This window comes from Megascapheus bottae, chromosome X (genome assembly GCF_031878675.1).
Source record: "Megascapheus bottae isolate mThoBot1 chromosome X, mThoBot2.hap1, whole genome shotgun sequence".
In the NCBI taxonomy this organism is placed as follows: Eukaryota; Metazoa; Chordata; class Mammalia; order Rodentia; family Geomyidae; genus Megascapheus; species Megascapheus bottae.
The window spans coordinates 29,824,070-29,883,322 of NC_143547.1; the positions used below are offsets into that span (position 1 = coordinate 29,824,070).

The 59,253-nt window shown below is 46.8% G+C and overlaps 2 protein-coding genes across 3 annotated transcripts; both read left to right on the forward strand.

Moving 5' to 3' along the window:
• Nucleotides 1-8,656: 8,656 nt before the first annotated feature.
• Nucleotides 8,657-18,241, forward strand: Was (WASP actin nucleation promoting factor). Its single transcript, XM_090325963.1, has 12 exons — nucleotides 8,657-8,821; nucleotides 9,274-9,414; nucleotides 11,153-11,239; nucleotides 11,338-11,440; nucleotides 11,550-11,597; nucleotides 11,694-11,747; nucleotides 13,531-13,705; nucleotides 14,235-14,277; nucleotides 14,437-14,590; nucleotides 16,672-17,081; nucleotides 17,393-17,507; nucleotides 17,993-18,241. The coding sequence occupies exons 1-12, from the start codon at nucleotides 8,690-8,692 to the stop codon at nucleotides 18,046-18,048; spliced, it is 1,518 nt and encodes a 505-aa protein (XP_090182089.1). The 5' UTR covers nucleotides 8,657-8,689; the 3' UTR covers nucleotides 18,049-18,241.
• Nucleotides 18,242-24,696: 6,455 nt separating this feature from the next.
• Nucleotides 24,697-47,161, forward strand: Suv39h1 (SUV39H1 histone lysine methyltransferase). Of its 2 annotated transcripts, none has more exons than XM_090325884.1 (6): nucleotides 24,697-24,770; nucleotides 27,215-27,360; nucleotides 32,076-32,738; nucleotides 44,835-44,981; nucleotides 45,066-45,195; nucleotides 46,376-47,161. In XM_090325884.1, exons 1-6 carry the CDS (start codon nucleotides 24,752-24,754, stop codon nucleotides 46,507-46,509), a joined length of 1,239 nt encoding a protein of 412 aa, XP_090182010.1. In that variant the 5' UTR covers nucleotides 24,697-24,751; the 3' UTR covers nucleotides 46,510-47,161. The 2 variants fall into 2 exon arrangements, with proteins under 2 accessions (XP_090182010.1, XP_090182009.1); XM_090325883.1 differs by lacking the exon at nucleotides 24,697-24,770 and adding an exon at nucleotides 25,031-25,382.
• Nucleotides 47,162-59,253: the final 12,092 nt, after the last annotated feature.

Genomic DNA, 59,253 nt, shown 5'->3' on the forward strand with positions numbered 1-59,253 from the left:
TTTTTGCCAGTCCTGGGCATGAGCTCAGGGCCTGAGCACCGTCCTTGGACTTTCTCAAGGCTAGAGCTCGACCACTTGAGCCTCAGCACCATTTCTGGCTTTTTTTCTATGTATGTGGTACCAAGGAATCGAACCCAGGGCTTCATGCATGCTAGGCAAGCACTCTACCAACTAGGCCAAACTTCCCGCCCCTGGTGGTTTTTTTTAGATGATTTGTTTTGCTTAACACTTGCCTTAGTCTGGATTCCCATCCTAGTCATGTGATTTGTGCCTTTGAAAGCTTTGTGCGAGCTACTTTCTGGGCTGCAGGTCTTTGGGACAGGAGTCCATCTGCACTTGCTGGCTTTCTAATAAAGACTCCTGGTGGGAGGGGCGGGGGTCTGGGAGCTTGCTCTAGTGGTAGAGTGCTTGCCTAGCATGCACAAAGACCCAGGTTCGAGTCCTCCGTACCACACACATAGAAAAGCCAGAAGTGGTGCTGTGACTCAAGTGGTAGAGTACTAGTCTTGAGAAAGCCTAAGGACAGTGCTCAGGGCCTGAGTTTAAGCCCCAGGACTGAACAAAAAGACTCCTTAGAAGTAGAGTGCTTGTCTCGAATGCATGAAGCCCTGTGTTCAATTAGTCAGTACCACATAAAGAGAATGAGCCAGATCGCACTATGGTTCATATGATAGAGTGCTAGCCTTGAGCAAAAGAAGCTCAGGGACATTGCTCAGGCCCTGAGTTCAAGCCCCAGGACTGTCCCCCCCCCAAAAAAAGTTTCACAGATTTTTCTTGCCCAGTCTGGCTTTGAACCTCTATCTTCAGATCTCAGCCTCCCAAGAGTTAGGATTATAGGTGTGTGACTGCTAGTGCCTGGCTGCTTTTGGGATTTTTTTTTGCCAGTCCTGGGCTTGAGCTCAGGGCCTGAGCACTGTCCTTGCACTTTCTCAAGGCTAGAGCTCTACCACTTGAGCCTCAGCACCACTTCCGGCTTTTTTCTATGTATGTGGTACCGAGGAATCGAACCCGGGTCTTCATGCATGCTAGGCAAGCACTTTAACCACTAGGCCAAACTCCCGGCCCTGCTTTTGGTATTTTTATTTAGAAAAAAAGATTTTAGGGCTGAAGACCTAGTGGAAGCGCTAGTTAATATGTCTAAGACCCTGAATTTAACATCAGCACTTCCCCCCAAAAGAAACATAATAAATATACTTAGAAATGAAAACAGGAAGCATGAAACCTTTAAGTGTTAATTTAGGAAACAACTGACAAACAGCAAAGTTTAGCATCCTGTGAAGCAGACTAAAGGATAAAGGTTTGGGTACTGAGGAAGGAGCAAAGGGGAATAAATGAAAGAGAAGGATTTTATCTTGGCCTGTAGGTGGTAACAACTTAGAAATATTTCTTATCTAATTAACTTCAGCCTCCCCCCCCCCAAAAAAGGCATATATAACTTTAGTTATTAAAATATATGCTCATTCTCCTAATCAGGAAAATGCGCCTAAATGATATTACCTGTGAATATTTTAAAAATGAGGTTATACTTGTAAGGTAATTAAAACAAGAAAATACTAAATTATACATAATTCTGGCCAGGGTACAGAGTATACAGAGTCACATAAGATATTTGACAATTATTTAGTTTAATCCTGTTTTTATAGCCTTGGATTATTTTGAGTTTTGTGTTTTGTAAATTTAATCCTGAATTTCAAGGATAAAGTATTTAGTGGGGAACCAGTGGCTCATACCTGTAATCCTAGCTACTCAGGAGGCTGAGATTTTAGGATCATGGTTCAAAGCAGCCTGGGTAGGAAAGGCTGAGATGATGAAGATGATGATGATGATTTGCCACTCCTGAGGCTTGAAATCAAGGTCTAGGCACTGACCTTGAGCATTCTCAAAGCTAGTGCTCTATCACTTGAGTACAGTGCCAAGAAATTGAACCCAGAGCTTCATGCTAGGCAAGCAAGCACTTTACCACTATGCCACAAGTCCAGGACCCCTATGATTCTTTTTTTTTTTTGGTCAGTCACAGAGCTTGGACTCAGGGCCTGGGCGCTGTCCCTGAGCTCTTCAGCTCCAGGCTACTGCCCTACCCCAGGAGCCTCAGACCTACTTCTGTTTTCTAGTGGTTAATTGCAGATAAGAGTCTCCTATTCTTTAGTGCTCTGGCTGCCTTCGAACTGGGATCCTCAGATCTCAGTTTCCTGAGGAGCTAGGATTACAGGTGTGAGCCACAGCACTTGGCTCCCATGAGAATTTGTTTTTGCCAGTCCTAGGCTTGAGCTCAGGGCCTGAGCACTGTCCTCGGGCTTTCTCAAACCTAGAGCTCTACCACTTGAGTCACAGCACCAATTCTGGCTTTTTTCTATGTATGTGGTACTGAGGAATCCAACCAGGTCTTCGTGCATGCTAGGCAAGCACTCTACCACTAGGCAAACTCCCAGTCCCTTCCCTGAGATTCTTATCTCCAATCAATTGCTAAAAACCCAGAAGTAGAGCTGTGGCTGAAGTGGTAGAGCGCTAGCCTTGAGCAAAGAAGCTTAGGGATCGTGCCTAGGCCCTGATTCAAGTCCCATGACCCACAAAAGAAAAAAAAATGCCATTGCAGGCTAGGGTGTGGCTGAGGGTAGAACATTTGCCTAATGTGTACCAGATCCCCAAATCCTGGGTACTGTCCCCAGCACTGCAATAAAGAAAATAAAAGAAAATTATACACACACACACACACACACACACACACACACACACTATATATATATATATATATATATATATATATATATATATATATGTCACCAGCGTCTCGCTGGCTTTATGCTCTTCACTGTTGTGCTCAAGTTTGGTGCACACCTTCACTTCCAGATTTTTGCTGGTTAATTGGAGATAAGAGTCCTTTAAAGCCAGGCATCCGTGGCTCATGCCTGTAATCCTAGCTACTCAGGAGGCTGAGATCTGAGGATCACAGTTCAAAGCCAGCCAGACAGAAAAGTCCCGGTGAGATTCTTTTCTCCAATTAACTATTTAAACACCAGAAGTGGCAAAATGGTTCAAATGGTAGATCACTAGCCTTGAGCACAAAAATTCTAAAGGGCAGTGCCCAGGCCCTGAGTTCAAAGCCACAACCAGCAACAACAGCAAAAAAGGAGTCTTATAAACCTGGGATGGTGAATCATACCTGTAATCCTAACCACTCTGAAGGCTGAGATCTGAGGATAGAGATTCAGAGCCAGCCCAGTCTGAAAAAAAAACTCTTACCTTTGCTCCAATTAACAACCCCCCTCCGCCAAAACCCCCCAAAAATTATAGATTCTTCTGCTTAAGCTAGCTTTGATCCATGATCCTCAGATCTCAGCCTCCTGAGTAGCTAGGATTACAGGCATGAGCCACTATATTGCCTGTCCTTTTTATTCCCTTAACAAACCCCCAAACTAGGGAAAGGGATCAATAGCTTTTCTTTTTCTTTCTTTTTTCTTTTTTTTTCCTTTGGCCAGTCCTGGGCCTTGAACGCAGGGACTAAGCATCGACCTTGGACTTTTCTCAAGGCTAGAGCTCTACTTGAACCACAGCACCATGTCCAGCTTTTTTCTATGTACGTGGTACCAAGGAGTCAAACCTGGGTCTTAGTGCATGCTATGCAAGCACTCTACCCCTAGGCCAAACTCCTGGCCCAGTCTTTAGGTCTTTAGTAACCAGCCTAGCTTTGAACCATGATCCTCAGATCCCAGCCTCCTGAGTAGCTAGGATTAGGGGAGTGAGCCACTGTGCCTGGCTGCACATCTGTTCTGGCCAAGCTAGATATCCTCAAGCCTAATCTCACATTAGCAGGGAGTTAAGGGTTGAACTGGTCTGCTGCTTTGCTTCATGAGCTGGACCCCAAAATATTTGTTGTTGACATTTGGCACCATCAAAGAATCCAGATGTCTGCCTGGTTTTCACTCCCCAAATGCTGAATTTTTTTTCCAGTCCTGGGGCTTGAAGGCAAGGCCTGGGCACTGTCCTTGGGCTTTCTCAAGGCTAGCGTTCTACCACTTGAGTTACAGCACCACTTCCAGCTTTTTCTGTGGGACTGAGGAATTGAACCCAGAGCTTTGTGCATGCTAGGCAAGCACTCAACAACTAGGACATACTTCCGGCACCCTGAATAAGTATTTCTGTGTGTGCAAGTCCTGGGGCTTGAACTCCAGGACCTAGGTGCTGCTCTTGAGCTTTTTTATTCTACCACTTGAGCCAAAATTCCACTTCTGGCTTTTTACTAGCTAATTGGAACTAAAAGTCTCCCAGAGATTCCAGCTCAGGCTGGCTTCAAAACATGATGTCAGGTCTCAGCCTTGTAAGCAGTTAGGAGTACAGGCATGAGCCACTGGTGCTCAGCTAGCCCTGTATGATGTGTGTGTGTGTGTGTGTGTGTGTGTGTGTGTGTGTGTGTGTGTGTCTGTCTGTCTGTTGTTAATTGGAGATAAGAGTCTCCCGTTCTTTAGTGCCCTGGATGGCTTTGACCCATGATCCTCAGATCTCAGCCTCCTGAGTATCTAGGATTACAGGTGTGAGCCACAGTACCTGGCTGGCTTTTTTTTTGTGGGTCATGGGGCTTGAACTAGGCCTGGGTGCTCTTCCTGAGCTCTTCAGCTCAAGGCTACTGCCCTATCCTTGAGCCAAGCCCCACTTCTCCTTTTCTAGAAGTTAGAGATAAAAGTCTTAGGTCCTTTTGTGCCTAGGCTGGCTTTGAACCTTGATCTTCAGATCTCAGCCTCCTGAGTATCTAGGATTACAGGCATGAGTCACCACTGCCCAGCTGGATTTGCCCCCCCCCCTTGTGTTCCTTTCCTTGGGCTTGTACTCAGGGCCTGTCCCTGAGCTTTTTTTTTTTTTTCTCAGTCGTGGGGCTTGGACTCTGGGCCTGGGTGCTGTCCCTGAGCTCTTCAGCTCCAGTCTATCGCTGTATCACTTAGAGCCACAGTGCCACTTCCACTCTCGGTTTTCTAGTGGTTGATTGGAGATAAGAGTTTGTCTTTTGTGTTCAGGCTGTCTTTGAACTGTAATCCTCATATCTCAGCCTTCTCAGTAGATAGAAGTACAGGTGTGAGCCACCACAACTGGCTTGAGCAAAATTTTTCTTTTCTTTTCTTTTCCTCTCTCTCTCTTCTTTTTTTTTCCCAGTCCTGGGCTTGAGCTCAGGGCCTGAGCGCTGTCCTTGGACTTTCTCAAGGCTAGAGCTCTACCACTTGAGCCTCAGCACCACTTCCGGATTTGTCTATGTATGTGGTACTGAGGAATCAAACCCAGGTCTTCATGCATGCTAGGCAAGCACTCTACCACTAGGTCAAACTCCAGGCCCTATTTTTCTCTTTAACTCAAGGCTAGAGCTTTACCGCTAGAGTCACAGGTCCACTTTGCCTTTTTGGTAGTTAATTGAAGAAAAAGATCTCATGAAGCTAGACGCCAGTGGCTCAACCTGTAATCCCAGCTATTCAGGAGGCTGAGATCTGAGGATCACAGTTTGAATCCAGCCCCAGAAGGGAAGTCCATGAGAATCATATCTCCAATTAGCCACATGAAAACTGTAAGTGGCTCTGTGGCTCAAAGTGGAAGAGCGCTTAGCCTTGAGCTGAAGAGCTCAAGGATAGTGCCCAGGCCGAGTTCAAGCTCCATGACCACCTCCACCACCACCACCAACAACAACAAAGCAAGCAAGCAAGCATGGAACAGAAGAACTAGAGTATGTGCTCCACACCCTGCCTGGCAGGTTGGCAATCAGAGCACACCACTTGCTCGCTGGGTGCTACTGGGAACATCATTTAATTGCCCTGAGCCTTGGTTTGCTCATCTGTAAAATGGATGTGGTAATAGTGTCTATTCCACTAGCTGTGATTGTTTAAAGAGTTTTCAGGGGCTGGCAGTCTGGCCTAGTGGTAGAGTGCTTGCCTAGCATGCACGAAGCATGGTTTGATTCCTCGGTACCACATAGAATAGAAAAAAAAGCCGGAGATGTTGCTGAGGCTTAAGTGGTAGAGCTCTAGCCTTGAGAAAGTCCAAGGACAGTGCTCAGGCCCTGAGCTCAAGTCCAGGACTGGAAAAAAAATTCAGTGCTGGGAATGTGGCTTAGTAGTAGAGTACTTGCCTAGCATGCATGAAGCCCTGGGTTTAATTCTTCAGTACCACATAAGCAGAAAAAGGTAGAAGTGGCACTGTGCTCAAGTGATAGAGCACTAACCTTGAGCCAAAGAAGCTCTGGGTTAGCGCCCAGACCCTGAGTTCAAGCCCCAGGACTGGCAAAAATAAATACATAGTGTTGTGAGCAGGTGAAGTAATTCACCAATAAGCAGATAACATGATGCAATATAGTTTATTGATTTAACATAGCTTAGCAGAGTTGCCAGTATATTCTAGTTTCTATCTTCTAGTCCTAACTTGCCTAATCCTAATCTGCCTATCCAGCACACCTACTGTACTCACCTTTTTGACATCTCTTAGTCCCGAAATCGAACTGGGCCTGCCTGTCACATGTTAGATGCAGCTCCCAGTCCTGCCGCGGTGTGAGCTCTGGGGCCACAAGAGGAGTCTCAGTCCTCATTGACCTCAGGCAAGGAGCAGCTTCTGCATGGCCAAAGATCCTGGAACCGCAGTCCTGGTTAAGGCCAGCAGAAGTGCTGCTTCCCATTCTGATTCCTTGATTTATATTGGTCCTTGGCCTGCTCCTCTCCAGCCCAAACTCCTTCGTGTTTGATTCGGATTGGTTACGTCTTGGTCCTTGCTTGGTCTGGATTGGTTATGCCTTTGGTCAGTGGTGCCCAGAAATGTGGTGGTTACTTGCTCTACCTATCTTGCCCAGGTGTCTGGGCTCCTTCATCTTGTAAGTCAGGCTCCCAGCTGTTTCTATGGTTACAGTCATATGTGTCCTTATATAATTTTTTTTGCCAGTCTTGGGCTTGGGCTCAGGGCCTGAGCACTGTCCTTTTACTTTCTCAAGGCTAGAGCTCTACCACTTGAGCCTCAGCACCACTTCCAGCTTTTTTCTATGTATGAGGTACTGAGGAATCGAACCCAGGTATTCGTGCATGCTAGGCAAGCACTCTATCATTAGGCCAAACTCCCGGCCCCCCTTACATTATTTTTTTTCGCCACTCCTGGGCTTGGGCTCAGGGCCTGAGCACTGTCCTTGGACTTTCTCAAGGCTAGCACTCTTCCACTTGAGCCTCGGCACCACTTCCAGCTTTTTTCTATGTATGTGGTACCGAGGAATTGAACCCCGGTCTTTGTGCATGCTAGGCAAGCACTCAACCACTAGGCCAAACTCCTGGCCCCCTTACATCATTTTTATCTCTCTTGTCCACAAGCCTTAGGTACAAGTTTGTATTGGTAATATATTTCTTAGTTTCATTTCATTACTATACTCTTCTCATATTATTATCTCACTATGTTACATGATATTCATTTAGCATTCCACAATATGTTCATCATATATCATTTTCATATTATAGTTATTATATCCATCATGCTAATATTTTCACCCTATTAAATGCTCACAACACATACATACATACAAACATACATGCCAACAAAGAATTTTCAGTGTTAAGGGGACAGAACTGAACCTGGTACATGTGTTAAGTTTTATAGGACTGTTCAGCTCAAATTAGTGTTACAACATATACTTAGCATGTCATGGCCCTGGATTCTATCCCCAGCACTAAAACAAAAATAAACAATGAAAAGATCAAAGTAGAGAGCCTGGTATTGGTGGCTCATACCTATAATCCAACTACCCAGGTGGCTGAGGTCTGAGGATCTCAGCTTCACGCAGACAAATCCATGAGACTTATCTTCAATTAACCGGCAAAAGGCTAGAAGGGGATGTGTGGCACAAGTGGTAGAGTGCCAAGCAATGCTGTGCTTTCAAAAAAGCAAGTAAGAGTATGAAGCCCCAAGTTCAAGTTCTAGTACACACACACACACACACACACACGAAATCAGAATAGAATGTTAATTGGGAAAATGCTTTCCAAAAGCCCCAAACTAATTAAAAGTAACCACTGTATTGTTCTGATACTCAACTGTATTATAAAGTCGCTTTCATTTAGAAAGGGGCTGAGAAGCCGAAAGTCATTTTGTAGCTACGGGAAGCAAGGGTAAGGGACAGGGAAATGAGTTGCTTTTTGTACAGTGCTAGCAACATCCGGGAACCCAGTATAAGGATGGGATCACTGTGGCTGACTGGCTATGTCGTTAAAAGGAAACATTGTATTTGGTGACCCTTCAAGGCTAGGGGCCTTGGGCCTCAACCCCGGGGCTAAATAGATACTTTAGGAAAGACTGAGGTCAGCCAACCTTAGGATACCAGATGGCTCAGCTTGTATTGCCTGCCAGAGGGAGGCAGATTTGAGCCAGTCAAAGGGAGGTGAGACCCGCGTTCATGTGTGCGTGCGTGCGCGCTTGCGCTTGTGTGTGTGTGTGTGTGTGTGTGTGTGTGTGTGTGTGTGTGTGTAACAACAAAGACCTGAATCTTGGTCACATAGATGGATTTAGCCAGTCAAACGGAGGAGGGCCCAAGCCTGTCCTACAGAGGAGGTTAGGGCCCCCGGGGGCCCTGGAGGACTTGTTTCTCTTGTGGTTTTTTGCACTTCCTGTTCCCTTGCTCACTACGGAAGTTCCTCTTCTTACCCTGCCACCCATAGCTAAGCTGGAGAGGACAAGGACAGAAGGCACCATGAGTGGGGGCCTGGTGGGAGGAAGGCCTGGGAGTCGAGGGGCAGCCATGGTCCAGCAGAACATTCCTTCCACTCTCCTCCAAGATCATGAGAACCAACGAATCTTTGAGATGCTAGGCCGGAAATGCTGGGTGAGCTGGGGATCTTGTGGCCCTCGCTCCCCTTCCTCCCTTCCTCCTCTTCCACTCTACCTCCTCTCTCCTCTTCTCTCTCTCTCTCTGTCTCTCTCTGTCTCTCTCTGTCTCTGTCTCTCTCTGTCTCTCTCTGTCTCTGTCTCTGTCTCTCTGTCTCTCTGTCTCTCTGTCTCTCTGTCTCTCTGTCTCTCTGTCTCTCTCTCTCTCTCTCTCTCTCTCTCTCTCTCTCTGTTCCTTCCTTCCTTCCTTCCTCAGGTTCCATGTACCTACCGGGGTTCATCCATCCAAGAAAGATCTCTGCGTCTACTCCCCTCCCCTCTAGTGACAGCTCTTCCTCTAGCCTCATGAGAGCCTCCAGCAAGGAAAAGAGCAGGGCTGGCTCCAGGACCCCCCGACTCCCTATAGCTACCCCTGAAGAGACTCTGCTGATCCTTCTTCTCTCTTCACAGACACTGGCCACCGCAGTTGTTCAGCTGTACCTGGCATTGCCTCCTGGAGCCGAGCACTGGACCATGGAACATTGTGGGGCTGTGTGCTTTGTCAAGGATAATCCCCACAAGTCTTACTTCATCCGCCTTTATGGCCTTCAGGTGACCCCTCCCCCCACTCCACCCCTTAGGTTCCACTGGAAGACAGTTCTACCTGTAAAACCAGATCTTGTATCTACATTCTTGAGCTTTTGGAGGGATTGGTGCATCTTCAAGCCCCAAAGACAAAGACTCATCCAGGCCCCAGACTCTGATTTGCTTTCTAAGGCAGATGCCTGACCTCTGACTTTCCATATCAGAATCTGGATCTCTCCCTTTCCCTCTCCCTTTCCCTCTCCCTCTCCCTCTCCCTTTCCCTCTCCCTCTCCCTCCCCCTCCTCCTCCTCCTCCTCTTCCTCCTCCTCCTCCTCCTCCTCTTCCTCCTCCTCCTCCTCCTCTCTATTGAGGTTTGTTTGGCAGGTGCTCTGCTACTTGGGCCACACACTAGTCCTTTCAGTTATTTTTCAGATAGGGTCTCATGTTCTCTTCCTCCCCACCGTCTCCCACCAGCCTGGACTACAGTCCTCCTGTTAACTAACACTTTCCACATAGCTGAATTGATAGGTATATGCCACCATACAGGCTTATTTGTTGAGATGGAGTCTGGCTAACTTTTCTCCCTAGGCTTCCCTCTAACAGAGATCTGATCGCTACCTCCTAAGTAGTTAGGATTATAGGAATGAACCACTGCCCATCCCATATAACTTTAAAGTGTTAATATACCCCTAAGCCTAGTCTTATTCAGTAACTCAAAAGAAAAGAGCACCGTATTTGTACTTCAGCATCACATCTGTTCTACATTAAGTGTGTTGCATGTTCTTAGAACTGGAATTTGAAATTTTCAAACTGAAGCCCCCAAATCCCACACCTGTGGCCTTCAACTCCTAATCTAAACACCTTACATCAGTTCAGGATGTACCTCCTCCCTTCATTTCTGACACTTAAACCTCTAATTGTCTTTTTTTTTTTTGCCAGTCCTGGGCTTGAGCTCAGGGCCTGAGCACTGTCCTTGCACTTTCTCAAGGCTAGAGCTCTACCACTTGAGCCTCAGCACCACTTCCAGCTTTTTTCTATGTATGTGGTACCGAGGAATCGAACCCGGGTCTTCATGCATGCTAGGCAAGCACTTTAACCACTAGGCCAAACTCCCGGCCTCTAATTGTCTTTTTTATACCCGTACTGGAACTTGAACTCGAGGCCTTGAACTCTCATTTGGCTTTTTCCCTGAAGGCTAGTGTTCTGCCACTTGAGCCACAGCTCCATTTAAGGCTTTTCAGTGGTTAATTGGAGATAAAAGTCTCTTGGAACCAGGTGCAGTGGCTCACACCTGTAATCCAAGCTACTCAGGAGGCTGAGCTCTGAGGATCACGGTTCAAAGTCAGCCTGGGCACTAAAGAACAAGAGACTCTTATCTCTAGTTAATCGCTAGAAAACAGGAAGTGGGGCTGTGGATCAGGGGTAGGGCGATAGCCTTGACCTGAAGAGCTCAGGGATGGCATCCAGGCCCAGAGTTCAAGTCCCATAACTGAAAAAAAGAAGTCCCATGGACTTTCCTGCCCATGCTGGCTTCCAACTATGATCTTCAGATCTCAGCCTCCCGACTAAATACAATTTTTGTGAGCCACTAATGCCTGGCTAGAACTCCAGTTTTCTGAGGCTGGGTTGGAATTTTCTTTTTTTTTTCTTTTTTTTGGGGGTTGGAATTTTCTAAAACAGACTCTGGGGGCCTCAAATCTGACATCATGCTTGATGTCACAATGGCCTGGCCTCAGTACCAGCATATGTCTCCCTTCCCTTCTAGGCTGGACGGCTGCTCTGGGAACAGGAACTCTACTCTCAGCTGGTCTACTTCACCCCCACGCCCTTCTTCCACACCTTCGCTGGAGATGTAAGTACCCAACAAGTCCTTGGATTCAGGTGGGACATGGGGAGGAAACAGGACAAGGGACCGGGGCCGGAAGGCTGCTGACTCCAAGGCATATGTAGGACTGCCAGGTGGGACTGAACTTTGCAGACGAAGGTGAAGCCCAGGCTTTCCAGGCTCTGGTGCAGGAGAAGATACAAAAAAGAAATCAGAGGCAAAGTGGAGGTAAGGAGGGAGGCCTTGGTGGAGGACAGAGTTTGGGCAGAGGTAAGTGCACAGGTAGGGAGCTAGAAAAGTACTTCTCATGGTTTTGGCTTTCAATCCACTTGTCTAGCCACAGACAGACGCCAGCTACCACCACCTCCAGCACCAGCCAATGAAGGTGAGTCCTTTAGTTCAAAGGTGGGGGTGGGTGGGAAATAAAGCATTAATTCTCAATCTATGAGGAGGTTGTGACAGCTCTCAACCCATTAATCAGAGAGAAGAGGAGGCCTACCACCACTGCCCCCACATCCAGGTGGAGACCAAGGTGGTGAGTGATGTTTCTTTCCTGTGTCTCTGGATGAATTGGTGGGTGGATGGGGAATGGGTAGATGATGAGTAATTTAGTTGGTACATGAGTGGGTAAAGGGGTGGGTGGCCAGAGGGATGGGCACATGAGTGGATGAATGTGAGTGGATGGATGGATGGTAAATGGGTATGTGACGGGATGAGCAGTGCGTGGCTTATGTGGATAGATGGGTCAGTGAATGAATTGGTGGCCAAGTAGGGGGGAAATGAAATGAAGGGAACTTGAAGAAAATATGAACAGATATTTAGATGTATAGGTGGGTTGTAGACAGAGAGGTGAACTGCTCTGTGGATAAATGATGACTATATGAATGGATGATTGAGCAAATTAATGAATAAATGAATGGATAAATAGTAAATAAATAAATGATATTATAGCCAGTGAAAAAAGCAATGATTAGGGATTAAGGCTAGAGGAATAGTTCAATGGCAGAGCATGTGCCTGAGACCCTGAATTAAAAAAAGAAAAAGGAGCCAGATGCTGATGGCTCACGGGTATAATTCTAGCTACTCAGGAGGCTGAGATCTAAGGATCAAGGTTCAAAGCCAGCTGGGCAGGAAAGTCTGTGAGACTCTTATTTCCAATTATTCACCAGAAAACTGGAAGTGGTGCTGTGGTTCAAGCGGTAGAGTGATAGCCTTGAGCTCAAGAGTTCAGGGACAGTGCCTAGACCCAGAGTTCAAGCCCCAGGACCAACACCAAAAACAAAAAAAAAGTGCATAAAAAGAAATCTATGATTAGTAATTATTAAGCTGGGCAACTATGTCTCATGTTTTTTTGTTTTTTTTTTTTTTTTGCCAGTCCTGGGCTTGGGCTCAGGGCCTGAACACTGTCCTTGGACTTTCTCAAGGCTAGAGCTCTACCACTTGAGCCTCAGCACCACTTCCAGCTTTTTGCTATGTATGTGGTACCAAGGAATTGAACCCGGATCTTCGTGCATGCTAGGCAAGCACTCTACCACTAGGCCACACTCCCGGCCCATGTCTCATGTTTATAATCTTAGCTACTTCAGGTGGCTAAGATCTGAGGTTCACAGTTCAAAGGCAGCACAGACAGAAAAAAAAACACGACTTTTATCTCTAGTGAACCAACAAAAAGCTGGACATAGAGGAGTGGTTGCCTGAAGCAAAAAAGGCAAGCAAGTGGTATTAAGTAGTTGTACAAAAGGATTCCAATTCCATAAGTCCCATTATGAGTACAATGTGAATACTTTAGCAAATTAGTTAGCCATTGAGCCAGAGAATGAATGACTCATTAGTTATAAGAGAATCATGAGTGAATATATAATTAACTGAATTATACATATATTTATGTATATAGTATATGCACATATATAATCCACCACATATAAAGTCCACTTGCTTCTACATAGATCTTAGACTTCTCATCTATTCCCACCATGTTAGTGAAAAACACTCACAGAGCCATGCAAGGTGGCTCACGCCTGTAATTCTAGCTACTCAGGAGGCTGAGATCTGAGGATCAAGGTTCAAAGCCAGCCTGGGACAAAAGGACCTGAGACTCTTAACCTCTAGACAATGGGAAGTGGGGCTTGGCTCAAGGGTAGGGTGGTAGCCTTGAGCTGAAGAGCTCAGGGACAGCACCCTGGCCAAGTTCAAGTCCCATGACCCACCAAAAAAAAACCCCACTCACAGACTCCCCCAATAATCTTCCCCCCTCTCTTCCCTATGCCTTGCTAGTAGATAAGAGGATCAATGGTTTGTTCATCCTATTTTCCTGACAGGACCACCAAGTGGCCCATTATCACTAGGGCTGGTAACAGTGGACATTCAGAACCCTGACATCACCAGTTCACGATACCGTGGGCTCCCAGCACCTGGCCCTGGTCCAAGTGATAAGAAACGCTCGGGAAAGAAGAAGATCAGTAAAGCTGATATTGGTGCACCCAGTGGATTCAAGTGAGAACATTTCCTCCATAGGAGATCTGTGCTTCCTTAGGGGTGGGGAGGGCAGAGGAACAGATGTTCAAAAGAATGAATAGGGGCTGGGAGTTTGGCCTAGTAGTAGAGTACTTGCCTAGCATGCATGAAGACCCAGGTTCCATTCCTTGGTACCACAAACATAGAAAAAGCTAGAAATGGTGCTGTGGCTCAAGTGGCAGAGTGCTAGCCTTGAGGAAAAAGCCTAAGGACAATGCTCAGGCCCTGAGTTCAAGCCCCAGGACTGGCAAAAAAAAAGAATGGGTGGAAGGCTGGGCAGATGGGTGGACGAGTAGGGGGATAGATGAGTGGGTGAGTGAATGAATGGTTACATTGGTCATGGGTGTAAGTTACAATGGAGCACCACCAGTATGGATCTGTCTAGTTTCATGACTCCTGCTAACACCCATTGTACCCCTAACAACTTCTCTGAGCAGGAGAGGCCTAGAAAGTTTCACTGGGAAGGGAGGGCAGTGGGACTTCAACAGAGTCTCCTCCTCTCCCCCAGACACGTGAGCCACGTAGGCTGGGATCCCCAGAATGGATTTGATGTGAGTAAATCGAGACTCCAGCCGACCTTCCATAGGCCATGGTGGGATTCCCATTCCTAAATCCTGCTCTTCCCATATCCCTTTCAGATCTCTCCCTGAGAGATGGGACCAATGGCAATATGTTTCCCCCTTACTTCTGGCCTCTTCCATCCCTCACAGGTGAACAACCTGGACCCTGATCTGCGTAGCCTGTTCTCCAGAGCTGGAATTAGTGAGGCCCAGCTCACCGACGCTGAGACTTCCAAACTTATCTATGACTTTATTGAGGACCAAGGTGGGCTGGAGGCTGTGAGACAGGAAATGCGGCGTCAGGGTAAGCCCCACTTCCATCAGCTCTAGCAGTTGATATGTCACAGATAAAATGAAAGTCACGGGCCAGGAATTTGGCCTAGTGGTAGAATGCTTGCCTAGTATGCATGAAGACCCGGGTTCGATTCCTTGGTACCATATACACAGAAAAAAGCTGGAAGTGCTCTAGCCTTGAGAAAGTCCAAGGACAGTGCTCAGGCCCTGAGCTTAAGTCCAGGACTGGCCAAAAAAAAATGAAAGTCACTCTGTTTTCGTGGAAGTTGATCAGGGACTGGGAGTATAGCTTAGTGGTGGAGTGCTTGTCTAGTATGCACAAAGCTCTGGATTCCATTCCTCAGTACTGCATATACAGAAAAAGCCAGAAGTGGTGGTGTGGCTCAAGTGCTACAGTCTTAGCTTTGAGCAAAAGAAGTGCAAAGACAGTGCCCGGGTCCTGAGTTCAAGTTCTGGCACTAGCATGTATGCATGTGTGGACACATGCACACACACACACACACACACACACACACACACACACACACACAGTCAAAAGTATAACTTAAGAGTGAAGGTGTGAGGCTGTGAGTTTGGCCTAGTGGTAGAGTGCTTGCCTAGCATGCACAAAGTCCCAGGTTTGATTCCTCAGTACCACATACATAGAAAAGCCAGAAATGGTGCTGTGGCTCAAGTGGTAGAGCACTAGCCTTGTGTAAAAAGTGTCCAAGGACTGGCAAAAAAGAGTGAGGTGTAGAGCTATGGAAAAAGAGGTTTTTCTTTGTGGTTGTTGTTTTTAATGTATTATGTGAAGTTTTTTTTTCTTGATTTTGGTACCTGGTGTATTATATATACATTTATTTGAATTAGGGATGGGAAGGGAACAACAAAATGGTGAAACAAAGGAAAAAGGGTGAGCCAATGCAATGGAACACCAATATTCATATGACATTGGAAATGAACTTTGCAACTTAGGGCGCCTAGGTGGAAAAGTGCAAGAAAAGCATGGGAGGGCATAACAATATTTGATAAGAAATATACTTACTACCTTGCATATGTAACTGTAATCCCTCTGTAAATCACTCTGACGATAAAATTATAGTGGTAGAGTGCTTGCCTAGCACCCGGGTTCAATTCCTCAGTACCACATACATAGAAAAAGCTGAAGTGGTGCTGTGGCTCAAGTGGTAGAACTCTAGCCTTGAGAAAGCCCAAGGACAGTGCTCAGATCCTGAGTTCAAGCTCCAGGACTGGATAAAAAGTACATACATATATAAAATAAAATAAAATTAACTTAAAAAAAAAGAATGAAGGTGTGGCTCAAGTGATAGAGCACCAGTCTTTTTTTTGTCATTCCTGGGGCTTGAACTCAGAGCCTGAGCACCATCCTTGGGCTTTCTCATGGCTAGTGCTCTACTATTTGAGCCACAGCACTACTTCCAGCTTTTTCTATGTATGTGGTACCAAGGAATGGAACCCAAGGGCTTCATGCATGCTAGGCAAGCATTCAACCATTACGCCACACTCCTCAGCATTAGTTTTTTCTTTCTTTCGTTCGTTTGTTCGTTCGTTCGTTCATTCATTCATTTATTTATCTATTTTTTGTGGGTCATAGGGCTTGAACTCAGTCTGGGTGCTGTCTCTGAGCTCTTCAGCCAAGCCCCACTTCCCATTTTCTAGAGATTAATTGGAGATGAGAGTCTCAGGCTCTTTTTTGCCTACTTTGAACCTTGATCCTCAGATCTCAGCCTCCTGAGTAGCTAGGATTACAGGAGTGAGCCACCTCGTCCAGCAAGAGCATTAGTCTTGAGTGGAAAAGTCTAGTGACTGCTTGAGTCCCTGAATTCAAGCTCCAATACTAGCAAAAAAAAAAAAAAGGCCGGCCAGGAGTTTAGCCTAGTGGTAGAGTGCTTGCCTAGCATGCATGAAGACCAGGGTTTAATTCCTTGGTACCACATACATAGAAAAAAGCCAGAAGTGGTGTTGTGGCTCAAGTGGTAGAGCTCTAGCCTTATGAAAGTCCAAGGACAGTGCTCAGGCCCTGAGTTCAAAGGCCAGCACTGGCAAAAAAAAATACACATGAAAATAATTGCACTTATTTTCTCTACACAGAACCACTTCCACCACCTCCCCCACCATGCCGAGGAGGAAACCAGCCTTCCAGGACCCCTATAGTGGGGAGTAACAAGGGTCGTTCTGGCCCACTGCCTCCTGTACCTGTGGGAAGTGCCCCACCTCCACCAACACCAAGGGGACCCCCAACCCCAAGCCGAGGGGGCCCTCCACCTCCACCACCCCCAGCCACTGGACGTTCTGGGCCACCACCTCCTCCACCCCTCAGTGTTGGGGGTACACCCGTTCCGCCTCCCCCTCCCCCACCTCCACCTCCACCCAACAACACTGGGTGTGGGCCAGTCCCTCCCTTACCTCCGCCTACTCTGGGGACTGGGAGCAGCCCGGCCTCTGGTGGGGGTCGAGGGGCACTTCTCGATCAAATCCGGCAGGGAATTCAGCTGAACAAGGTAAGAACAAGGTCACTGGAAATCAGGGTGTTTGGTACAAGTCAGGATACTGGAGATCAAGGCTAAGACGGATGGATGGTGTTTTTGGAGGTTGAGTGACAGGGTTGGAAATGGGTGGGGAATCTTTGAGTGTAGAAGAGTAGAAATAGCAAGAAAGGCTAGGAGAAAAGCTGAGTTGGAGGCATGGCTCATTTTGTAGGGTACTATCCAAGGGAGAAAGGGTCAGGTTCTGATCTCAGACCAAAAAAAAAAAAAAAAGTTAAGTTCTTTTCTCAGGCCTAAGCCCTCTGGGTCCAATGCTGCTTTTGTAGACCCCTGGAGCCATAGAGAACTCAGCCCACCAGGCACCACCTCAGAGATCAGAAGGGTTGGTGGGCGCCCTGATGCATGTGATGCAGAAGAGGAGCAGAGTCATCCACTCTTCAGGTAAGTCTACCCTGCCAGTGCAAGCGCTGACCGTATCCCTACTTTACATGTCACCATCAGTAGTGGCACTAAGGCTAAGGATGGAGCTCAGTGACAGAGCACCAATCTACCATGTTTGAGACGCTGGGTTCCATCCTCAGTACTAAAAAAGAAAATGAAAAAAGAGTGGTTAATTGGAGACAAGAGTCCCATAGATTTTCTTGCCCGGGCTGAGCTTTGAACTATGATCTTAGATCTCAGATTCCTGAGTAATTAGGATTTATAAGCCACCAGCATTTTTTTCTTTACAATGCTATGTTGACTTTCTATTCCAATTAAAATCTGGACCCCAATCAGCTTAATCTGTAGCATACTTCAGTTTCCCAGGGCTGAACCGTCACTTCCTAGGTCCAGGGAACTCTTCAGAGCCTTTGATAACTGCCCTACCCCACCCCCATCCATCCTGAGTCATGAATCTCCTCCCTCCTTTCTCTCTCTCCCTTCAGATGAAGGGGAGGACCAGGCAGGCGATGAAGATGAAGATGATGAGTGGGATGACTGACATGTGGTCCTTTAGCCTCCTTATAGGGCCAGCTCCCACTTCACCGACTCTGTGCCCACTCTGCTGCCAGATGCCCCACTGTCAGCTTCCAGAGCCCAACCTACAATGCTGTTGTCTTTGCCTGACATGCACAGTTACCCTAGCAATGCCTAGCGCCCTCAATAAAAAAAAGTCAATTTTCTTTGATCAAGCATTTGTTCCTATGTTGTTTATTTTGCCTTCCATATATGTGTGTGTATGCATGTATATTTTTTATTCATTCCATTATGCCCTCATTTAGAGTGTACTTCTCTTCTTTCCACACCCATCTCCCCCCCCCCATCTTTTATTGGTTGTGGGGCTTGAACTTTGGGCCTTGAATCTGTCCCTGAGCTCTTCAGCTCAAGGCTAGCACTTTACCATTTTGAGCTACAGCGCTACTTCCCATTTTCTGGTGTTTAATTCAAGATTAGAGTCTCATGGTCTTTCACACCAGGGCTGGCTTTGAACTGAGATTCTCAGATCTCTCTTTTTTGTGTGTCATGGGGCTTGAACTCTGGGCCTGAGCAATGTCCTTGAGCTCTTCAGCTCCAGGCTACTACCCTACACCTTGAGTCACAGCCCCACGTCCCTTTTTTTTTCCTAGTGATTAATTGGAGATAAGAGTCTCAGGTTCTTTAGTGCCTGGGCTGGCTTTGAACCACAATCCTCAGATCTCAGTCTCCTGAGTAGCTATGATTATAGTCTTGAGCCACCAGCGCCCAGCATATCCCCATTTTTTTGAGGGTGGGGAGGGCAGAATTGGGGTTTGAACTCATGGCCTTGCAATTAATAGGCAAATACTCTACCCTTGATTCCCAGCCCTTTCTGTCTTAGTTATTTTGGGATTAAGGTCTCTAATTTATGCCAGGTGGGGTAGCCTGAACTTTGAACCCTCCTAGTTGGGATGATACATACATACCACTAAGCCCAATTTTTCGCTCTCAACTTTCTCTCTCTCTCCCTCCCTCCCTCCCTCCCTCCCCCCTCTATCTCTACCAGATCTGGGGATGGAACTCAGGGCCTGAGCACTGTCCCTGGGCTTTTCTTAAGGCTACAGCCCTACCACTTGAGCCTCAGCACCACTTCTAGCTTTTTCTATGTGGTACCAAGGAATCGAACTTGGGTCTTCGTACATGCTAGGCAAGTACTCTACCACTAGGCCACACTCCCTGCCCATTTCTTTCCTTTTGCTTAGTTTCAGCTGTTCCATCTTTCTTTCTCATTCCCTCTCTCCCATTATAACCCTTGCATTGCTTAGTTCACTTTCATCAGTGTATAGTGCAGCTGCTAGACCCCGCTGCTGTACCTTTCCACCTGCTTTCCAATGATTCTGTGTCCTCCTCCACCTTCCCTCAGCTGTGCACGTGTATACTCCATCTATGAGGTAAACAATACAGAGTCATCTAAAAGCGTAAGACAAATTAAGAAGAGGCCCTTTGTTTCCTTATTTTTGGAGTTCTTTCATCCTGCCTATTATTTTACATACATATGTAGAAGTGCTTGGATATTACAATTTGGTGCTTTTCTCCTAAGACTGTCCTCTTCTGGTATCACTGTGTATGGGTATCTTCAGTCCTGTTTATGTCATGTGGTGTTGTGTTTTACATCTACATCCCACATGTCAGGGATACCACATGCCCTTTGTCTCTTTGATCTTGGATCTAGATCAGCATAATTTGTTCTAGTTCCATCCATTTCCCTGCAAATGCCATTGTTTTAGCTTTTTTGATGGTTGTGTAAAATTCCATTGTATATATGTACCATATTTTTTGGATTTACTCATCTGTAGTGGGGCATCTGGATTGTTTCCATCACTTGGCTATTGTGACCAGTGCAGCAATGAACATGACTGAGCAGATGTCCTTATCATATCCTGGGTTATGATGCTCAGGGTAGATGCCCAGGAGTGGTAAGGGGTAGTAGGGAAGGCCTAGGTTTAGGTTTTTTTTTTTTTTTTTGCCCGTCCCGGATTTGAGCTCAGGGCCTGAGCACTGTTTTTGGGCTTTCTCAAGGCTAACACTCTACCACTTGAGCCTCAGCATCATTTCCGGCTCTTTTCTATGTATGTGGTACCGAGGAATCGAACCCGGGTCTTCGTGCATGCTAGGCAAGCACTCAACTGCTAGGCCAAACTCCCAGCCCATAGGTTTAGTTTTTTGAGGAACTTCAAGACTGCTTTCCTGAGTGGTTGTACTAGTTTACATTTCCACCAAGCAGTGCAGTAGGGTTCCTCTTTCTCCACATCTCCACCAGCATTAATTTTTGTTTGAATTCAGAATATTGGACATTCCAACTTGGTATGCCCATGGGTGGTAAGCCCATGAAATTCTTTATCTCCAACTAAGTAAAAAGCTGGAAATGGAGCTATGGCTCAATTGACAGAGCACTACTTTTGAGCAGAAAAGCTCCAAGACAGTGAGTGCCCAGACCTGAAGTTCAAACCCCAGGCCCAGCACACACAAAAATAGTCTCATGGACTTTCTTGCCCAGGATGGCTTTGAACTGGGATTCTCAGATCCTATAGGATTATAGGCATGAGCCACCAGAGTCTAGCAACTTATGGACAGTAAAGGTTTCCTGGACTTCTGGGAATGAGAAGGCCTGGGTAGTCACAGAGACTGAGAGCACCTGAGGACAAGTGTCTAAGAGTTCTGGAATGAATTAAGAAGGGAAAAGCCTGGATAGTGGGACTTACTGTTCACTGTACCATCCATGGTAAGTTGGGGCTGATGGGACCTCAGACCAACCAGCCATTTCTTCAGCAGGCAGCTCACAGCTAGACTGACAACAGACAGAAATATGTTTGGTTAACTGTGTGACAAGGGTAGCTCAGTTTGAGGGAGCTGTTGGTGTGGTTTCCTGAAGCTGTGAGGCACCGAACATCCAATTGAGTGACAGCCAATTCAGTTGGGGAGGATAGGCAGGCTGTGGGCACAGGCGCCCCTTGAGGGCCTAATAGGATAGCTGGCTGATAACCCCAGGCAGTGCTGCTGCTGCCAATGACATAGTACTGTGACTTGCTGACTCTTTCTAGGAAGTATTTATATCAGGCAAAGCCCAGAGAAAACCTAAATAAACCCTCTAGCTTCATTGCCAAGTGTGTGTGCATGTATGTGAACTGGGAAAGTCAAGGCGTACATGGGGCTGAGATCTGAGATCGAAGTTCAAAGCCAGCCCAGGCACAGATGTCCCCGAGACTCTTATCTCCAATTAACCACTAGAAAAGTGAAAGTGGGGGCCGGGAGTTTGGCCTAGTTGTAGAGTGTTGCCTAGCATGCACAAAGGCCTGGGTTCGATTCCTCAGTACCACATTCATAGAAAAAGCTGGAAATGTTGCTGTGGCTCAATTGTTAGAGCTCTAGCCTTGAGGAAGCCCTAGGACAGCACTAAGGCCCTGAGTTTAAGCCCCAGGACTAGCAAAAAAAAGAAAAGAAAAAATGGCACTCTGGCTCCAGAGTTAGTGTGGAAGCCTTGAGCTGAAGAGCTCAGAGACAGTTCTCAGAGTTCAAGGCCCACGACCAACAAGAAAGAAAGAAAGAAAGAAAGAAAGAAAGAAAGAAAGAAAGAAAGAAAGAAAGAAAGAAAGAAAGAAAGAAAGAAAGAAAGAGAGGGGCAGAGGAAGAAAGAAAGAAAGAAGGAGAGAGAGAGAGAGAGAGAGAGAGAGAGAGAGAGAGAGAGAGAGAGAGAGAAGGAAGGAAAGAAAGAAAGAAAGAAAGAAAGGAAGGAAGAAAAACCCAGTGTAGGTGGCTCACCCCTGTAATACTAGCTACTCAGGAGGCTGAGATCTGAGTATCCAGATTCAAAACCAGCCCAGTACACTCTTATCTCCAATGAACCTTCAAAAACCTGAAAGTGGTGCTATGGCTCAAGTGGTAGAGTGCTATTTAGCCTTGATCTGAAGAGCTTCAGGGACAGCGTCCAGGCTCAGAGCTCAAGCACCACCCCTAACCGAGAGAGAGAGAGAGAGAGAGAGAGAGAGAGAGAGAGAGAGAGAGAGAGAGAGAGAGAGGAGAGAGAGGGGGAGAGAGAGGGGGGGGAGAGAGAGGGAGAGAGAGAGAGGAGAGAGAGAAAGAGGGAGAGAGAGAGAGAGGAGAGAGAGAGAGGAGAGAGAGAGAGAGGGAGAGAGAGAGAGGGAGAGAGAGAGGAGAGAGAGAGAGAGAGAGGAGAGAGAGAGAGAGAGAGAGAGAGGGAGGGAGGGAGGGAGAGAGAGAGAGAGAAACATATGTCAAGTGGGCATTTCATACTAGGCTCACAGCTCAAGCCCCACCCCTAACCGAGAGAGGGAGAGAGAGAGAGAGAGAGAGAGAGAGAGAGAGGAGAGAGAGAGAAAGGAGGGAGGGAGAGAGAGAGACACACATATGTCAAGTGGGCATTTCATACTATCTACTAGTGCCTAGATTTTTGGTTTGTTTTTGTGGTGCTAGAGGTTAAAACTCAGGGCTTGAGCATACCAGGTGAGCACTGTACTACTCTGTTTCTAGCCCCAATCCCCTCTCTCTATCCCGCATTGTTTCTCTTTTTTTTTCTTTCTTTTTGTGGGTCCTGAGGCTGTGTGCTGACCTGAGGGTGTTTTTGTATTTGTTAAACTAGTGCTCTAGGGGCCGGAGTTTGGCCTAGTGGTAGAGTGCTTGCCTAGCATGCATGAAGACCCAGGTTCAATTCCTCAGTACCACATACATAGAGAAAGTCAGAAGTGGTGTTGTGGCTCAAGTGGTAGAGCTCTAGCCTTGAGAAAGTCCAAGGACAGTGCTCAGGACCTGAGCTAAAAGTCCAGGACTGGCAAAAAAAAAACCAAAACAACCAAAAAAAAAAGATTTAAACTAATGCTCTATAATTTCCACTTCTAAATTTACTTTTGGCTTTTGGGTGCTTAATTGAAGATAAGAGTTTCATGGACATTTCCTGTTCTGGCTAGGTTCACTTTTTTTTCTGTCTCCTGTGTGGCCTGAACTCAGGGTCAGGCACTGTCCCTGAGCTTCTTTGCACTCAAGACTAGTGCTCTACCACTTCAGCCACAGCACCACTTCCGGTTTGGGGGTGGTTAATTGGAGGTAAGAGTCTCAGGGGAACTTTTGTGCTTGGGCTGACTTCAAAATGCTTTCCTCACAACTCCTGAGTAGCTAGAATTCCAGGCATGAGCCACTGGTGTCTGGCTTGGGCTCACATTTAATGTAATATTTTTTTGGCAGGTACTGGATCTTGAATTCAGGGCCTGGGTACTGTCCCTGAGGGTTTTTTTTCCCCTCAGAACAAGCACTCTACCATTTGAGCCACTGATCCATTTCTGGCTTTTAAGTCGTTAATTGGAGATAAAGAGTCCCAGAAACAGCTGGGTGTTGGTGGCTCACACCTCTATTCCTAGCTACTCAGGAGGCTGAGAAATCTGAGGATTGGAATTCAAAGCTAGCCTGGGCAGTAAAAATCCCCATGAGACTCTAAAGTCCAATTAACCACTCAAAAAGTGAAAGTGGTGCTGTAGCTGAAGTGGTGGAGCACTGGCATTGAGCACAAAGAGGCTCAGGGGCAGTGCCCAGGCCCTGAGTTCAAGGCCCAGGACTAGTAAAAAACAAACAATAAAAAAACAAGAGTCTCAGGGACTTTCTTGCTCTGACTGACTTTGAACCATGATTCTCATATCTTTGAGCAGGTAGTATAATAGGTGGGAGCAATCCGGACTATGCCTGGATTTGTGGTTTTGGCGTGTCAGGGCTGTCTAACATTCATTTCACACACACTGACTTTTTCTACACAATGTGGGAGCCACTGACTAGAGGCCCCAAGCCTTCATCATACCTTATTTTGTCCAGGCCTCTGGGTGTTGTGGCTCGATTGTGGTTTATATGGGAAGTGAGAGAGTTATAGTAATGGTAGTAAGCAACTGACAGTGCAAGTACCCAGACAAAGCTGGAAATGAGAGCTTGTCCTGACTTAATCCCAGACAGCTAGAGAGGTCTTACTGAATGCTGCGGTTTAGCAATAGTTTCCTCATGAGGAAAATCTCAGCTGATCCCATGTCAAGGGTAGATGGAGAGGAGAGCTGCCTGATAATAGCATGGGGGTAAGGCTTGAGGGAAATCAAGAATCTATTTTGGAAGAAAACCCGAGGGCACAAATGGGTGCTACTATCAAGAGACTAGATGAATGTGGAGACTGCAGTCAATGGACAGACGCCTGACACTAAGACTTAACCCACATCCCGATCTGCATCAGATAATCAGTTGAGCGAAAGTCTGTGGCCTTAGTGCTTCTGGGAAAGTCAAGGCGTACATGGGGTTAAAATGTAAGGACGGACGTCAGAAGGTCTGACAGGAGGAAGAATCCCACTGGGACTGACTAGGGCTGTGATTGGCTAACGCAGTGATGGACAGGCCAGTGCACGCGCAGAGCCCCGGGCAATCTCACCTATCTCGGTGGCCGCCCCGACCGCCTCCAAGGCGCCGCCTCCCAAACGCACATTGAGAAAGCCCAGCAGGCACCCGCCCCCGTCCCCCCTCCTCTCCCCCTCCACCCCGCCGGGAACTAGTCGGTGCTGGGAGGGACCTAGTTGTGCCTCACAGTTGGTCCGCCCGGACACTGCTCGCTGGGAGGCACTGCCAATAGGCTGAGTGTTCCGAGCCACGCCCGCGCTAACTCTCATCTCGCGAGGCCGGCTAGGCCTGACTGTCGTTAGCTGTGTAGAAAGATGGCGGAAAATTTAAAAGGTGAAGTAGTAGCGGTAGAGGCACGGCACGGGCCGTTTAGCCTGGCCAGGTGGACTTGGAAGGGTGATGTAGCCAGCTCGGGTTTCCGGCATCCAAGGCCATGGAGCCGGGAGGTGGAAGCAGGGTGCGGAAACGATGAGGCTCGGGGAGCGCGGGCCTGGCGTGCGGGGTTGGGCGGGGCTCGGAGGAGGGTCGCATGTTTCTAGCCTTGTGGGGCGCGGGACTAAATGAGGACGCGGGAGGGGGGCCCGTGCCTGAGTTCGTGTCAGATCGGTTTGTTTCCGCGCGGGGTCTTGTCAAGCAGTCTGCACCCGCGCGCGGGAAAATTGGGTCCTCGTGACCGTTACCCTTTCGCTTTCCACGCGAGACTCCGGAAAGGAAGGAGAAGGACGGACCCCTTCTTAGACACTTTGGGGGGGAAAGGCTAGCGTAGCCAGATGGTGGAAGAGTTCGGAATAGAGGATTCTTCCTGAAGAGGGGCATGGGGCCTCCTTAGTAGTGCTGGGAGCCTCCGTGTGGAAGAAAAGAGGAGTGACTGCTTTGAGGGGGGACTCTCCGGGAGTAAAGCAGCGAGGAAGATGGATTCCACAAGTGTGACCGGACCTGTAAAGGGTAGGCGCGAGCCTCGCTGTGATCACTGCGCTGCCAGTTGCTGGCGACCTTATTTGGGGTCTGATGATGTTTGAATTGAAAGTTGAAGGAGTTGGGAAGGGAGAAGGGAGATCGGAGACCGCGAAGCACGGGGCACTGGCCTCGTGTCCTCTGGGCCTTAGCTTAAGTGTGTCGGAGGTACACAGGAAATCGTTTCAGAGAAGCACTTGCATGTTTTCATGTTGACATGTGAAGTATTTCGGAGCGGTCTTTAAGATCGATCATTGTAATGGGAAGTCGAAAATATTAAGCGATTTTAAAAGGTGAAGTAGAATGTGGACCTGGAATATTGGCAATCGAATGTTTGGTGACATTTGATAAAATGGCTTCTGAAGCATATTAATGGTATGCTTTGAATCAGAACTTAGGCAATTTTTAAGGTGCTGTCCAGTTGGAAAATGTTGGTGACCCCAGAGATTTGTGTGTGTGTCTGTCTGTGTGTGTGTGTATAGTATATATGTTTGTGCAGTATATACATATATGATCATTTTTTTGTGTATCAGTCCTGAGGCTTGAACCCAGATCCTTGTGCTCTCACTTGGCATTTTCTGCTCAAGGCTGCTGCTTAATCACTTGAGCCACATCCCTCAGTTAAGGCATATTTAAAAGAACCAATGTGTGAGACAGCATGTCAAATACACTGGAAAAATATATTTGAGGGGATTAAGGACATCAGACTAATTCAAGGAATGTAGTGTATTATAATCCCCAAATCTAAAAAGCCCTAAAAATGAAATCTTTTCCTTGAATTTGGGTATCATTCATAGAAAAAGATTTTTTTTGCCACTGCTGGGGTTTGAACTCAGGGCCTAGACACTGTTCTTGGGTTTTCTCAAGGTTGAAGCCTTGAGAAAAAAAAAAGCTGGAAGTGGTGCTGTGGCTCAAGTGGTAGAGCACTAGCCTTGTGAAAAATCCAAGGACAGTGCTTAGGCCCTGAGTGCAAGCCCCATGACTGGCAAAAAAAAAAAATAAAAAAAATAAAACAACTTGAAACAATTCAATGTGTTTAACATCTTTATTTGATTCTATTGTGGAAATCTTATGCTTTTGCAGTAGATGTTGCTATTGCAGTAGATGTTACTTCCTTTGGTAATGTTACTTTTGCTGTTGACATTACTTCCTTTGGTTATGACTCAGTGCCCCTGGGACTGAGCTTAATGTTGGGAGGGGGACATACCTAAAACTACATTTGTATGAAATCCTAGTGGTTTTTTTTTTCTTCCCCCAATCCTGGAGTTTGAGCTCAGGCCCTGAGCACTGTCCTTGGGCTTTCTCAAAGCTAGAGCTCTACCAGTTGAGCCACAGCACCACTTTTTCTATGTGTGTGGCACCGAGGAATCAAACCCAGGTCTTTGTGCATGCTAGGCAAGCACTCTTACCATTAGGCCAAACTCCTGGCCCCTGAAATCCCCGTTTTTAAGTTCCAAAACATATCTGGAAGTTTCAGATTTGAGATTGAAGTCCAGTCTTTTCTGTTAACACCATAGTTGATGCCCTGTTGTAAACTATCCCTCCTCCCCCCCCCACACCTCCCATCAGGGCAGTGTAGGCTTCCTTTCCTTTGCAAAACAGCAATTTTAGGAATCATGGTGGCAGTTTGGGGAATAGTGTAGAGGGGACTGGGAAAATATTCCTTTGAGGTAATTAGTCCACCTAACTTCATCTTGAACCTATTGCCCCAGGAGCTGCCTTGGGCATTGCACGTTCCGGTTCTTGGAACTTGCATAAGTCTCTTAGCTCTGGGGAAGGTGTGTGGATTCAGTTTTCCTGATTCTTGGGTCCCCTCTTTCCAGGATGCAGCATATGTTGCAAATCCTCTTTGCATCAGCTACAGGATCTGTGCCGCCTGGCCAAGCTGTCCTGCCCTGCTCTTGGTGTATCTAAGAGGAACTTGAATGACTTTGAGGTGGAGTACCTGTGTGATTACAAGAAGGTCCGGGTGAGTTTGGGGTGACTTCTTTGGGGGAGGGGTTATCTCAAGCAGATTGGCCTCTTGTTTCTCCACCACTCACATCTGTTGTTAGCAAAGGAAATTATCTCCTCTGATCCTGCCTGAAAAAAAAGGGGTGAATAGATCCTCTTATTCCCACTTTACTGGTGGGAAAATTAAGTGGCTTCTGGAGGAGAGCAGAAGCCATATTAGCCCTAAGTAAATCTGTTAGAATTTGAAATAGAAACCAATTGAAATAGAAACCAATTTTAGTGGTTGCAGTGTAGCTCCCATCTCCCCTAAAGTTGTTTACTGAAACCTTTCAGGGTCAAGAAGTTTTTCCCCCCAAAAAGTTGCTATAGTCAGGCATGGTGGCTCAGGCCTGTAATCCTAGCAACTTGGGAGACTGAGATCTGAGGCTAGCGGTTCAAAGCCATCCTGGGCACTAAAACATCAGTGAGGCTCTTGTCTCCAATTAACCTCTAGAAAACACAAATGGGGTTTGGCTCAAGGGTAGGGCGGTAGCCTTGAGCTGAAGAGCTCAGGGACAACACTCAGGCCCAGAGTTCAAATCCCACCAGCTACAAAAAGAAGGGGGGTTGCTATAACATGACAACAGTTTCCAGAATGGTTACTTAAAAGGATGAAGTAGAGGAACCAAGCCAGCAAGATAGCTTGAGCAGACCAGTGGAAATGAGGCTTTTAACACACCATTCCCCCTCATCCTGGGGCTTAAACTCAGCCTGTGTGCTGTCCTTGACCTTTTATGCTCAAAACTAGTTCTCTACCACTTGGGAAAAGCTCCAATTCTGGCCTTTTGTGGTTAACTTTTTTTCCTTTTTGCCAGTCTTGGGGCTTGAACTCAGGGCCTGAGCACTGTCCTTGGGCTTTTTAAAGGCTAGAGCTCTACCCCTTGAACCATAGCACCACTTCCAGCTTTTTCTGTATATCTGGTATCGAGGAATCGAACCTGGGTCTTTATGAATGCTAGGCAAATACCCTACTACTAGGCTAAAGTTCTGGTCCCTGGTTAAATGTTTTTAAGCCTCTCATAGAGGACTGGGAATGTGGCTTACAGATGGAGTGCCTAGCATGCATGAAGCCCTGGGTTCAATTCCTCAGTGTACATAAACTGAAAAGGCCATAAATGATGCTGTGGCTCAAGTGGTAGAGCTACTAACCTTGAGCACAGAGAGGCTCAGGGACAGTGCCCAGGCTCTTAGTATAATTACAATTCCTAGGACCAGCAAAAAAATGGTCCTCATATACTTTCTTGGCTGGGTATGAACCATAGTCCTTAGACTTCAGCTTCTTGAGTAGCTGGGATTATAGGTGTCAGCCATCAGTGCCCAGTTCTATAGAAACCCTTTTGAGACTTTTTCTTTTTTCTGTCAGTTGTGTGGCTTGAAACTTGGTGTGGGTGCTACCCTTTTTGTTCAAGGGTAGTACCCTACTACTTGGAGCCACAAAACCAATTCTGGTCATTGATTGGGAGATAAGAGTCTCACTAACTTTACTGCCCCAGCTGGCATTGAACCATGATCCTCAGAGCTCAGCTTCCTGAGTAGCTAAAATTACATGCATGAACCACCAACACCTGGCAACTGGGCTTCTTTTTGTTTTTAAGTTCTGTTATAAAAGTGATATACAGGGGCCAGGAGTTTAGCCTAGTGGTAGAGTGCTTGCCTAGCATGCACAAAGGCTCGGGTTTAATTCCTTGATACCACATATATAGAAAAAGCCAGAAGTGGTGTTGTGGCTCAAGTGATAGAGCTCTAGCCTTGAGAAAGCCCAAGGACAGTGTCCAGACCCTGAGTTCAAACCCCAGGACTGGCAAAAAAAATGATGTACAGAGGGATTACAGTTATGTAAGTCAAGTGATGAGTACATTTCTTCCTGGACAGTGGTATTTCTTTGGAGGCTTTTTTTTTCTAATCTGCAAAATGAGGAAGACTTTGAAAGCGGTGTAGCACTAGCCTTGAGGAAAACAAAAATAACTCAAAGACAGCACTCAGAACCCACAAGAAAAAAGAAAAGAGGAAAACTAGTCTTAGCTACCTCAGAGTTATGAGGTTTACTTACTAGAACATGTCAGGTGCTCAAAAAAAATACCTACTACCTAATGCTAGAATATTGCCTAAAACTGGGAAGGTTGCTCAGTGGTAGAGAGTGCTTACCTATAGCATGCATGAAGCCCTGGGTTCCATTCCTCAGTACCACATAAGCAGAAAAGGCAGAAGTGGCTTTGTGGCTCAAGTGGTAGAGTGCTAGCCTTGAGCACAGAGAGGCTCAGGGACAGTGCTCAGGCCCTTAGTTCAAGTCCCAGGACTGGAGGAAAAAAAGCATTGCCTAGTATAGTGGCTAAAGCCTGTAATACTAACTGCTTTAGAGGCAGAGATGGAAGTTTCTATTGCAAGAAAAAAAATAATTCAATGTTTTTGTCCTAGTACTGAGGCTGACCAGGGTGGTATCTTAGCTTTTTTCATCTCCGGGCTGGTGGTGAGCTACCCCTTGTGCCATACTTTCTAATTTTTTTCTTGGTAAGAGATAAGAGGTTCCCTCGAAGACATTTGTTTCCTGGCTAGCTTCCAACCATGATCCTTAGATTTCTGCCTCTTGAGTAGGCAGGATTACAGGCATGAGCCACTGGCACCCAAGGTTTGAGACTCAAATCTTTACTAATAGTTGAGTGCAGTAGGTATACCTACTATTTCCAGCAACCCGAGTAGGTTTGAAGTCTAGGCTAGCCTCTGGCATAAACTCAGATCCTACTAAAAATGTGGCAACTGGAGACTGGGAGAGGGCGAGGGAAAGGGTGAAATTGTCCAAAAAGAAATGTGTTCTTGCTGGGTGCTGGTGGCTCATGCCTGTAATCCTAGTCAATCAGGAGGCTGAGATCTGAGGATTGTAGTTCAAAACCAGCCTAGCAGGAAAGTCTGTGAGACTCTTGTTTACAATTAGCGACCAGAAAACTATATGTGATGCTGTGGTTCAAGTGGTAGAGTGCTAGCCTTGAGCTGAAGAGCTCAGGGACAGCACCTAGGCCGAATTCAAGCCCCATGCCGGACAAAAAGAAAAAAGAAATGTGCTCTTTTCTTCCTTTTTTTTGTTATTGTAAAGATGACGTACAGAGGGGTTACAGTTAGGTAAGTTAGATAATAAGTGTGTGTGGGGGGCCAGGAGTTTGGCCTAGTGGTAGAGTGCTTGCCTAGCATGCATGAAGACCCAGGTTCGATTCCTTGGTACCACATACATAGCAAAAGCCGGAAGTGATGCTGAGACTCAAGTGGTAGAGCTCTAGCCTTGAGAAAATCCAAGGACAGTGCTCCAGCTCTGAGCCCAAGCCCAGGACAGGCAAAAAAAAAATAAGTGTGTGTGTGTGTGTATATATATATATGTATATGTATATGTATATGTATATATATATATATATATTGCCAGTTGTGGGGCCTGGGTTCTGTCCCTGAGCCTCTCTGTGCTCAAGGCTAGTGCTCTACCACTTGAGCCATCACACCACTTCCAGTTTTCTGGTGGTTAATTGGAGATAAAGAGTCTCATGGACTCCAATTAGCCACCAAAAAGTAGAGTTCTGCCTCAAGTAGTACTGCATCAGCCCTGAACAAAAAATCTAAGGGAACAGTGAGTGCCCAGGCCCTGAGTTCAAGCCTCAGTTCCAACACAACACACACACACACAAAAGGGAAAAAAAGGGTCAGAGGTATAACTCAAGTGGTAGAACATCTACTTTACAAGCATCAGTCCCTGAGTTCAGCCCCTTAAAAAATAGAAGAAAAACATTGATTATTTTTCTTCCTTTTGGGGATGAGGAGGGACAGTAAGACAGAGTGTCACTAGGTAGCTCAGGCTACCTGGAACTTGTTATGTAGCCCAGATTGGCTTTGAACTTGCCACCCTCCTGTTTCAATATCTTGAGTACTGGCTTATGCTACCACACATGGGTTTGTTTTTCTTTATTTGCTTGAGGGGAGGGTGCTGTACAATTCGTGAACTTGTGATCCTTCTAACTTTAGTCTTCCTAGTCCTGGGCTCTAGGGTAGGGCTGTAGCCTTGAGCTGAAGAGCTCTGGGACAACACACAGGCGAGGCCAAGTTCAGGCCCCAAGACACACCAAAAAAAAAAAAAAGAGGGCCGGGAGTTTGGCCTAGTGGTAGAGTGCTTGCCTAGCATGCATGAAGACCCGGGTTCAATTCCTCGGTACCCCACATACATAGCAAAAAGCCGGAAGTGGTGCTGAGGCTCAAATGGTAGAGTGCTAGCCTTGAGAAAGTCCAAGGACAGTGCTCAAGCCCTGAGCTCAAGCCCAGGACTGGCAAAAAAAAAAAAAGAGGCCCGCACCAGTGGCTCACACCTGTAATTCTAGCAACTCAGGAGGTTGAGATCTGACGATTGTAGTTCAAAGCCAGCTGAGGTAGGAAAGTCTATGAGACTCCCAATTCACCACCAGAAAACTAGAATTGATGCTGTGGCTCAAAGGATTAGAGCACCAGCCTCGGGCAAAAATGCTCAGGGACAGTGTCTAGGCCCTGACTTCAAGCCCCATCACCTCCTGCTCCCCCCCAAAAAATAAATAAAAAGAGGAGGAAGCTGTTGATGAAAACATGGGTGGAAGGGTATGGTTTGGGGAAATGAAATGCAAAGTAGGCACTGGACAAATAGCAAGGGGGCAGGGTAGGCATTGAACTTAGTAATCCTATCCACCACAGGAACAAGAGTATTACCTGGTAAAGTGGCGTGGGTACCCTGACTCTGAGAACACCTGGGAGCCACGGCAGAATCTCAAGTGTGTGCGCCTCCTCAAGCAGTTCCATAAAGACTTAGAAAGGGAGCTGCTCCGTCGGCACCACCGGTCCAAGACACCCCGGCACCTGGACCCAAACTTGTCCAACTATTTGGTACAGAAGGCTAAGCAGAGGCGGGCTCTTCAGCGCTGGGAGCAGGAACTCAATGCCAAGCGCAACCACATTGGACGTATCACTGTGGAGAATGAGGTGGACTTAGATGGGCCCCCTAAGGCCTTCGTGTACATAAACGAGTACCGTGTTGGTGAGGGCATTACCCTCAACCAGGTAGCTGTGGGCTGTGAGTGCCAGGACTGTCTGTGGGCACCCTCCGGAGGCTGCTGTCCCGGGGCATCCCTGCACAAGTTTGCTTACAATGACCAAGGCCAGGTACGTCTACGAGCTGGGCAGCCCATCTACGAGTGCAACTCCCGCTGCCGCTGTGGCTATGACTGCCCCAACCGTGTAGTCCAAAAGGGCATCCGCTATGACCTCTGCATCTTCCGCACAGACGATGGGCGTGGCTGGGGTGTCCGCACCCTGGAGAAGATCCGCAAGAACAGCTTCGTCATGGAATATGTTGGCGAGGTAAGGAGCTAGGCCTGGGAGGGCATGTGTGTAGCCTTTCTCACTGTGTGTTGGAAATATGTGTACTCAGTTTCCACTATCATGTTCCTGAAATGTCCTGCTTTCCTTGTGTGGAGGGTCTGGAAAGCCTTGTCTGCATGGCTTAGGGACAAGAATACATAGCAACCTAGGGGGGGGCATGGTGGCTGGCTTGCCTGTAATTCTAGTTTATAACTGTAATCCTAGCTACTGAGGAGGCTGAGATCTGAGAATCTTGGTTCAAAGCCAGCCCAGGCACTACAAAGCCTGGAGACTCATTTCCAATTAACCTCTAAAAATGGGAGGTGGGGCTATGGCTCAACGGTAGGGTGGTAGCCTTGAGCTGAAGAGCTCAGGGACAGTGTCCACTAGGCCCTGGGGTAGGGTGGTAGCCTTGAGCTGAAGAGCTCAGGGACAGCACCCAGGCCCAGAGTTCAAGCCCCATGACCCCCTCCCCTCCAAAAAAAAAGCAGTATAGAAACTGCTTCACTGGGCCTGGAGTGTGGCCTAGTGGTAGAGTGCTCACCTAGCACGCACAAAACCCTGGATTTGATTCCTCGGTACCACATTCCAAAAGCTGTGGATGGTGCTGTGGCTGAATTGGTGTAGAGTTCCAGCCTTGAGAAAGCCCAAGGACAGTGCTCAAGCCTTGAGTCAAACCCCAGGACCTGCAAAAAAAGAAAGAAGCAACAGCAGAAGATGACAAAGAAGAAAGAGCTCCAGGCAACAGTCCTTTAATTTAATTTTTTTTTTTACAGTCCTGGGGCTTGAACTTGGTCTGAGTGCTGTCCTTGGGCTTTCTCAAGGCTAACACTCTGCTACTTGAGCCACAGTGCCACTTCTGGCTTTTTCTGTGTATGTGGTACTGAGGAATCAAATCCAGGGCTTTGTGAATACTAGGCAAGCACTCTACCACTAGGCTATGTTCCTAGCCTCATCAGTTGTTTTAGAGGCAGTTTGCTGTGAGAGCAGAATTGTGTCACCTAAAAAGGCATGTCATCTCTGGTTACAGGGCCCTGTTACCACAAATGAGTCTGGAATAGGATGCAGGCATGCCTTAGATGGTGGTTGGCTATCTTCTCTAGATCACCTTGGGGAAAGGCTAGAAGATATGTGAGGCAGGTCAGCTGCTCAAATTCTAGTGGCTTTGCATGTGAGGATACTTCGTTTGCTCAGAAACTTCTGAGCAGGTGTTTCAGTGGGGGAGATTCTTAGGGTTTTTTATTTTCCTGCTTGTGCTTTTCTCAAAAGCACAGAACCTGTTGCCAGATCCTCAGCATTGCCTGGAAGGTTCCGGTGAACTGGTGGAGGAACTGAAGGTGAGGGTTCTAATAGGTCAGGCCTGGACACAGCGCTTGTCACTTCTGCTCACTGTATGCTGGCTGGAACTCGAGCACTTTACCTCAGTATTAGGTAGGGATTAGAGAGGAAATGATTTAGCCATGTATGTGGTCAAGTGCAAAATAAGAGTTAAAATGGGTGAATAACTGTAAGGGTGTCTGCCACAGTGTTAGGTCCTAAGGTAGGATATGGTGGGCCTTTTTATCAGGGAAATGTGTTTTGTTTTGTGTTTTTGTTATTATTATTATTATTTTTAATATAGACTTGTGTTGAGTCTGGTGTTGGTGGCTCATTCTTGTAATCCTAGCTACTCAGGCTGAGATCTGAGGATAGCAGCTCAAAGCCAGCTGGGGCAGTAAAATCTGAGACTCTTATCTCTAATTAACCACCAGAAAACTGCAAGTGGTACTGTGGCTCAAAGAGTAATAGCTCAGGGATAGCATCTAGGCCCGAGTTCAAGTCCAAGGACTGGAAAAAACCTGTCTTAAGTCTTGGGAGATATTTAGCATCCCTGGACCTTGACCATTGACCCTTCTTAATCCCTGAGTATGCCTTGCCATAGGGTCAGCCCCAAACACCTTTCTCCCTTTCTTTCTTTCTTTCTTTCTTCCTTCCTTCCTTCCTTCCTTCCTTCCTTCCTTCCTTCCTTCCTTCCTTCCTTCCTTTCTTCCTTCCTTTCTTTCTTTCTTTCCTTCTTTCTTTCTTTCCTTTCTTTCTTTCTTTCTTTCTTTCTTTCTTTCTTTCTTTCTTTCTTTCTTTCTTTCTTTCTTTCTTTCTTTCTTTCTTTCTTTCTTTCTTTCTTTCTTTCTTTCTTTCTTTCTTTCTTTCTTTCTTTCTTTCTTTCTCCAGTCCAGGGGCTTGGATTCAGGGCCTGAGCACTGTCCTTGGGCTTTCTCAAAGCCTAGTGTTCTACCACTTGAGCCACAGCACCACTTCCAGCTTTTTCTATGTATGTAAGACCAAAGAATAGAACCTGGGTCTTTATGCATGCTAGGTTAGCACTCTTACCACTAAATCAAACTCCTGGCCCAACCTGCATAGATTTCTATGGGTCCCTCAAGGGACACACATCTGAGGGTGTGTACACTACAGCAGTGACACAGCTGAGGAAGAAAGGCCCCCATTCTGAAGAATCAGAGTAGAGGGTCAGACTCTGGAGGGACAGATAATATAGTCTCAAGGCAAGGTAATCTACACCATAGAGGTCCCTAACAGTCCAAACAAGGGAATATCCATACCCCAGATAATCTGTTAGAGGAAATGTCTGTGTAGAGCAGAGAGTCAGGCTGTTGGGTGGAACTGGAGGAAAAACTCATGCTCTTCCCACTTCCTGGCTTGGGAAGTAGCCACACCTGTGCTGTTGTGAGGGTCCAGATGTGTTCTTACCCCTAGATAAATCTGGGGATCAGGTCTATACCCATGAGTACCCTGACAGGACAGAGGTATCCATGCCCTTAGAAGGAGGCACTGTCTAGAGAAGAACATATTCTTACTCTGAGGGCTTCTGGAGATCTGGAAGGGGAGGTGTTCAGATCTTAAAGATCCTAACTGTCCTAGAGGCTACCCAGAAGGAATCAAGTCAGCTTCACTGTACTGACTAGTAGGTAGAAGAAAAGCTATCTCTACATAGGATTTTACACACCCTGGGCATCTTCACAGCCCCCCTGGCCTTAGTGTTCTGACTTCCCCTCCGGCGTTTCCAGAGGGCTTTCTCACCTTTTCTTTTTCTTTTGCCATCCTTGGGGATTGAGCTAAGGGCCTGGTCACTGTCCGTGGGCTTCTTTTGCTCAAGGCTAGGACTCTACCACTGGAGCCGCATGGCCACTTCCAGCCTTTTCTGTTTATGTGGTACTGAGGAATCAAACCCAGAGCTTCATGCATGCTAAGCATGCTCTCTACCACCAAGGCACATTTCCAGCCCCACCTATTCCACTCTTTTTTTTGGCCAGTCTTGGTCTTGAGCTCAGGGCCTGAGCACTGTCCTTGGACTTTCTCAAGGCTAGAGCTCTACCACTTGAGCCTTAGCACCACTTCCGGCTTTTTTTTCTATGTATGTGGTACCGAGGAATCGAACCCGGGTCTTCGTGCATGCTACGCAAGCACTCTACCACTAGGCCAAACTCCCAGCCCCACCTATTCCACTCTTAACAAGTTTCTATCTTTTTTTGTGAGTCATGGGGCTTGAACTCAGTCAACTCGACTCTCTTTGTTTCAGTTTCCTAATCTAGAATGTGGGAGTTGTTATAGGCATTTAGCTAGTGATTCCATGTGAAGCACTTTGAGGAGACACTTGAACCGTGCTCAGTATACAGTAAGTCTCAGGTGAGTGTTAGCAGGTGTAGTCTAAAAGTTAGAAAATTCAAAATGCTTAGGCTATAGGGTCCTGACTCTTATACCCTAAAATCAACAGGGTTTCCTGGGGCCCCTTCTCTGAACAATTTTCTCCATGCTATTTCATTACCTCATCTGTCTATAGTCAGCAACTTCCAGGCCCCCTCTGGAAAGGTGCTCTGAGATCCATGGGCCTTTTTTTTTGCCAGTCCTGGGACTTGAACTCAGGGACTAGGCCCTGTCCTTGGGCTTCTCAAGGCTAGCGCTCTACACTTGCCAGTGTCACTTCCAGCTTTTTCTGTGTATGTGGTGCCAAGATATTGAACCCACGGCTTTATGCGAGCTAGGCAAGTACTCTACCACTAGGCCAGGCTCCTGGCCCCTATGGATCTTTTTTTTTTCTTTTCTATCCTTTTTTTGTGGGTCACATGTCTTGAACTCAGCCTGGGCGCTGTCCCTGAGCTCTTCAGCTCAAGGCTACCACCCTACCCTTGAGCCAAGCCCCACTTCTCTTTTTCTAGAGGTGAATTGGAGATAAGAGTCTCAGGTTCTTTTGTGCCTGGGCTCGCTTTGAACCGTGATCCTCAGATGTCAGCCTCCTGAGTAACTAGGATTACAGGCATGAGCCTCCACTCCCACACCCGACCCCCATGGGTCTTTCTAATAGTGCCACAGTTCCCCCAAATATTTTCAGTGCCTCACTCCTTCCCACCTGGCCTGAAGATGACCCAGCAGGATGGGTAGGAGAGTGGGCTCCAAACCCATCTGGCTACAAGATTGGGTTTAGCCTGACCCAACAGAAGCCTATTTAGTCTGTTATTCTACTTGTGGTGAAATTATGCAGTGGTACCATTCTGTAGACTTCCAAAGTGCTATGTAATTGAGGCCATAAGCCCTATACCTCACTGCTACACTGCTACTTTGGGACACTGACAATCACATCTGCCATGTGAATAGCCTTTCATTTCTTTGCAATATGTCATTTTGTCCAAATCTTCATATTCAGCATTTGTTGTTGGTCATGGGGCTTGGACTCTGGGCCTGGGCACTGTCCCTGAGCTCTTCAGCTTAAGGCTACTGTCCTAACCCTCAGGCCACAGTACGGCTTCCATTTTTCTAGAGGTTAATTGGAGATAAGAGTCACAGGTTCTTTTGTGCTCAGGCTGGCTTTGAACAGCAATCCTTAGAACTTAGCCACCTCAGTAGTTAGGATTACAGGCAATGAGCCACCTTGTCTGGCCAGAACTTTTTTTTTTTTTTTGGTCAGTGGTGGGGCTTGAACTCTGGGCCTGGGTACTGTCCCTGAGCTCTTCAGTTCTTCAAGGCTAGCACTCTCTGATATTGATCCACAGCACCACTTCACTTCAGAACGTTTTTACCTTCAACCAGCATAGACTGCTAGCAGCACATTTTATCTATTATGAAACATGTATCCCCTTCATAGTTGAATAGCTCTGAAATGAAGGCGAGTGTTAATTGATGTAATTAAATATCATTTAATTAGCTTACTCCCTTGGTAAAGGGCATCTTAATAAGATTTGGCACTCATTAAGTCTCTGTTCCTAATAAGACCACTTCACCTCATGAAATCAGGATGGAACTTTTGACACCTTGCTTATTCTACTGGTTAAGAAAACAGAGGTCCTGAGAAGTGTAGTAACATGTTCAGAATCACAAAGCTAGTAATTTTTTTGCCTGTGTTGGGGCTTGAACTAAGGGCCTGGGCCCTATCCTTGGGCTTTCTCAAGGCTGGAACTCTACCACTTGAGCCACATCACCACTTCTGGTTTTTCTATGTATGTGGTACTGAGGAATCAAACCTGGGTCTTCATGCATGCTAGACAAGCACTCTACCACTAGGCCAAACTCCTGGCCCCTTACAAAAAACCTTTTTATTTTTGTGAGTCATCGCACATGAACTTGGCCTGGGTGCTGTGCCTGACCTCTTCAGATCAAGGCTACCACCCTACCCTGGAGCTCAGTTTTTTAGAGGTGAATTGGAGATAAGAGTCTCAGGTCCTTTTGTTGCCTAGGTTGGCTTTGAACCTTGATTCTCAGATCTCAGCATCCTGAGTTTCTAGGTTTACAGGTGTGAGCCAGTGCATGTACCTCTTAAAAGAAAAACTTTTAAAAAGCCAAGTGTCTAACACTGGTGCTCAGCCAGGCCTGCTGTTTTTTTTGGGGGGGGGTGAGGTGGGGAGAGGGTAGGGGTGCTAAGGAAACAAGCACAGGGAAAGGACATTGAGAACCTTACTTCTGGGTAATGGCAGCTGCTTCAGTCTGTTATATCCTGCTCCCATCCACAGCCTTTCCAAACTGCCAGTTCCTATGCTGTCTGTCTGCCCCAACAGTGTGGAAAGCTGCTTGGTATGGTAAAACAGGGATGGGAAGAGACTTGGGTTTGTTCCGGGCTTTTCAAGGTAGGCCAACTATTAAAAGTGTGGCATTAGGAAGAGAAGGAACCGTTTGTGCCCTAGAGGGTTTGTGTGATGACTCAACTCCTGGTGAGACTGGGGGAGCCAGTAAGGGCAGACTAGGCAGGAAGGTGGAGCCTGCAGAGGATGTGGGCATTCTCCTTGGCATGGGGAGGAGGTACAGTTAGAAAGATGGCTCAGACAAGAGCCAGTGTGCTGGTAAGAGGCTGTCTTTTGATCCTAGAGCTTATTGAGTGAGGTGACTAAGTGGCTAGGAAGCTTGTTGCTCAGAAGAAGTTATCTCGTGTTAGCCAATATCACAAAGTAGAGACTGACCTCAGAATTTTGGGCCTCACATGGATCCTTCGGCTTTCCTTCCCTCCCTCCCTCCCTCCCTCCCTCCCTCCCTTCCTTCCTTCCTTCCTTCCTTCCTTCCTTTCTTCCTGCCTGCCTGCCTGCCTTCCCTCCCTCCCTCCCCTCTCTATTTCTTTTTTTTTTTTCGATTGTGTGGCTTGAGCCCTGGACCTGGGTGCTGTCCCTGAGCTTTTCTTTTCTTGTTCTCAAGGCTAATGCTCTACTACTAGACCACAGTTTCTAGCTTTTTTGGTAGTTAATTGAAGATAAGAGCCCCATGTATTTCTTTCACGTGCTGGCTTTGAACCCTTGTTTTCAACCTCTTTAGCTAGATTATAGAGGGAAGCCACCAGTGCCCAGCTCACTTGGCTTTTATTTTTCCAGTCTTAGGCCTTGAACTCAGTCTGGGTGCTGTTCCTGAGCTTTCTTGCTCTTGCTCTTTCTCTTGCTTTTTCTTTCTTTCTCTCTTCCTCCCCCCTCCCTCTTTCCCTCTCCCCTTCTTGCTTCTCTTCTCAAGGCTAGCACTCTAGCACTTGAGCCACAGTTCCACTTCTGGCTTTTTTGGTAGTTTACTGGAGATAAGAGTCTCATAGCTTTCCTGCCTGGACTGGCTGAAAAGTGATCCTCAAATCTCGGCCTCCTGAGTTGCTAGGATTGCAGGCAGGAGCACATCAGCGCCTGGCTTCACTTGGCTTTTTTTGTGGAAGGCTGGGGTTCTACCACTTGAGACATACCTCTACTTCTGGCTGTTTGCTGCTGAATTGGAGATAGGAATCTCATGGACTTTTCTTTCCTTCCTTCTTTTTTTCTTTCTTTTTTTTTGCCAGTCCTGGGGCTTGAACTCAGGTCCTGGGCACTGTCCTTGGACTTTCTCAAGGCTAGTGCCCTGCCACTTGAGCCACAGCACCACTTTTCTGTGTGTGTGGTATCGAGGAATCAAGCCTAGGGCTTCCTGGCCACATTATGAACTTTTTTGTCAGTTTGGTTTTGAACTGTGATTCTTAGATCTCAACCTCCTGAATAGCTAGGATTACAAATGTGAGCCGCTGGCATCTAGCAGTGATTTGCTTTTTCTTCTGTTCCCACCCCCCAGCCATAACAAAGTATCATTTGTTTAATTTAATTTTTATTTTATTATAAAGGGATGAGGGAATATGGTTTCTTAAGTCAGGTATGGAAGACATTTCTTTTTTTTCCAGTCCTAGGAATGAGCTCGGGGCCTGAGCACTGTACTTGGGATTTCTCAAGGCTAGAGCTCTACCACTTGAGCCTCAGCATCACTTCTGGCTTTTTTCTATTATGTGGTACCGAGGAATTGAACCCGGGTCTTTGTGCATGCTATGCAAGCACTCTTACCACTAGGTCAAACTCCCGGCCAGGAATACATTTCTTTTCGTACATTGGCACCCAGTTTGCTCCTTCTTTCACTCATTCATTTGGTAGAATTTAGTGTCGTGGTTCTGGGCTACAACTGAAGATAACAAACACATTCTAAGCACCTACTACCTGTGAGCTATACCTCAGCCTATAGGGGATTTTTATTGAGTATTGACGCCTACCCTATACCTACCTAGTCCCAGCTCACAGGGGTCACAGTCTACTGGGAAAGGGCTCAATCTGGCTGTGACCCTCAAGAGTCACAGAAGCAGGGAGATACTTGATGTTGATTAAGCAACAATGCTTAGGAAAATGTCAAGGATGTATATCCTCCAGAGTAGGCTGCAAGTCATACAAAGGCATGCTACCAGGCTAAAGAATAGAGACTCTCAGCTGGGCTTGGTGGCTCATACCTGTAATATCAGCTACTCAGGAGGCTGCCATCTGAGGATCAAGATCTGAGGATCAAAGTTCAAAGCCAGCCCGAGCACAAAGAACTTGTATCTCCAATTAACCTCTAGAAAAGGGAAGTGAGGCTTGGCTCAAGGGGTAGGGTGGTAGCCTTGAGCTGAAGAGCTCAGGGGCAGTGCCCAAGCTGAGTTCAAGCCCCATGCCCCCCCCTCCCAAAAAAGAGTAGAGACTCTCTTGTAAGGGATTTAACAAGAGCCAAAGGAATGTGGTGCTTGAGACCCTGAGTTCAAGCCCCAGTACTGGTACCAAAAAATTGCATATGAAAAAGTCCAGTGGACTGAGATGAGAGTATGCCCGAGTGGTGGTAGAGGGCTTGCCTATCATTCACAAAGTCCTGGGTTCAATTCCTTGGTACTACATACCTAGAAAGAGCCAGAAGTAGTGTTTGTGGCTCAGGTGTAGAGTGCTAGCCTTGAGAAAGCCCAAAGAGAATGCCCAGGCCCTAAGTTCAAGCCCCAGGAATGGCCAAAAAAATGTAATCCAAATATAGCCAGGCACCAGTGGCTCATGCCTGTAGTCCTAGCTACTCAGGAGGCTGAGATCCAGGGATCCTGGTTCAGATCTAGTCCGGGCACAAAAGTCTGTAAGATTCTTATCTCCAACTAACCACCAGAAAACTGGAAGTGGTGCTGTGGTTCAAAGTGTAAAACACTAGCTTTGAGCTGAAGAGCTCAGGAACAATGCCCAGGCCCAGAGTTTAAGCTCCATGACTGACCCCCCCTCCAAAAAAAACCCCTCACAACTGAAAATCTTCAGGATGTAATGAGAGAGGCAACAAACACTGTGGCCGGGAAGTAAATAGGAGTGTCAGGAAGTGGTTAATTTGTAAGTCAGAAGAAACATGGCACCCCAGCCACATGGGGTGTGTGGAAATGTTTGTGTTGGGCCAGGCGTGTGGCCTAGTGGTAGAGTGCTTTCCTAGCATGCACTAAACCCCTGGATTCAGTTCCTCAGTACCATATACACAGAAAAATTTGGAGGGGCTGGGAGTTTGGCCTAGTGGTTAAAGTGCTTGCCTAGCATGCATGAAGACCCAGGTTCGATTCCTCGGTACCACATACATAGAAAAAAGCCGGAAGTGGTGCTGAGGCTCAAGTGGTAGAGCTCTAACCTTGAGAAAGTCCAAGGACAGTGCTCAAGCCCTCAGCTCAAGCCCAGGACTGGCAAAAAAAATTTGGAAATGGTGCTGTGGGTCAAGTGGTAGAGCACTAGCTGTGACCAAAAAAAAAAAAAAGCTCAAGGATAGAGTCCGGGCCCTGAGTTCAAGCTTTAGGACTGACAAAAACAAATAAAAAAAGGTTGTTTGCAGTGTACAGTGGGTGTTTGAGGAAGAGAAAGGGAAGGGAAAAGAAGTGTAAGGAAAAGAGAGTATTAGACTTATCTGGAAGACTGCCACTTAACTGAGGACAGCTTGCTGGGCTAGAGAGCTGAAGAAAAAGAAGTTGGTACTACAGTCTCCTGTGGGCCATGCATTCTTCGTTTCTAAGAAGTGGGAGGAAGTTGGAAGAGGCCTAGGACTTCAGGCCTCCTGAGTTGAGACAGTAGTCTTGGGTACAGTGGGACCTTGGCCTGGGGAAGTGTACAGTCAAGCTTGAACATTGCCAGAGGCTCTATGGAGGGGAGGAGAGCTCTGTCTAGGCTGGAGTAAGGTGAAGCTGTGCAATGGTAGCTCATGCCTATAATCCTAGGGAATCAGGAGTCTGAATCTGAGGATCATAGGTTTGAAGCCAGATTGGGCAAGAAAGTCTGTGAGACACTCTGTTACTCAGTTAACCCTCCCACACACGACAGAAAAATGGAAATGGAGTTGTGGCTCAAGCTGCAGTAGTAGAGTTAGCTCCAGCACAAAAGCTCGGGTATAGTGCTTAGCACTCCCCCCAAAAGTGAAGTAGAATTCATCAATAGGTTTGGCGGAGTATTTTCATGTTCCCTAGGATTGGGAGCCCAGCTGAGGAGAAGACATGAGGTGTTGGGGGGAGTGTGGCTTAGTGGTTGAGTGCTTGCCTAACATGTACGAAGCCCTGGATTCAATTCCTTGGTTACCACATATGCAGTAAAAGCCAGAAGTGTTGTGGCTCAGGTGGTAGAATGCTAAGCTGTAAGAATGCTCAAGGACAATGCACAGGCTCTGAGTTCAATCCCCAGAACTGTCAAAAAAAAGATGTGGGGAGGGATCCAACTGCTTCTCCCGGACTGGGCATTGGCACAGCCAAGCACATTGTAGAGCTGTGGGATAGCTTCTCTCGTCTCTGCTTAGGTATCTTTATCTTTTATTTTTATTTATTTTTGGTGGGTCTTGGGGCTTGAACTGTGGGCCTAGGTGCTGTCCCTGGGCTCTTCAGCTGGAGCCTACCACCCTACCCCTTGAGCCACAGCCCCAATTCCCATTTTCTAGTGATTGACTGCAGATAAGAATCTCATGTTCTTTAGTGCCCAGGCTGGCTTTGAGCCTTAGATCTCAGCCTCCTGAGTAGCTAGGATTACAGGCATGAGCCATACTTCCAGGCTGCTTGGGTATCTTTAATGTTCTCTCTTTATCTCACACATTCTATCTCTCATTCTGTCCCAGGATTTTGGCTTTGGACTCTTTCCAGAATATCTCAAACTCAGGGACTTTAGGACCTTGAACTTGGAGGCCTGAGCGCTGTCTGAGCATTTTTGCTCAGGGCTAGAGTTTTACCATTTTAGGCCACAGGGCTGCTTCCAGTTTTCTGGTGACTAATTAGAGCTAAGGGTCTCATGGACATTCTTGCCTAGGCTGGCTTTGAACCTGAATTCTCAGATCTTAGCCTCCTCAGCTGGTGGCTTGAGCCACCAGCATGCGGCCATTGGGCCCTTTCATACTCATTCTGTGTTTCTGTCTGACTAAAGCTTTTGTCTGAGTTGTCTTTTTCTGCCCATTCTGACTTTCTCCCTGCTCCTCCCCGACTTGGACTCGCCTTGAACACTGTCCTTGGGTTTTCTCAAGGCTAGAGCTCTACTACTTGAGCCACAGTACCACTTCTATGTGTGTGGTACCAAGGAATGGAACCCGGGTCTTTGAACATGCTAGGCAAGCACTCTACCACTAGGCTAAACTCCCCCCGCCCCGTGCTGGGGTCCTGGGGCCCTCGGGCTTTAACTTAGGTCCTGAGAACTGTCCTTGAGGTTTCTCAAGGCTAGCGCTCTACCACTTGAGCCACAGCACACTTCCAGCCTTTTCTGAGTATGTAGTACTGAGGAATTGAACCCAGGGCTTTGTGCATTCAAAGCAAGCACTCTACCTACCATCAGACAATACTCTGAGCCCCTTACTCTGAATTTCTGAGTCCCTGTCTTGCTCTGTCTCAAGGGCTCTGGCATATCTTCAGCAGTCTTTTCTTTTTTTTTTTTTTTGGTCAATTGTGGGGCTTGAACTCTGGGCCTGGGCACTGTCCCTAAGCTCTTCAGCTCAAGGCTGCCACCCTACCCCTTGAGCTACAGTGCCACTTCTGGTTTTCTAATAGTTAATTGGAGATAAGAGTCTCAGGGACTTTAGTGCCTGGGCTGGCTTTGAACCAAGATCCTCAGATCTCAGCCTTTTGAGTTGTTATGATTACAGGCGTGAGCCACCACTGCCCAGCTAAAGCAGTCTTTCTGGGCAGCAGAAGGTGGACTTTCTCCGTTGAAGTCAAAGCCCCCCCCCACCTCTGAAAGGATGGCTTCATGCCATCCAGAAGCAGAAGGGAGAGGTGGGTGGTATATAGCTGAGAAGTGGTAGACCAACTTGCCTGAAACTTTCATGAGAAATCTGTCATCCTTCTTTTCTCAGATCATTACCTCAGAGGAGGCAGAGCGGCGGGGCCAGATCTACGACCGCCAGGGTGCTACCTACCTCTTTGACCTGGACTACGTGGAGGACGTGTATACTGTGGATGCCGCCTACTATGGCAATATCTCCCATTTCGTCAACCATAGTGTGGGTCCCCCAGCAGGTGGGCAGGGGGTTGAGAGGGGTAGGCCGAGGTTCTTCCTCACCCTCCCACTGTTCTTTCTTGCCCAGTGTGACCCCAACCTGCAAGTGTACAACGTATTCATAGATAACCTTGATGAGCGGCTGCCCCGCATCGCTTTCTTTGCCACAAGGACCATCTGGGCAGGCGAGGAGCTCACCTTTGATTACAACATGCAAGGTGGGGGCAACAGGGGCCCGGGGGGATTGGGGTACACAGTGACTTGGAATATGAAGACCCCTCCCCCTTCCCAAGGGACAGGTGGGAGGGGTCACTCAGGATCAAAGGAACTTCGTTTATTGGAATTCTTTTTTCTTTTTCATTTTCTTTTTCGCCAATTCTGGGGCTTGAACTCAGGGCCTGGGCACTGTCCCTGAGCTGCTTTTGCTCAAAACCAACACTCTAACACTTGATCCACAGTACCACTTCTAGCCTTTTCTGTTTATGTGGTACTGAGGAATCGAATCCAGGGCTTCATGCGTGCTAGAAAAGCACTCTACCACTAAGCCACATTCGCAGCCTTCACTGGAGCTTTAAAGATGTTCTAACTCCCATTTTCCTGCCTGGACTTCTGCCCATACCTTGGGGTAGTCCCTGTAATCCCCATCTGAGCCCCAATCAGAGTCTTGCCAAGACTTACAGGAAAGGATGTTTGGCTAGAGAGTTAGGGTGTTCTTGTGCTGTTTTTTGTTTTGTTTTATTTTGTCAGTCATGGGGCTTGAACACATGGTGCTGTCCCTGAGCTCTTCAGTTCAAGGCTAGCATTCTATTTTGAGCCACAGTGCCACTTCTGGTTTTCTGGTGGTTAATTGGAGATAAGAAGCTGAGGAGCCAGCTCCTGCCTGGGATGTGTTCAAACGGTGATTCTTCGATCTTAGCCTCTTGAATAGCTAGTATTACAAGTGTGAGTGCTCAGCTCTGTGCCCCAACTTGATTGAGCTGTGCCCCTAGCCCCTCCCTAGTGTAGCAGGGAGAATGGCCTTCCTTCCTCCAAGTATCTGGACACCCTTGTGGCCTCCAGCCATAGCTCTCCTTCACACACTAGCTTCTGAGACACCTGGGATATATCTGGGTAGAAGAGAAGATTAGGTGTCCTTCTGGATTGCCCAGGTGGCCCTCCATTGCATTCTCCTCTTGATCCCTTGATAACCCATCTGCCTGTCCTAACCGCCTTCAACTTCTAGCCTAAACATCCCTCTAGTGCTTTGATTTGGCCCTAGCTCTCAACCCTCATCCCATAGATCATCTCCTAACTCAAGCTCCTTTGGCCCTTGGTCTCCTGGAGTAGAGGGTAGCAAGATGCTCCATACAGGCCTTCTAACAAGTTCCTTCCCTCCCTTTCTGATTATGACTCCAATAGTGGATCCTGTGGACATAGAAAGTACTCGCATGGACTCCAACTTTGGCCTGGCTGGGATCCCTGGATCCCCCAAGAAGCGAGTTCGTATTGAATGCAAGTGTGGGACTCAATCCTGCCGAAAATACCTCTTCTAGTCCTGAGACGTCTTCATCAGACTGACTGAGAAGCCTGAACCCACCCGTCTCTCCCCTACTGCTGTCTCTTGTGGGGATGACCACCAAAGCCTCACCTGCTGCCACCTTGCCACCTGCCCTTGCTTGCTTCCACCTGCCCCAGGGTGAGGATCAACTCCCGGTCCCCTTGCCCTTTCCCAGTTCCAATCGTGGGTTGCACTTAGAAACCTCCCACTCGCCACTTTTGGAAATACTTTTTTGTTAATGTCAAGTTTTGTCTATCTTTGGGATTTAGGACCTTTCCTTTCATAGAGGTCCAAAGTCTAAACCCCAGAATAGAGGTGAGTATAGTTGGCTGGTGGTTATAATGTTTTTTTCACTATTTTTTTCTTTTGAGACAGAGTTTTTATGTAATTGAGGCTGGCCTGGAAACTTGCTATAAAGTCCAGGGTGCCCTTGAATTTGTGTCCCTCCTTGTCTCCCAGTTCCCAAGTGTGGGAATTCACATGTGTGTGGTACCACACCCAGACAAGATACTTGTTTTTGCACCTGCCTTTTTTTTTGTTATTTTGCCTAGAGCTTGAGGGCTCTGTTGCAGGTCTCTTTCCTGCCCCTTCGGTATGAAACAACAGGGCAGCTGCATAGAGATCTTGTCCTCCTGAAAGAACAGATTTCCCAGGGCTGTGACCAAGTTTGGTTTCTATTTATTGTGTTTATGATGCTAGCCTGAAGAGTTGTAAGTTCTCTCATCAGGGCTGTATATCTGGGAAGCCTACAATGCCACTGGAAGGGAGATGGATACCTATGGCCTAGACTCTGCCAGTCTTGAAACAAGGAGCTAAGGATTAAGTTTTGTCTTTATCAAGCAGTATCCCACACTCTTGGGCACTCCTGAGGATTCTGAAAACCCTAGCCCTGGAGTACGATTGACTTCTGGGACTACTTGAGGCTGGAATCAAGACCTAGATAGCCTGTAGATAGCACTTAGAACAATAATGTGCATTGATTAGAAGCTGAGTACCTGGTCCATGTGGACTGTCTCAGGGAAGCCTTGAAAACCACAGAGATGAAGCCCACTGAAGGGCTTGCATGGCAGAAGGCAAAAGTACAGGCAGAGTGGTTGGAAAGAACTTCACTCAGATATGGTAAGGCAAGAGGGAGTCCCTGCTGCCTACCACCCCCCCTCCCCCATCCTCAACCTGTTGATCTCACCCTGGGTCCACTGGTCTGAAACGTGAATTGCCTAGATGTACAAAAAGGCGAAGGTTCTGATGGCTGCCTCGCCTCCTGCTCCCTACTCCTGTGACGTGTTCTCTAGGAAGCCTTTTCTGACTACCTGTGCCCACCAGTGTCCCCAAGTATGACTGTGCCCTGCTACCAGATGCCAGATCTGTGTCTAAGTGTGTTTCCTGCCCTCCCTCCCCCCCACCCCGGGCTTACCTTCAGGCATGGACTGAATGTGGTTCTCTTGTGTACCCTTCAGCCCTACCCAGCCTGGAATAGACATAAATAAATCTGTTGTTGACTTGAACAAGCTGAGGTGTAGAGGATTAAGGACCTGGTGGGGACTGGGAGATGAAAAACTAGGGGCCAGCGGGCCTGGAGTTTGACCTACTGATAGAGTGCTTGCCTAGCATGCACAAAAACCCTGGTTTGATTCTTTGGTGCCATATACATAGAAAAGCCAGAAGTGTTGCTGCGGCTCAAGTGGTAAAGTGCAAGCCTTGAGGAAAAAGCCAAAGGACAGTGCTCAGGACCTGAGTTCAAGTCCCAAAACTGGCAAAAAAAGAAAAACTAGAGGCCAAATGAGAGAGGGGAAGTAGCCTGGAAATGCAGTTTTTAGGGCTTGGATTTCCCACAGCATACCACCTGAACCATCTGTAAAGCATCCTAAAGTAAGCTTGCTTCAAACAATAGTTTTCTATTTTTTGCTGGTGCCCTATGACCTAAACCACAGCTCCATTTCTGGCATTTTGCTGGTTAATTGGAATTGAGTATCACAGGTTTGCTGGCTTGTGCTAGCCTTGAACCTCTAGCCTCAGGCCTGAGCCACAGCCATACTTCCATAAAAAGCACATTGAGTCGGGCACTGGTGGCTCTTGCCTGTAATCCCAGCTACTCAGGAGGCTGAGATCTGAAGATCACGGTTCAGAGCCAGCCCAGCCACAACAATCTGTGAGACTCTTACCTCCAATTAACCACCAGAAAACTGGAAGTGGTGGTGTGGCTCAAAGTAGTATAGCGCTAGCCTTGAGCTGAAGAGCCCAGGCCCAGAGTTAAAAGCCCCACGGCTGACAATAAATAAAAATAACAAGCATTTTGGAAGCAAATAAGTGTTCTCTAGACCTGTATTTACCAGGTATAAAGCAGAAAACAAGGGGCCAGGAGTATAGCCTAGTGGTAAAATGCTTGCACAAAGACTCGATTTAATTCCTCGGTACCACATACATAGAAAAAGCCAGAAGTGATATGACTCAATGGAAGAGCCTTGAGAAAGCTCAGTGACAGTGCTCAGGCCCTGAGTTCAATCCCCAGGACTGGCAAAAACAAAACAAAAAACCCTGAAAATTAGGGTGCTCATTCTCCTATATAAATGTGAGCCATTGCTCTTTTGTTTTACTCAAAAACTTGGGCCAAAGATTTCTATCACATACATAGGTGACAGTCTTTTTTTTTTTGCCAGTCCTGGGCTTGAGCTCAGGGCCTGAGCCCTGTCCTTGGACTTTCTCAAGGCTAGCACTCCACCACTTGAACCTCAGCACCATTTCTGGCTTTTGTCTATGTATGTGGTACCAAGGAATCGAACCCGGGTCTTCGTGCATGCTAGGCAAGCACTTTAACCACTAGGCCAAACTCCTGGCCCCAGGTGACAGTCTTATAAACAATCTCATACACTTTTCACAAAGACAAGTCCCCCCCTCCACCTGAGCACTGGTGGATCACACCTGTAAATCCTAGCTATTCATAATCTTAGTTCAAAGCCATCTTAGGCAAGGAAGCTTGTGAGACTCATAATTCCAATTAACTACCAAAAAAAAATCCCAGAAGTGGAACTGAGGTTCAAGTGCCCAGGCAGGCCTCCATTCAAGTCCCGGGAGCAGTATATAAAAAAGACACACACGCGCACACACATACGCACGCACGCACACAGAGTTAAGAGTAGCGCACCAAATAGCCCTCTATAAATAGGTCCTAGACTTGAGACCCTAGATACTGGCTCTAAACTTCTAGAGCTGTCACAGCTGGACACAGGCAGTTTCCGCCTCTGCTTAACTCAGACTTCACAGAGACTTGGTGTACAGTTGCTCACACAGCTCAGACATCTCAAAGGCTGCCTTACACTGATCTGAACACCAAACACATCAGAGAACTTTCCTTCTGTTTTCTTTGGTACAGAAGACTTTCCAGCCTGGGAGATGAGAAACCTTGTGTCTGACAGACCCTGAAACAGTTGGGACATACAAACACTTAAAGACCTCAGTTTCTAACCATGTGCCCAGGGGTTGAAGACTTGATAATATGATTATATACTCCCACAAAGTGCAGAGGCTTACTCCATCTTTGAGGATTAAAGAATTAATACTGCCAGGTGCTTCTATCTATCATCCTAGCTATTCAGGAGGCTGAGATCTGAGGATCACAGTTCAAAGCTAGCTAGGGCAGGAAAGTGTAAAATTCATGTTCACTAGCTCCAGAAATAGAGCTGTGGCTCAAGTGTTAGAATGCTATCCTTATGCAAAAAAAAAACCCTCTAGGGATAGTGCCCAGACCCTGAGTTCAAGCCCCATTTTATCTTGTTTTGGTGGTTAATTGGGAGACTATCATCTCACAGACTAAGGGCTGACTTTAAATATATGATCCTAATCTTAGCCTCCTGAATAGCCAGTATTACAGATATGACCTACTGGTACCAGGCAGGCTTGAAAATCTTAAACACTGTTTAAGCTTTACTTTAATACCTCATACCCTGTGATACATGTGACATAGCCCAAACACAACCCAAACAGCATAGAATCTTCTTGCTCTTTTTATATTTTTCCAGCCCTGGGGCTTGAACTCAGGGCCTGAGCACTGTCCTTGTGCTTTCTCAAGGCTAGTGCTCTACCACTTTAGCCACAGCACCAAGTGGTATGTGGTACTGAGGAATCAAACCATGGTCTTTGTGCATGCTAGGCAAGCACTCTACCACTAGGCCATGCTCCTGGCACCCTTCTTCCCACTTTTTTTTTTGGGGGGGGGTGGGATGGGTCGTGGTGCTTGAACTAGGCCTGGGCTCTGTCCCAGAGCTCTTCAGCTCAAGGCTACCATCCTACCCTTGAGCCTAGCCTCACTTATCATTTTCTAGAGGTTAATTGGAGATAAGAGTCTCAGGTCCTTTTGTGCCCGGGCTGGCTTTGTACCTTGATCCTCAGATCTCAGCTTCCTGAGTAGCTAGAATTACAGGCATGAGCCATTGCACTGTACCAGCCCATCTCTTCCCACTCTTACCTCCAAATGATTCCAAAAGTCTTTCCCCTTAAACTCAGACCTCCAATACCTTCCTGGTACCTACACTGTGTTGTCACAATTGGAAGCATTTCAGATCCTTGATGGTCACAGACATAGATAATCCAGCTCAGAAACCAGACTTTCTAGTTGGCCATAAACAGCAGAGACAAGTGAAGACTTAGGACAAAGTCCCTAAACAGCTTAACAACTTCAAATCAGGAACATAAGGCTCCCAAGAAGCAGCTGAGCAAACTTGTAACCTGCATGGTGTGGAAGCACTTCCAAGATAACATGTCCTGGTTGTCGACTCCCCTGGGGCAGCTCAGGTAACCTGGGTTGGGGCTTAAACTCCAGAGTCAATTTCACAATCTAGACAGTGGACCCTCACCAAGCAGACATAGAGTGTCAAAATGCTGAATTGACAAACTTTATAGATAACCCCTCCCCCCAAATCTTCAATACAATGCAGACACCAGAAACTGATAATAGGAATAATAACTACTCAGAAATTTATAGCCCTGGAAACTTAGTGCTAAGAAGTTGGTGACCTTGTATCCTGGGGCTTGAAAACCCTCATCCCTTGCCCCACTCCAGCAAGAAGTGTTGCATGTAACCCTAAAAGTTGAGGGACCTCAGCCAGGCTCAGTGGCTCACCTGTAATCCTAGCTACTCAGGAGGCTGACATCTGAGGATCCAGGTTCAAAGCCAGCCCAGGCACTAAAGACCAAGAGATTTTGATCTCTAATCACTAGAAAAGGGGAGTGGGGCTGTGGCTCAGGGGTAGGGCAATAGCCTTAACTTGAAGAGCTGCGGACAGTACCCAGGCCCAGGGGTAGGGTGGTAGCTTTGAGCTAAAGAGCGCAGGGACAGGGCCCAGGCCCAGAGTTCAAGCCCCATGACCCCCTCCCACAACACACACACACACACACACACACACACACACACACACAAACCTAAGGGACCTCAACACTAAGGGGTACAGAGATCTGAGGTTCTATGCTTTGGGACTAAAGAAGGAAAAGTATGCAAGGACTGGAGACAGTAAAAAAGGCATCAATAGGGGCCAGGAGTTTGGCCTAGTGGTTAAAGAGCTTGCCTAGCATGCATGAAGACCCGGGTTTGATTCCTTGGTACCACATACATAGAAAAAAGCCAGAAGTGGTGCTGAGGCTCAAGTGGTAGAGCTCTAGCCTTGAGAAACTCCAAGGACATTGCTCAGGCCCTGAGCTCAAGCCCAGGACTGGCAAAAAAAAAGGCATCAATAGATAATACACTCTGAGAACATACTGTAAGAGCTCAGTAAAATCAGCATCAACAGTAGCATAGAGGACTCGTTCATTGGGTCATCTGTTAAAGCAATTTAGAAGCTAGGCACCTACAGTAGTTCATGCTTATAATCCTAGCTACTCAGGAGACAGATATGATAATTAAGGTTCAAAGCCAGTCTGGGCAGAATTACCTCCAATCAAATAGCAAGAAGCTGAAAGTGGAGGTATGGTTCAACTGGCAGAATGCCAGCCTTAACCTAAGCAAGACCCTGAGGCACTGAATTCAAGTCTTTATACCAGCGCATGCATGTGTGTATGTACAAAGGCACACATACAACCAGTTTAAAGGCTATCATCCTGAGCTCCACTACCCAAATATATCATCATGCTCATAAAAGAATCACAGACACTTCAAAGAGATCTTTAAGTAAAGACATCAAATGGGCCATGAGTTTGGCTTAGTGGTAGAGTGATTGCCTACTATGCATGAAGACCCGGGTTCCATGCTTTATACATAGGAAAATGCCACATACATAGAAAAATGCCAGGAGTGGTGCTGTGGCTCTATTGGTAGAGCACTAGCCTTGAGAAAGCCCAAGGACAATACTCCAGCATTGGCAAAAAAAAGAAAAAGAACAAACAGGGCTGGGAGTTTGGCCTAGTGGTAGAGTACTTCCATGTGAGCCATAGCACCACTTCCGGCTTTTTCTATGTAGGTGGTACGGAGGAATGGAACTCGAGTGTTTGTGCATGCTAGGCAAGCACTCAACCACTAGGCCAAACTCCTGACACTCCATTGGTCTCATATCTCCAATTAACCACCAAAAGCTGCAAGTAGCCTAGCACTGGTTGCACACACCTGTAATCCTAGCTGCTGAGGACACTGAGCTCTGACAATCAAGGTTCAAAGACATCCCAGGAAGGAAAGCCCATGAGATTTTTATCTCCAATTCACTAACCAGAAAATGGAAGTGGTGCTGTGGCTTGAAATAGAGCACTGTTTTGTTTTGTTTTGTTTTTTTGTCAGTCCTGGGCTTGAGCTCAGGGCCTGAGCACTGTCCTTGGACTTTCTCAAGGGTAGAGCTCTACCACTTGAGCCTCAGCACCACTTCCAGCTTTTTTTTCTATATGTGGTACTGAGGAATCAAACCTGGGTCTTCATGCATGCTAGGCAAGAACTTTAACCACTAGGCCTAACTCATGGCCAGCACTGTTTTTTTTGTTGTTGTTGTTTGTTTTTTGGTGAGTCATGGGGCTTGATCTCAGCCTGTCCCAGAATTCTTCAGCTCAAGGATACCACTGTACCCCTCCCTGGGCCTGGGTATTGTCCCTGAGCTCTTCAGCTCCAGGATACCACCCTACCCTGGAGCCAAGCCCCACTTCCCATTTTCTAGCGATTAATTGTAAATAAGAGTCTCAGTTTTCAGGTTCTTTTGTGCCTGGGCTAGCTTTGAACCTTGATCTTCAGATCTCAGCCTCCTTAGTAGCTAGGATTACAGGCATGAGCCACAGCTGGCTGAGCACTGGTCTTGAATACAAAAGTCCAGGGACAGCATCCAGGCCCTGAGTTCAAACTCCATGAATGACCAAAGGTTAACAAAAGTTGGAAGGAAAGCTGGGTGCTAATGATACTGGCTTGAATCCTATCTACTCAAGAGCCTGAGATCTAAAGGTAATGGCTTGAAACCAGATCAGGAAAGAAAGTGTCTGAGCCTCTTATCACTAACAAACCACCAGAAAGGGACAGGATAGTTCCCAGAGGTAGAGTGCCTGCCTAGCATATATGAAGCCCTGGGTTCAATTCTTTGGTTCCACATACATAGAAAAACCAGAAGTGGTACTGTGGCTCAAGTGGTAGAGTGCTAGCCTTGAGAAAGCCCAAGGACAGTACCCAGGCAAAAAACAAAACAAAACAAAACAAAACGGAAGTGAAGCAGTGGTAAAAGTGGTTAGAGCACTAGCCTTGAGCAAAAAAGGCCAGGGACAGTGTCCAGGTCCTGAGTTCAAATCCCAGGACAAGCAAACACACACAAAACTGGAAGTTGGGCCAAGAGTTTGGTGTCGTGGTAGAGTGCTTGCCTAGCATGCACAAAGACCCAGGTTCAATTCCTTGGTAGCACATACATAGAAAAAGCTGGAAATGGTGCTATGGCTCAAGTGGTAGAGATCTAGTCTTGAGAAAGCCCAAGGACAGTGCTCAGGTCCTGAGTTCAAGCCCCAGGACTGGCAAAAACAACAAAAACTGGAAGTAGAGGTGTGGCTCAAGTACTAGACTGCCAGCCTTAAAAGTAATAAAGCTGGCCAGAACAGTGGCTCACACCTGTAATCCTAGCTACACTGGAGGCTGAGATCTGAGGATTGAGATTCAAAGCCAGCCTGGGCACTAAAGTCTGTGAGACTCATCTCCAATTAACCACTAGAAAACCAGAAGTGGTACTGTAGTTCAAGTGGTAGGGTGGTAGCCTTGAGCTGAAGAGCTCAGGGACAGAGCCTAGGCCCAGAGTTCAAGCCACATGACCAACAAACAAAATAGTAATGAAGCTAATGGAGGCTAAGAGTGTGGCGTAATGGTAGAGTGCATCCCTAACATGCATGAAGCCTTGGGTTTGATTCCTTTGTACACAGAACAAACCAGAAGTGGTCCTGTGGCTCAAGTGGTACAGTACTAGCCTTGAGAAAGCTCAAAGACAGTTCAAAGCCCAGGCCCCCCAGAACTGTCAAAAAAGCCAAGGGAGAACACCTAGGCCCTACGTTCAAGCCTCAGTACCAGTACACACACACACACACACACACACACACACACACACACACACAAAACAAAGGGAAACATCCTTCTAACTGAGGGTATAGACTGGAGAATTTATAGAGAACATCAAATAATTCAGAGAACTCAAAATTTCAAAATTGTGGGGCATATAACCAAGCAAGACAGAGATCTTCCATAATGGACACAGACTCCAACAGATCAGAAACCTAAAATGTGACACTTAGAAAGGCCCAGAGTTCAAGAACCATGACCAAGAAGAGGGTGTGGGGGAGAACTTCCATATCTCAGGATGCTTAGCTTAGCCACAACTGCAAAAATCCCTGGTACATGTCAGCATAACCACAGGTGCCAGCCATTAGAAGAAACCTTTTTTTTTGCCAGTCCTGGGGCTTGAACTCAGGGCCTGAGCACTGTCCTTGGGCTTTCTCAAGGCTGTTGGTCTGCCTCTTGAGCCACAGCACTACTTCTGGCCTTTTCTATGTATGTGGTACGGAGGAATCCAAGCCAGGTCTTCATGCATGCTAGGCAAGCACTCTACCACTAGGCCAAACTCCTGGCCCAGAAGAAGTCTTCTTATATAGCCACCAGAGACACACATACCTATAGTTCACAGACACTTTACTCAATCATGCAATACAAAGTCAGATACCTTTCATTCTTGCACAGACATTCCAAAAGAGTACAGAGACACATTCTAAGATATATGTCCCCCAAAATGCTCAGAGTCCTCAATCACTTGGGCTTAAGCTCACACTTCAAAGAATTTAAGATCTGGGATATATATACACCCTCCAAAAAAAAAAAAACCAACAAGTAGCTGAGTGGTAGAGCGCTTGCCTAGTATGCACAAAGCCCTGAGTTCGACTCTTCGGTACCACATATGCAGAAAGAAGCCAGAAGTGGTGCTGTGGCTCAAGTGGCAGAGCAGTAGCCTTGAAAAAAAAAGTGTCCAAAGACAGTGCCCAGGCCCTGTGTTCAAGCCCCAGGACTGGCAAAAGGAAAAAAAAAGAACAAGTACCTGACATGGTAGGATATATATGCACAAACAGATTGGCAACCTTACAGTCCAGGAAATATGTCCCCAAACAAATTAAACTTGAAATGCATACACAAATTGAAGAAAGAAACACATTCATAGGAATAATCCCACAAGCAAGTCAGATAAGTTACAAATTGGTATAGGTAACAATATGTGAAAAGTTCTAACCCAGGGCACTGATGACTCATACCTGTAACCTTAGTTATTCTGGAGGTTGAGATCTGAGGATATATGGCTCAAAGCGAGCCATGGTAGAAAAGTCCTTGAGAGCCTTATCTCCAGTGAGATAGGGCAAAAAGCCAGAAATGAAGCTGTGGTTCAAGTAGCTGAGCTCTAGCCTTGGATGCGAAAGATAAAGGTGCCAAGGCACCAGAAGCTCCCATCTGTAATCTTAGCTACTTGGGAGGCTGAGATCTGAGGACTGAGGTTCAAAGCCAGCTTGGAAATAAAAGTCTGTGAGACTCTTATCTCCAGTTAACCACCAGAAAACTGGAAAAGGTGTTGTGGCTCAAAGTGGTGTAGCACTAGCCTTGAGCTGAAGAGCTCAAGGACAGTACCCAAGCCCTGAGGTTCAAGTCCCATGACAAAAAAAAAAAGCTAAGGGAATTTTTGGTAACTAGAATGTACCTATAAATCTACAAATAAACACAGTGAATGACTGAAAAATATAGGTGTGTGTATGTTTATGTACGCATACTGGAACATGATAAATTATATATGACTCTAGACATTCACATACTGAGGCCAAAGCATACACAGAGGAGTAGCTCAATAGCTATGTGAATATCATATAACATAATATTCTATGAAATGAACTCCAAGAAAAGGAAACGACTTTTTTTTGCCAGTTCTGGGGCTGAGCACTGTCCTTGGGCTTTTTCCTCAAGGCTAGGGCTCTTCCACTTGAGCCACAACATCGCTTTCAGCTTTTTCTTTTTCTTTTTTTGCTAGTCCTGGCCTTGGGCTCAGGGCTTGAGCACTTTCTCAAGGCCAGCACTCTACCACTTGAGCCTCAGCATCACTTCCAGCTTTTTTTTTTTTTTGCTATGTATGTGGGGTACCGAGGAATCGAACCCAGGTCTTCATGCATGCTAGGCAAGCACTATACCACTAGGCCACTTTCAGCTTTTTCAATGTATGTGGTACTGAGGGTCTTCCTGCATGCTAGGCAAGCACTCTACCACTAGGCCAAACTCTGGACCCCAAGAGACTTTCACTATACACTATGTAGATAATGAACTGTATATCTTGTGGGTGGGGGCAGGGGGAAACCCGGGAGAACGTGAAGTGAAGGGGTGACATGGCTTAAAAAGGATTGTAATCATTACCTTATTTATGTAATTATAACCCCTCTATATCAACTCTACAATAATGAGAAATAAATTTAAAAGAAAAAGGTTGGAAATGTGGCTTAATGGTAGAGTGCTTGCCTACTATGCTTAAAGCTCTGAGCTTGAGATCTTATAAAAAGAAAAAGCCAGAAGGAGCACTGTGGCTCAAGTGGTAGAGTGCTAACTTTGAGAAAAAGAAGTTCAGGGGACCGGGAGTTTGGCCTAGTGGTTAAAGTGCTTGCCTAGCATGCATGAAGACCCGGGTTCGATTCCGCGGTACCACATACACAGAAAAAAGCTGGAAGTGGTGCTGAGGCTCAAGTGGTAGAGCTCTAACCTTGAGAAAGTCCAAGGGCAGTGCTCAGGCCCTGAGCTCAAGCCCAGGACTGGCAAAAAAATAAAAAAAAATTTAAAAAAAAAGAAAAGTTCAGGGACAGTTTCAGGCTCTGAATTCAAGAAAAAGAAAAAGGAAAAGCTAAGGAAGAGTACCCAAGTTGAAACCCTAGGACTGGCGTGCATGTGTGCGCGCGCGCGCACACACACACACACACACACACACACACACACACACACACACACACCATAAGGAAGAAGAAGAAGAAAAAAAAGCTCATTGGAGAGAAATCTTTATTAGGGCCTAATGTTGCAACAGCATAGGAGAAGTACACAGGACAAAACCTCCTGATTCAAGTGGGAGGAGTAACCTGGTGATATAGCTAGAGGGGTGTGTGGTACACATGGGGTATGCAAATTCAAGATTACAATTTACACCAGTTACAGCATAGCTTTCAGCTTCATCAAGAGCAGTCACAACCCTTATATAACAACCTAATCACAAGCTGAGTCACCAGGAAGTGTCTTTCTCCCCTCCAGTGTGAAGAGCTGCAAGATAAGGCTTGTATGGCTAAAGCTGGTACAAATTGAATCAAACAGCTGTATAACTGGAATGGGACTTTTTTTTTGGCCAGTCCTGGGCCTTGAACTTGGGTCCTCAGCACTGTCCTTGGGCTTTCTCAAGGCTAGAGCTCTATCACTTGAGCCACAGCACTATTTCTGGCTTTTTTCTATGTATGTGGTACCAAGGAATTGAACCCGGGTCTTCGTGCATGCTAGGCAAGCACTCTATCACTAGGCTAAACTTCCAGCCCCTCCAACAAGACCTTTTATTTATTTATTTTTTTGGTAGGAATCTCAATCTTTTTTTTTTTTTTTGCCAGTCCTGGGCTTGGTCTCAGGGCCTGAGCACTGTCCTTGGACTTTCTCAAGGCTAGCACTCTACCACTTGAGCCTCAGCACCACTTCCGGCTTTTTTGTATTTATGTGGTACCAAGGAATCGAACCTGGGTCTTCATGCATGCTAGGCAAGCACTCTACCACTAGGCCAAACTCCCGGCCCAACAAGACCTTTTAGACCAGAACTGTAGCTTCAATATTACCTGGAGTTGCACTGCTACTTGCAGCTGGACTAAGGTATTCCTAGCAGCTAACTCGTCGAAATGTCAGATTGGCTGGTTGCCAGGAGGCTGCTTGGTAAACTGGGCCTTATTGGTTTGCACCCATAATCCTAGCTAACCAAGAGACTGAGATCTGAGGATTGCAGCTCAAAGCTGGCCTGGGCAGAAAAGTGCCTGCAAGAGTCTTATTTCCAATTAAGCACTAAAAAATATACGAGAAGTGGAGCTGTGGCTCAAAGTGCTGGAACACTAGCCTTGAGCACCCAGGCCTTGAGTTCAAGACCCACAACCGACAAAAAAAATCTCATTGTCTTTTCTGCCTGGGCTGGCTTTAAACTATGATCCTTAGAGCTCAGCATCCTGAGTAGCTATGATTACAGGTGTAAGGCACAGGCACCTGGCCTCGAAATTAGAATTG

Coding starts and splice junctions, on each gene's coding strand:
- Suv39h1 (XM_090325883.1), top strand. CDS start 25,349: ATGGATTCCACAAGTGTGACCGGACCTGTAAAGG. Junction 27,361..32,075: donor GTGATTACAAGAAGGTCCGG/GTGAGTTTGGGG, acceptor TATCCACCACAG/GAACAAGAGTATTACCTGGT. Junction 45,196..46,375: donor CTTTGATTACAACATGCAAG/GTGGGGGCAACA, acceptor TGACTCCAATAG/TGGATCCTGTGGACATAGAA.
- Was (XM_090325963.1), top strand. CDS start 8,690: ATGAGTGGGGGCCTGGTGGGAGGAAGGCCTGGGAGTCGAGGGGCAGCC. Junction 11,240..11,337: donor TCCACACCTTCGCTGGAGAT/GTAAGTACCCAA, acceptor AGGCATATGTAG/GACTGCCAGGTGGGACTGAA. Junction 14,591..16,671: donor ACAGGAAATGCGGCGTCAGG/GTAAGCCCCACT, acceptor TTCTCTACACAG/AACCACTTCCACCACCTCCC.